Below are 72,089 nucleotides of genomic sequence, written 5' to 3'. Positions count from 1 at the left end.
TATAATCTAATTATAGATTTGAGCTCAAAATCATTCAATTCCATAATTAACCCTTAAGGGAACTAATATACGATCCATTAGGAAAGGTTAGATTTCGTATTGTTGATACATGTTCCCAGCCATCCATGATATTAACTCTCCAAAATAAAAGTCATTAGCCTCATTCTTTGAAGAGACCTTAACGAATGAATCAAAAGATTTAATAAACATGAACAGGAGTTCATGAACACTCAGGATTTAGGTTGATCTATAAATGATCATCAGTTATGATATGAATTACAAGTCTTTATTGTTAAATGGTTTTTGGATAAAGACTTTAATTCACATCGGTCCATATCATATATAATCATATTATATAAAGCACATTTACTGAGATGTCTTACCACATCAATAATCCGAATCTAGATTATTTGTATCATTATGATACTCAGCAAACCGTACTTACAACTCCAATTAAAGAATTCCATAACTTTAATTTGTTGTTTTTGACTATTTTTATTCATTCATGTGATCTTAATTCTCTCGTACTAATACAAGATCACATCCTCAATAATGAATATGAAAATTTTCTGATATTTACAAAATTATTCAAACAATAATTTAACAATCTAAATATGACAATAATAATAAACCATCGTATTTATTTACTCACAGAAAAAACAAATGTATTTACATGCTTTTAGGACACACTCCTAACAGGGCGTTCCACCCAGCCGCCCAGGCGACGGTGTGCTTGCCAAAGGAAGAAAAATCAAAGTTTGGGTCCTGCCTCCATACACCATAAAGGGCGCGCTCTATGGACCTATACTCAATAGCTGCCCTGTCCGCCTCTAAGGAAACGACCCTCTCCTGCGACGCAACTACAGCAGCCTTAGCACCCTCAAGTTCAGTCTCTAAGGAAGCAACCCTCTCTGGCGACGCAGCCGCGGTAGCCTTGGCACCCTAGAGTTCGGCCTCTAGGCTGGTGACCCTTTCTTGCAACATCGTGGCCTGGGCAACCGCCCTCTTCTTCCTTTTTGATGAGGCAGAAATTTTCGCCAAGGCCTTTTCTAGCCTAGACCTGGTCTCGGCAAGCTCCCTCTCGAGCTCCTGAACCCGAGCCGTAAGACGGTCCCTCTTGGTATTCGACACGGAAAGGTTGTGAGCCGAGTCGGCAAACCGCTGAGCCACGGTATAGGCCTCCACAAGAAAGATAACAACAGCAATGATAAGTAACAATAAAAAAGGGGAATAAAAAAAAAAGATAAGGCCGACACAAGATGCATGAACTCACCCAAGCAGTAGTGCGCGTAAGAGTCTCCCCAAGATCCGACATGGCGAAACTCCCAAGACCACTCCAATCTGCTTTGGGGAGGTCTGAGGCGATCTGGACATACCACCGCCCGTAAGAGGCCGCCATGCGACCCACCCAGGGCGCCCCTTCCGAGCCAAGGGTACCTGGCTAGGGAAGGACAGACGACCCGCTCGTCGAAATAGGAGGGGGCGCAGGAAGATCAAAAAAATGAGCCCCGGGTAGATCAGGAGGGAGTGCAGGAAGATCGGGAAAGTAAGCCCCTGATGGACCGGGGTCGAGGGGAGCCTGAGGAAAAGCATCAAAGTCCACGGGGCCGGGGCAAACAAAATGCCCCGGCATGGTCTGTTGACCTTGGGATTGGGAAGCCATGTCAAGGTCGAAAGGGACAAAGGGAGGACATCCCCCGGGGGACGAAGATAGCTTGTAAGGTTGCCCGTGTCCAAGGGAGACTCCCTCCGGAACACACTCAGCCTCACCTTCACCCGAACAAGGCTCAGTTGAGGCAACCTTCGTCTTCTTTGACCCAGGAATAGTCCACAGCAACCCGGGATCTGAAACCGGGGATAGCTTGTAAAAGTTGAGTTTTTCCACAGTGAATAGGTATGTAGCCTTTCTCACAGCAAGGTCAGCACTGATGAGTTTTTTCACGGCATTCACCTCCGACCCAACAACTACAGGTATGGCGAACTGCTCTGCATGATCCACACCATTGTCGACACAAACATAAGTTATAAAACAATAAGTTTCAAAAAAAAAAGAGAAGAAAGGGTGGCTCGAGGTACTTACTGGGAGCAGAACAGAAGCGCTCACGAACAGAAAGAGGGCCTTTCACAAAGAAAAAGTCCTGCTTCCAGGACCCCGGGTTGGACACTGCGCCATCTATCAAAGGGACTTCAGTATTGGCTTTTTGTAGGAAATAAAAGCCCTTGGATTTGGGAGAGGGCATGAGGTTGTACAGGAAATGCACCTCTTGGGTCGTAGGAGCATGATGGACAAGTTCCATAAACGCGATAAAGAGGCAGCTCAAGGTCAGCCAACTGTTGGGTGCCAGTTGAAGTGGAGCGAGGTCAAAATAGTTGAGAACCGCAACGAAGAACGGGTGTAATGGGATTGTACCACCCGCCTTCAGGATATGCTCGCTAAGGGCCACGAAGCTAGTATTAGGGTGGTCAGCTCGGCACTTGTCCGAAGGGGTTTATAATGCGTACTCTGGGGGAACACAGTAGTGCTCTACAATTTCCATCAATTTATTTTCAGACACGTGGGACACTAGGGTGGCTACCAATAGGGGGGCATCATCCCGGTCATTAACGGACACCTGTCGTCGTCCTCTCTTCAGCATATCTGCAAAACCAAAAGAAAAAGGTGAGGAGGAGACAGAACACTTTACCCTCCATTTTCTCTTCCTAGCAAGAGTCTTCCACCGGGGCACCGGCTGCAGAAGCGCTAAGCTAGGGAAGATAAAAAATAAGGGCTGAAGAGAAGAAAGAGTAGCCCCATGACAGTCATCAGGCAAGGATGGGCTAGGAGGCTCAGGCGGAAGATGTCCCTCCATAAACTCCAACTCCCCCTGCAAATCTAAAAGGGTCACCCTAAGGTTCGCTACATGGTCACTAAGGTCAGGAGGGAAAGGTACTCCGTCTCCTCTCAACACCAAGTCAATTTCGCTCTCTACCACCCAAATTTTATGCCTAAGTTTAGCCATGTGCTCAAGATGACGGATACGGGCCTGCCTTATGGTGTCATGGTCATGGTAAGGATTTTCCTCAGGGGACTCTGAGTCTGAAGACAAGTCAACAAACTCAACCCCCGTAGGAATGCCGAATGAACCTTCACTTGCCATGAGACCTCGTCCCAAAAGCAAAAATGGGTTCACGTATAAATGGGAGGATTGCTACAAAACACAAAGGAATGGGCTCAAAACCTCTAGGTACAAACACTCTAAATGACCCACTACGGGGTAGGAATAAAGGGGCATGCATCAAGGCTAACTCATGATGAGCTCAGGCCAAAGTACCCCATCCCGAGTGGTGGACCCAATAAACATAAGGGAGGAAAAAAGTATACCTCAAGCAAGTAAAATTGGGTGCTGACGTGGTCGAAAGGAGGTTGAGGGCCAAAAGCGTTGTCGCGATCAACTAAAGGCAAGTGGTCGAAAGTACGCATCTGAAAAAATAACAGAAAAGATGTGTTAGCCTTCAAATATGTGAAGGGATATAAACATACCAAAAATTAGCTCGAATACATATAAAAAAAAAAAAAAAAAAAGAGGAAACAGTAGCAAAAGTGAGGTTGTGGGGGATTGAACCCCTTACCTCTTGAAAAGAGCAAGAATCTAAATGTCACTAAGCTAAAGAGATGAAGTGTAAATAATAAGGCTTGGCATGAAGGCCTATTTATAAGAATCAAAGAGAAGAGTCTAACAGAGCACCTAAAGGTCCTCTCCTAGACTAGGCCAAATGTGGATGCTCAAAATTTCATGCTTGTAGAAGACCCAAAGCAAGTGCCAAGGTCCCATAAGCGCCTAATTACATGGTTGAGTTACAATGCCCTCGGGCCACCATTGTCTCGCACCAGCCTCCTCTCAGCGCACCTAGCAAGGCCACGCCTCACGTGCGCCTGATGGCCTCATGAAAGGCGTCTCGCGCCTCGCGCACCCAGCAAGGCGGCGCCTCGCGCAGCTTCCCCAGATGGCCTCGTGACAGGAGGTGTCTCGCACCTCGCCCGCGTGCACCTGATGGCCTCGCGAGCGAAGGCGTCTCGTGCCTCGCGCACTCAGCAAGGCAGCGCCTCGTGTGGCTGCCCCAGATGGCCTTGCGATAGGAGGCATCTCGCGCCTCGTGCGCTCAGCAAGGCAGTGCCTCGCGCGGCTGCCCCAGATGGCCTCATGACAGGAGGCGTCTCACACCTCGCGCGCATGCGCCTGATGGCCTCATGAGAGGAGGCGTCTCGCGCCTTGCGCGCGGCTCCAGATGGCCTCGTGAGAAGAGGCGTCTCACGCCTCACGCACCCAGCAAGGCCACGTTTCGCACCTCGCACTAGGGGCCTCTCGCGAGACCCATTTCGCGTGCCTATCACTCACATCTCATGAGTGGCCTCAAAGTGCTTCGGACATCTCGCGCCAAGGGCTCAAGAGCCCCATCTCGCGCCACGACCCTAACATGCACTAGGTGCCTTGCACCCTAGACCTCAAGATAGTGTCTCCTATGATGACCTACGGAAACCTCAACATTCAGAGGTAAAAATCCAAATATAATTTCAAGAGATCGTACCAGAACGATCTTGTACGGGGTACGATCTCTAGGAGAGGGGCACGCCAGACAAGTAGTGGGAGTACTAGGAGAAGGGACATGGCATGTATGCTTCTAACCAGATGTCAGAGCTGACACCACCACCAGCACCACTACGCCTGGTGCCACCCCTAACAATGTACTTAATAAGTAGTGGAGACATCCCCACGGAACCTGACCATGTAACCACTACCCCAGAGACCACTCTCCTGACACTGTACTTGTGTACCATTTGGTCCTCTGGACCACAATGTATCAGGGGCCATTAGAGCCCACTATAAAAGGAATTCCACTTCCACTTGGAAGGAGGTTGGAAAAAACACTGTAGCACTACACCATAAGAAATACAAATTCAGTTCACCATTTTCCTTCTGCTAGTGTTCTTTGAGTTTCCAATTAGATCTTTGAAGTTTTTCTTTTGATAATCTATACATTTCTATTTTTCTAACTTAACTTGGTTGATGAGTTCTTACCATGAACAGCCCTAACCCCCTTGAACCTATAAATAAGAAAGAGAGGGCTCAAGGAAGGGACTTTTTTTGGAACTTTTAGTCTATGTATTCAGAGAGAAAAGTATAGTGTGATTATCCACCGAAATTGCAATTCTCCTAAGACTAGTGAAACTCAAGAACCCTAGTTCTTTAACCACAGTATTGGGATTCAGTATCAATAAGAACATTAAGTGGACGTAGGTCATTACCACCTAGTTGGGGCAAAACCACTATAAATCACTTGTGTCACTTTCTTTCCATTTTGATTCTCTTCTTGATTTCCTTTTTTGTTCTTTGTCGTTTATTTGACTCCGTGTTGTTGACCAAATCAAGGGTCCACATTTTGGTGCTTTCATTGAGAGATTAAACAAAAAACTTCAACAAGATCATATGGTGAAGACATCCAAGAGAACTGGGCAGACTTCTAGCGCTACATCCACTCAGCCTCCTCCTCCAAATGTGGCTAAAAATGAGCCACACTTGGATTTTGATGAGGAAGAAATGGATTCTGAAATGCTGAGGACAACATTAAGTGTGTTGCAAGATGAGTTGGCCAATCTGAGGGCCAATCAAGAGAATGCGGAAGAGACCTTAGCACTGCAAAAGAGGGAGATTGAGCGTCAGCATCAAGAGCTGAACGAGTGGTAGGTGGACATGGACCGTTGGCAGAGAGATGCCACGGCCACTCTTGAAGCAGCCATTCAGTTGGCTCGAGGACAAGTTGCGCCAGCCTCTCAACCGAATCAACCACCAAATACACCACCGCAGTGGGCCCTAAATCCAAGTCCTCCGCTCCAGCCAACAAGCCCTCAAAGGATGGAGGAACCGCCTGTTGCTCAGAAGGATGTCCCAATTCAGGATCCTGATCAACAGCCACCTTCTCAAGATGGTCGCGACAATCCCCAGCGCCAGAGGCAGAATAGGGCCGGGAAACCTCCCCGAAGCCCTAGACACCCAGGAGACGATGAGCTAAATCCACCGAGCAGGGAGCAGTGTCCTTTTGCTAACAGAAGGCACAACGAGTCAAGCTCTGCGGTCAGGGGCCCCCCATGACATAATAATGCACGGGGACCTACCGATCAATGCAGGCCTCCCCCTGACACTTGAGAGATGCTAGCTAGAGGACGAAACAACGTGACTAGCCGATCGCGCCATAGTCGGTCACAATTTAGGGATGGTGATGACTATAATGAGGCCGATTCCGACAGGAGGAATGCTGGTCGAGGGTGTGGGGAAAGAGGTGGAAACAGAAACCCCCCACTAAGAGAAAATAGGCCTGCGAGCCATAATGCTGGGGGCAGCCCAGACAACATAATGTCTTTCATCGGCTGGGCGCTAGCGAACAAAGGCGCAGAGATGATGACCTGAGGGACGTGCTCAATGACAGGCGCAAAAGGCACGATGAGTACGCTCCTCTGGCACCAGTCGCCCCAGCAATCCCAGACGTGGTTCAGGCTCAAATTGATGCTCTGAATCAGGCGATACAGCAGCTCGTCGGGAGCCAAACATCCCACATTGAGTATGATCGGAGGAGAGGCACTCCGTTTGTACAGAGGATTGTTGTGGTAGAAACCCCCAGCAAGTTCAAGATGCCTATTCTACTAAACTTCGATAGGTACGGGGACCTAGTATCTCATGTAAACAAATTTGAGATACAGATGGATATTCAGAAGGTGTCGGACGATGCCCGCTGTAGGATCTTCCCCGCCGCCCTATCCAACACTGCTTAGGAGTGGTTCTTTAAGTTCCCTCCTGCTAGTATAGTATCATGGGAAATGTTCGTAAAGGAATTTTACGGACAATTCTACGTGGGTCGCGTACACCCCACTGAGGCCAACCAGCTGGTCGAGATACGTCAAAAGGAGGGAGAGCCATTAAAGGAATATGTCCAGCGTTTCATGCGAGCAGCGGCTGGAGCCAAAACAGTGGGCGCTGAGGGAAAGATGATGGCCCTAACTGCTGGGGTTAGGCGCCATTCTCCCTTCTGAAACAGCCTAAGAAAGAATGGGGTAAAAAGTACCCAGGAGTTTATTGATCGAGCTGATCCATACATTAAGCTCGAGGACGCGATTGCCAACGAGGGGAAATCATCTACAAAATATAAAGGACCAAAGGAAGATCCCGCCAAAGCCACCAATGAGTCAGATAAACCCAATGGCATCGGCAAAGGCAACGGGAACGGAAATGGTAAGAATGGTGGAAAAGGGGCGAACAATGAGCCATCAACATCCGAAAAAAATGACCCAAAGGCAATAGATACGAGCCGAGATTCACCAACTATACGAACCTTGTCGAGAGTAGAGTAGAGGTCTACCAGGCGACCAGTGCCAATGTCCCGTATAAGCAACCAGCACCTGTAAGGAAGGATATCTCCAAGAGAGATACAACAAAATTCTGTCATTTTCACAACGACTACGGACATGACACCAATGAGTGTAACCAGTTGAAGGATGAGATTAAGTTCCTTATTAGACTGGGACACCTAAGGAGGTATGTACAAGCCGCAGGAGGGTCCTAGCGAGAGGCTCAAGGAGGCAACGAGCAGGCGCCTACACGCCAACGCTCTCCACCTTTACAGCCAGCTCCTATGGCAGGTACGTTAATCACCATCTATGGTGGCCCACACCTTGTAGGAGATAGTGGGAAGGCAAGGGAGCGATACGCTCGGACCTTACGCCACGACCAGGACATTGAGATGATGAGTGTGGAGGATTGGGCACCTAAAAAAGCTCGAACAGAGGAGGAGTTGATTACCTTCTCTGAGGACGATGCCCAGCATGTCTGATTCCCACATTCAGATCCACTGGTCGTGGACGTCCAGATTGCCAATATGATGGTTAAGAGGGTGTTGGTTGACACAGGGAGATCAGTCAACATTTTGTACAAGTCTTCACTAGAGAGGATGAAGTTGTCCGTCAAGGACCTGGAGCCGTGCAACCAAACCATATATGGTTTTTCTAGCAAAGGGCTCGTGCCAACAAGGTCGATTAGGCTCCCAGTTACAGCAGGAACTGCTCCTGCAAATAGGACACTACTCACTACTTTCATAGTAGTTGATTGTCCTTCTGCGTATAATGTTATAATTGGGAGGCCTATTCTGGTCGACCTGGGAGCTGTAACCTTGATCTGGCACCTTGCCATGAAATTCCCAACTGATGCAGGGGTAGGATGCATATTGGGAAACCAACGAGAAGTGAGGGAGTGCTACAAAGACTCAATATATAAGGCAAAGAAAGGTGGATCGAGGGAAAATGCCAAAAAAGAGTTGCAAACGGCCAATGAAGTGCAAGCCCAATCAGGTGATTGTGTCACCAAATAGGGTGTTGCCCAAAGCGAGGATAGAGATTTGGATCCTCGCTTTGGGAATTATGATGAAGAAGTAGGACCCATCGAGGACCTTGAAGAGGTCCAACTCGATGAAGCAGATCCGATCAGGGTTGTGAAAGTCGGTAAAAAATTATAAACAACAACAAAACAAAAACTAGTGGAATTTTTGAGGAAGAACCAGGAAGTATTTTCCTGGTCGCATAAAGACATGGTTAGGATAGACCCGGTAGTTATTAGCCATGTCCTGAACATAGACAAAAGTTTTCCACCAGTACAACAGAAAAGAAGGCTGCTCGACAAAGACAGATCAAAAGCTCTGAAAGAAGAAGTCGAGAAGCTAAAGGAGAATGGATTCATCAGGGTAGTGTTTTATCCATCATGGTTCTCTAATCCCGTACTAGTTCCCAAGCCGAATGGCAAATGAAGAACTTGCATGGATTTCACAGACCTTAATAAAGCCTACCCTAAAGATTGTTTCCCACTCCCTAGGATCGACTAGCTGGTCAATGCCACTGCAGGACATGAGATCCTATCATTCATGGATGCATACTCCGGGTACAATCAAATCAGTATGCATCCACCTGATGAGGATCACACTAGCTTTCGGACTGATACAGGGTTTATTGTGACAAAGTAATTCCCATCGATTTGAAAAATGCTGGTGCGACTTACCAGCGACTAGTCACTCACATGTTCAAGGAGTTGATCTGTACAAACATGGAAGTATATGTTGATGACATGCTGGTTAAGTCGAAAAAGGCAGATGGACACATAGGGGACTTCCAAGAGTGCTTCAACGTCTTGAATAAATATCATCAGATGAAGCTGAATCCCCTCAAGTGTTCCTTTGGAGTTGGATCAGGGAAATTCTTGGGATTTATAGTAAACTCACGAGGAATTGAGGCCAATCCCGAGAAGATCAAAGCCCTGGTCGATATGAAATCGCCAACAAAGATCAAAGATGTTCAAAGTTTAACCGGAATGATTGCTGCTCTAAGTAGATTTATCTCCAAATCGACGGACAAATGCATCCCATTTTTTAATCTACTTAGAGGAAAAAAGAAGTTCGAATGGACGAAGGAGTGCAAGCAGGCTTTTCAAGCTTTAAAGACGCACATTTCGCAGCCACCGATTCTATCAAATCCGGTTGATAAAGAAACTTTGTTCATCTACTTGGCGATCACAGAATACGCTGCTAGTGTTGTTCTAGTAAGGGAGGAGGAGAATGTGCAAAAGGCCGTGTATTATGTAAGCAAAAGGCTAATAGGAGCAGAACTGCGATATCCTCCTATTAAAAAATTAGCTTACTGCTTGATCTTAGCCTCCAGAAAGTTGCGGCCATACTTCCAAGCTCACCCAATCACAGTTTTGACTGACCAACCTCTACGGCAAGTTTTGTAGAAGCCGCTGACCGATTATTGAAATGGGCGGCTGAACTTGGGCAGTTTGATATCTCTTACTTACCACGAGCAGCAGTAAAAGGACAAGCGCTACCCGACTTCGTTGCAGAGCTCACTAGGCTACCAGACAGCGAACACATAGAAGTGCCTGAACCTCCAAGCCAAGCTCCCTCATAGAAATTGTTTACAGACAGTTCGTGTAATGAACATCACGCTGGAGTCGGAGTGATTTTGATAACGCCTGAAGGGCATCGATTTCACTGCGCAATCATATTTGACTTCACTGCTTCTAACAACGAAGTCGAGTATAAAGCAATGCTCGCAGGATTACGGTTAGCCAAAGACATGCACATAAAGTGACTTGAAATCTACAGTGACTTGAAATCAAATCATTGGAGAATATCAGGCTCAAGGTCTAAAGATGGCTACCTACCTGAATAAAGCAAAAGATTTGTTGGCCCAATTTGAGAAGTATACCCTCCAGCAAGTACCTCGCGACCAGAATTCAAATGCTAATGCTTTGGCCAAATTAGCGAGTGCCAAGGATGCTGACACCCTAGATATTGTAGCTATTGAACGGATGCCCTCACCAAGCATCCAAGTGGAAGAAACCTCTCTAGTGATTCAGGTGGCAGATACATGGATGGCACCTTTCATTGAGTACTTGATGCATGGTGTGTTGCCTGCGGACAGAAACAAAGCTAGGACTCTTCAGCGGCAAGCTGCTAGGTTCATCCTGGTCGACGAAATTTTGTACCGAAGAGGATACTCTATGCCGCTCTCAGATGTATTTCAGAGGAAAAATCCAAAGAATTAATGCGAGAGGTCCATGAAGGGTTCTGCGGAGATCATGCTGGGGGGCAGAGTTTATCAAAGAAGATCCTAAGGCAAGGATACTTCTAGCCAAAAATGAATGAAGATTCGATGGAATTTGTGCGAAAATGTGACAAGTGCCAAAGATTCTCCAAGATTCCACGAGCAGCCCCTAATGAGCTAAAACAGATGCAAAGTCTGTGGCTGTTCGCAGTGTGGGGTATAGACCTAATTGGATCTTTGCCCACAAGGAAAGGCAGCGTCAAGTACGCCATAGTGGCAGTCGATTACTTTACAAAGTGGGCCGAAGCTGAGCCACTTGCAACCATAACGACCAAGAAAGTGCTGGATTTCGTGGTAAAAAACATAGTATGTCGCTATGGATTGCCAAGAAAAATTGTCTCAGAAAACGGCACGCAATTCGATAGTAATCTATTTACAGATTTTTGCGAGCGGCATGGAATTATCAAAAGCTTTTCTTTAGTTGCTCACCCTCAGGCAAACGGACAAGTCGAGGCAGTCAATAAAACACTAAAGGATACTCTGAAGAAAAGGCTTGAGGAAGCAAAGGGGGCATGGCCAGAGCAATTACCAGAAGTCCTCTAGTCGTACAGAATATCCCATCGAACAGCAACAGGCCATACTCCATTCTCCTTGGCCTATGGATATGAAGTTATGTTGCTTGTGGAATTAGATCCGCCATCGCATCGGAGGATGACCTACGATCAAGGCTCGAATAGCCAGTTATTAATGGAATCTTTGGATTTGTTCGATGAAAAGCGCGAGCAAGCCCAGCTTCGAGTAGCAGCTTACCAGCAAAAGGTCGCTCGGTATTTCAAATCTAAAGTACGTGAAAGGAAATTTAATGTGGGAGATCTAGTACTTAGAAGTGTTTTCCTCAACACCCGCGATCAGGCCACTGGAGTACTCGAACCTAACTGGGAAGGACCATACCAAATCGAAGAAGTCCTCCATCCAGGCACTTACAAACTTGCTCGTTTAAATGGAGATCTCACTCCTCGCTATTGGAATGGAGAACATCTGCGCAAGTACTTTCAATAAACAATTCTTCTTAAAGAATTGGCTTGTATTAATTCTACATTTTACAAGTTTATGAAAAATGGTTGGTCATTTTTTGTGACTGGTCGCTTATAAGTGTAAGATCATTTTATTGATCACTCGTACAGACACGATTGTCCGTTTATTACGAGAAATAAAAGGGATTGTGCGCAGCCAGTCAATCTTGCCAAACTATTGTATTTATTACAAGTATTTTCTCATTATGTATGTTGTTTGGCTATATTATCGTTTTAAAATTTCTGTGAGCAGAAATGTTCGAACAGGTCCTAGTCAAGGCAAGTGACCGAGGACCTAAAGCTCCTTAATCACTTGGGGGGCATATAAAGCAAAGCATATTAGAAGGTATGCAAACATACGAGCAAAATAAGTGAAAGCATGCTAGGGTACTTGGAGTATTTTTCAAAATTTTGTTATTTTGTTAAATTAAACCAAAGTACTATGCTAAGTTTGGCCATGCGAACAGATGTTATAATAAAATTTAAGTATTATAATATAAAAATGAATCCCTTTACACCGCGAGCAGTTACTGCTCGGATGTAATTGTATATTCAAAGAAAAGCTGCCCGTGCAGCAATAAAAATATAAACTATGTTTACTACAAGATAAAGTTAAAAGAAAAACAAAAATACTACGAGGTAGGAGGGTCTTGAGGATTTTCCTGGTCGACTATGGTTCCAACTTCATTCTCCACGCCTTCAATTCCCATGGCTAGGGAGATTTCTAGGGAGATAGGAATGTTGGTTCTCTCTTCTTCCTCCAGGCGAGCAGTGCACCAGCTATTTCAGTTTGCCTCAGGCGCTCAGAAAGATAATTGAAGTTGGCCCCACGATTTTGCTTCCAGAACTCATAAAAGCAATCTAAGGTAGCTCCCCTATACCTCTCCAAATTGCTGGCATTATTCTCCTCAAGCTCCTTGACACGCCCCTCCAACTCCTCAGTCTCCTTTCTGCTTGCAATCATCTCAGCCTCAAGTTGTTTGGCCTCTTAATAGTTAAGTTTAGCACACTCCCTAAACTTCTCTTTTTCCTCATTGGCTTTGGTCAGGGTAGTCTGAAACTGTTGAAGCTCTTCGGCCAGCTTGGATTTTTGCTCAAGCAGTTCAGTGTTTTCCCCTCGAGCACCTTGACCTCCTCAGTGTACTTGGAGTCAGATTCTTTGGTCTGGGTGACCAAAGCCCCTATGCGGCGCCAGCCGGCAGTTATAGTCAGCATTCCCTATGATCAGATAAAGAGATAAGATGATGGCAAAAAATGACAAAGTAAAGTAAATAAAACTGAGCAATAGAAAGCAACTTACACTGGCTATATCGTTCAGTCCTCTGTTTATTATCTGATCGGCCTCCATGGAGTCTGTGCCAAGGATGGCCTCTTGGCTGCGTTTGTGCTTTGAGAGTTTGTATATTCTCTCTTTGGCTGAGGGGACCACGGTGCTTGTCAGGACATCTCTAGGTTGATTGTGAGGTGGCTGGTCGGCAAGTGTCGGAGGGGTAGGATTCTTGTAACGCCCTGGATAGCCAAGACCGCTACATTGTGTACTTATAAAGGTGCAAGACTTGCTAATCAAGTCGTTAATTTGAAAACGTGTCATTAAACATGTAAGAGCTGGGGTTAAAAAGGTTTTGGTCTTAAAAGACTCATTTTATATAATTAAACTGTTATATACACGGGATCCCAAAAGGAATAGAGTTGAAAGTTGATTTACAGACTTCCAAAAGTACATAAACAAAGGTAAGCCATACTACGGCAAAATAGACAATCTCTGGGTCTCGCGTCCTTGCCTAATCCTCAACTGTGGCGGCTGAGCAGCTAGTCATGTACATTCCACTCGTTGAGCTCTCCAATCAGGGCTGATCCAACTTGCCCTTGCCTTTACCTGCACAACGTAGCACCCGTGAGCCAAGGCTCAGTAAGAAAACATGTGCAACACAAACAGTAGAAACAGATAACAAACTCACTAAGCATGAACTCTCATCAAATAATCCACAATGGTCAATCAGCATATATTCAAATTCATGGTTGTAATCAAACATTTATAACAATCATAACATAATAATCAGGGCCGACAACTTAGGCCGCACCCTCTGTGTAACAACCCAAATTCGCTAATAAGGCTTAAGGGCCTTGATTAGTGTGCCGGGAGGGCATAAATGGGATTAGAGTGAATACTATTGACTTAGATGTGTGAATATGTGATTATATGATAATTAATGATAATATGTGATAATACGATTATTTATGTGATCTATGTGAGAACCACATTATTATGTGGCCAGGTTCATAGAGCGCAACTCGAGACGATCCTAGGGTCAAATAGCGGGAAAAGTCACAACGGGACTTAAGATATGACTTTGGATAAGTCAGGGGTATTTTTGGTATCGGGTAGCGATTTGGACTATCAGGTCATGAAAATAAATATATGGAGATATATTTGAGGTTAGGATGTCTAGGCGGGAATATTGGGGGATTTTACCCGTTTGGCCTCGGGGACGGTTCCGGCACCCCGGGCTTTAGGATTAGCTTAATAAGTAAGACAAAGGTTAGGAAGCCTTTAGGGAAAAATAAACCGACCTAAATTCTACTCAGCTGGTTACTCTCACTCTCACTCTTAAGAAAAAAACAAAGGGAACTAACTAGAAGCACTCAAGGGAATTGGGGGTTGGAGCTGAAGAATTGCTGGAAGTTTAGAGGGATTCAAGAGTAATCTTGAGGCTTAGCTCAGTGAATTAACCAGGACTGAATCAAGACTAAGGTAAGGGTTTAATCCATTTGTTTTTCTGAAATTCAACCTTAAGCTTCAGTTGGATTATTGAGAGTATTGCTCAATTGATGATTAGGGTGGAATTGAGCTGGGGAAACCCTTGGAATCAGCTGGGTTTTGGCTAAGGGAAGAGTTCAATCAAGAAGGTAAGCTTTGTTTTATGAATTGATGAACTGAGTTTGAGTATTGACAGGTTATAACAGGGTGTTTGTGTTCTTAGAGTCCCAAGGATTGGAGGTGAATCTTCTAGGGTTTAATGAGTTGAATTTATGTTGAAATTGTGTAGCATGAGTTGGGGATATGTTGGGTGTTGAAGTAGGAAGCTTAGGGGTGGTTTTGGTTGAGGTTTTGGGCTTTAAAATGATGGGTTTTCTGGGCACGAAGGGAAGGGCCGCGGCTCTGTTCTAGAGCGCTACGGCCCTAGGATGAAAAAGGGCCAAGGAGGCTCGGCCAAGGGAGGGTGCCGCGGCACCCAAAGGAAGGGCCGCGGTGCATGTTTTGATTGGGATGGCATGGGTTCTATTTTGAGGCTAGGGTCACGGCTAAGCTTCAAGGGTCGCAGCCCTTAGTTGCACACATGAGCTTTTGAGGGTTTTAGGCACAGGAAAGTGGTTTAGTATGCTCGGGATTGATTTCACCACCGTGCTTGGTGGAATTCGGATTCCCGGGAGTTAGTTTTATAACCAGAAACCTATATTTGAGTATTAATGGAACCCTATACTTTGGTTGTGACTAGGTGATAAAGGCTTAGGCTCGGGAACGGATCGTGCTTGAGGGGCGTTGCTCATAATTCAATAACTGTACAGACTAAAGGTAAGAAAACTACATCCGGTTGAATATTTGAACGGGACTAAGGGCTCCCTAATATAAATGATTGAAAGAATGGTATTATGCCATGTAAATTGTAACCAACGGCCTAAGCGAGCCACGGTTAACTTGTGCAATTGGCACGGCTCGGACACTGGTATCCGAGGACAGCTTATTATGCACTGAGCTCGGTTTAAGCGGGCCGGAGTCAGTGGGTTAAACAGAGGGTGCGGCCTAAGGTGTCGGCCCTAGCATTTGTGTAAATTGAACACTGTTTTTGGCTATAGATGAGGTTGTTGAATAATCTAAGTGTGGTTGAAGATGCTTGTACCTTGAAATATGCTTATATGCTATGAATTCGATAACTGAACATGCTTGCTAGAATATCTGTTTAAGATTGCTATATATATGTTGTGTATGTTGTTTTCTTGCTGGGCCTTGGCTCACGGGTGCTGCGTGGTTCAGGTAAAGGCAAAGGCAAGGTCGATCAGCCTTGATTGGAGAGCTCTGCAGGGTGAATGTACATGACAGGCCGCTCAGCTGCCACGGTTGAGGAGATTACAGGGACGAGAGGACCAGAATCTTGTATTTTGCCTTAGTATGGCCAGTATTTACTTTTAACTGTTGAGTTTTGTAAACCAGCTTTTAAACACTGATTTTTTGGGGATCCCTACTGTAAACAGTTTATAACTTTTGAAATATATCTTTTGAGACCAAAATGTCTTTTAACCCTAGAACACCTAAATTAAAGACACATTTTTAAATTAATGACTTGATTAGCAAGTCCTGCACTTTATAGGTACACAGTGTAGTGGTCTTGGCTATCCAGGGCGTTACACTCTGTTTACCCCACTGACTCCGGCCCGCTTAAACCGAGCTCAGTGCATATTAAGCTGTCCTTGGCTACCAGTGGCCAAGCCACGCCCTGTGCGCTAGTGTAACCCTTGGCACCCTTAGGCTGTTGGTTGTCTAATTAGCTTGCATGGCATAATACCATCTTTTCAAGCATACACAATAGGGAACCCTTAGTCCCGTCACAAATATTCAACCAGGTGCAGCTTTCTTACCTTTAGTCTTTACAGTTATTGATTATGAGCAAAAATCCTCAAGCACGATCTGTTCCCGAGCCTAAGCGTTTGTCACCTAGTCACAACCAAAGTACAAGGTTCCATTAATATTCAAGTTAGGGTTTCTGGTTACAAAACTAACTTCCGGGAATCCGAATTTCACCAAGCACGGTGGTGAAATCGATCCCGAGCATTCTAGACCACATTCCCATGCCTAAAACCCTCAAAAGCTCAAGTGCACAACTAAGGGTTGCGACCCTTCAAGCTTAGCCACGGCCCTAGCCTCAAAACAGAACCAAGGACCACCCTGGGAAAAGACACGCGTCGCGGCCCTTGCATTGGGCGCCGCGGCGCTCACCCTTGGCCGAGCCTCCCTTGGCTCATCTTCAACCTAGGGCCGCAGCGCTCTAGAATAGAGTCGTGTCCCTTCCCTTCGAGCCCAGAAAACCCACCATTTCCAACATCCAAACCTCATACAAAGCCATCCCAAAGTTTCCCATTTCAACACCCAACAACTCCAACACTTCCAGAGCAAGTTAAGCCACACAATTCAACAGAAAATTCAACCTAAAACTCATAGAAATCCCACTCTTAATCACTGGAACTTTAAGAACATAACCACTCAAACCAACCAGTCAAAAACCCAAACTCAAACCATTAATTCATAAATTTAAGCTTACCTTGTTAATGGAATCCTTCCTCTAACCAAAACCCAGCTGATTCTCAATGTTTTCCAGCTCAAGTTCCACCCTAAACATCAATTGGACAATAACCTCAATAACCAGCTGAAAACTCAAGGTTAAACTTCAGAAAACACATGGTTTAAATCCTTACCTTAACCTTGATTTGATTCCCCTGAATAAGTCTTGAACTAAGCCTCAAAAATCCAGCTCAATCTCCCAGCGATTTCCCAGATTTTCTCTGTTTTCTTTTGTGGTTTTTCCCCAAATTTATTTCCTTTGTTTTCCTTGAGAGAGGAAAGAAGAGTTGAAGAAGAGAGTTTAAGTCGGTTTATTTCTTTCTACAGGTTCCCTTAAGTTTTTCTTATTTGTTAAGTTAATCCCAAGGCTCGGGGTGCCGGAAACGTCCCTGAGGGCAAAACGGTAAAATCCCCCAATATTCCCGCCTAGACTTCCTAACCTCAAATATATCTCCATATATTTATTTTCATAACCCGATAGTCCAAATAGCCACCCGATACCTAACATACCCCTGACTTATCCAAAGTCAGCTGTTAAGCCCTGTTGTGACTTTTACCCCACTAACTAGCCCTAGGATTGCCTCGAGTCGTGCTCTGCAGACCTACCCACATAATAATGTGGTTCTCACAATTACCATATACACATATCACATTAAAGCCAATATAATCACACAAGCATTATTAACCATATAATTATGTATTTAAATCAATAAAGTCATGCAAACCACATTTAACCCAGTAATGCCCTCCCGGCACACTAATCAAGGCTCTTAAGCCTCATTAGTGAATTTGGGGTCGTTACAATTTTGGTAGGCCGGGGCAGGGGAGATGGATGGTCGAGTGGAGACAGAGGGGGTGTTGTTTCTTTTGAGGGAGCAGCAGCTATAGGATCCTCAGTCCGGGCCTTTTTGGTTGAAGGAGCCTTGTTGCTCTCTCCACGATGTCGCTTGCTCTCCCTCTTCTTGCTCGAAGGAGCAGCAGGTGCGGTATAGCAGTCAAACATATCTCCAGACGACATATCTGCAAGTAAGGAAACATTGTGAGCAGTTAGACGATATGTATAGATGGAGTTAAAAATGAGAACAAGGAAATCATAAGTAGAGTACCTGAGCTATAACTATTGGTCGCTACATTACTTACTGAACTACTACTACACTCACTCACTGCCTGGAAGAAATCTGAATTTAAATTGGGAGTGTACTTAAAGTTGCCGTCCTCATCAAATAAATGACAGGGAACGGGAAAACTGTCTAAAAGTGAGAAGACAGTACCATTCTCATCTAAAAACTCTTCGATGGGTGCAGGGGGTTCAGAAACTTTCTTTTTCCCTTTCCCAAAAAGGCAGGGGGAGCGGCTGCTCGTGAGGTGCTGGAGGGTTCCCTGATTGTCACTCTAGTTGTCCTCCTCCTTGGAGGCTGTGACACGTCTTGGTGCTTCTCGGGAACTTCTCCGCTTGTGGCACTCCCCGCCGTTGACTCCCTCACATCCTGGTGAGGTGCCAAAAGACCGACCAGCCTTAGGTTGGCTTCAGTGACCAGCTGTTTGACGCTTTTCTCTACGTCGGTCATGCTGGCCAGAGATGCTGCTCGAATCTCCATTTTTGGAGTAGGAGCCGGTCGTTGCCATGGACCTTGTTGACCCAGATTTTGGCCAACTGACACGGAGTCAAAATACGCTTGACGTGGAAGAATACGTTGAAAAGAATGTGTTGACGAAAATAATAAGAACACAAGATTTTATAGTGGTTCGGCCCCAGGATCTGGTAATAACCTACATCCACTTAGATTGTTATTGATATAAGATCCAAAGGAGTGATCAAAGAACTAGGGTTCAATGAGTGTCACCAACCTCTGAAGAACAATACAATACAACTAGTTAGATAACTCTAATCTCAAGTGATCTGAAAGTCAGAAAAGAAAAAAAAGGATCCTCTTCCCTGAGCCCTCTTTTTCTATTTATAAGCTCAGGGAAGATTTACATTGATTTGTTACAGATATTTTTTCCTAAATAATCGGATACTCAGGAAATCATGGGAGATAATTTCGGATTCCATCATAACTGCCTAAGATTTCCTCTGCGTATAATGTGCGTACGACCAGGCTGGTCGTATAAAGAAACCGATCGCATGATACTGAATGTCTTCCTGGTCGATAGTCGAACACAGATTCTGCCAGGTGTCAGCCACGTGTAATTAATACCTGCCATGTCATTCACTTCTAATTTTTGGGATAACAGACCTGAAGAGTGTTAATTTTCTAAGGAGGATGTAGATAAAATAAAAAGAAATAAGCGACCAGAGAATAAAGAAGTTACCTCCTTGGGTGAAGGCTAAGTTGTTGGCAACCAGATCAGTAGTTAAAAAGCACTCCTGGAAGTACTTTCCTACATTGGACTTGTAGGTAATCTCACTCAGGAAGATGCGAGTCGATTCCTAGTGACAGAGATGAAAAAACCCCGTGTTGTCTTGGTTGGGGCTGGATTTAAGATCGAACAAGTAATTGATCTCATGAGGCGTAGGGACAGGCCATTTTTTATGGCTATAAAGGATATAGAGTGCAGAAAGCATTCTATACCCGTTTGGAGTTATTTTGAAAGGAGCGTTCCCGAAATAGTTGGTCACTCCCTAGAAAAAAGGATGAAGGCAAGATTGCTTCTGCCTCAATATGGTACCTTGACCAGGCGCTGAAGGCGCCGCCAGGTAGGTTTGCTCGCTGGTCGTTGGTAGGTTTGAATAAAGTTACCCCAGAAAGTCCGTACTTCCTAAGGTAATTGGTTAGCATCCTAGCAGTGATTTGGCTAGGAGGAGCAACGTACCATTCGATGTCTGGTCGAAGGACGTCCTGGGGTTGGGCCTGTGTTTGGATTTCAGGATCAGTATTTTCAGCTCGACCACTGGTCGAAGGAATTTTAGCCCGAGGAGCAGGCTGATTTACAGAAGGTTTGGTTGTTTTCTTTTTCCGGGTGGTGGATTTTACTCTACCCATGTTTGATGGACTGGTCGAAGGTCTGTTGGATGGGGGAACATAGTAAAATAAGAAATTGAAAGATTTCATTGAAATTGTTTGTTTGGAAATTTCCCGAAAAGCAAAAACACTAAGTTACATACGAACGGTTTGGAAAACGGATCAAAAAGCAAAAGTAAAAAAAATTTCAGGAAAGACTTTTTTTGACTCTGAAGGGGCTGGAAAAACCCAGTTTTTCTACAAGCTTACAAATCGAATTTTTACTTCAATTTTACGCTCTAAATTCATAATCCTAACTACCAAACTGATCCTTCACCCCTGAAAATTATTATTTCAAGCTCAAATCTACGTGCCCTTTCACCTCAAAGCAAATTTTTTCAAGAACAATAAAAAATACTCAAGAACTCAGGAACTCAAAATCAAAAATAGAGATAAAACAGATATTGCAGGGCATATCAACGACTGAAAAGTTTGAGAAAAGTACTTGTATAAAAGATGGAGTAGAGTTCTGAGACGCTAAGTCGATTTGGCTGGAGCTTCGTGAATCGTCAAGTGTCGTCAGAGTTTCTGGAGGTTTTGAGCCTTGTTCTTTGGTTTTCTTGAGGTTAAAGGTAAATGTAAAAAGTGAAAATAGATTCTGAAGGATTATTTATATTAGTCGAGGAGCAGTTACCGAGGTAATCATAAAGGGTAACTTTTCAAGGCATGGGGAAGTGTATTAGCCGTCAAACCACTTTTGGGAAACAGAAAAGACATGATTAATTTCCTTTTTCGAGAAGGCATGGACGGCTCTAACAGATTTGATGGGGCATGCGAAGGGTCGGTCTCTTAAGTTTACTTGATGCTGGTCACAGTAAAATAAACTTGGGGGGCAAATGTTTACCTAAAAATTGCTCCTGATGACGTGGCAAGAATTTCTTACGCGTGGTTGGCACGTGGCAGTTCTGAGTGAAGGGATCCTGTTCGATCATCGAACAGATAATTATTGGTTTGTCAAGTCTCGTGGTTAAGTGCGACCAGTCTGGTCACATACTTCTATTTATTTCCTTTGAGATACGCAATTTTGTAATAATTATATTCATTATATTTCCTTTTATTACCTTGATACGCTTATCTTAATTGTAATTAAGGTCCATTAGCCCATGTAACCCCCTTGAACCTATAAATAAGAAAGAGAGGGCTCAAGGAAGGGACTTTTTTTGGAACTTTTAGTCTGTGTGTTCAGAGAGAAAAGTATAGTGTGATTATCCACCAAAATTGTAATTCTCCTAAGACTGGTGAAACTCAAGAGCCCTAGTTCTTTGATCACAGTATTGGGATTCAGTATCAATAAGAATACTAAGTGGACATAGGTCATTACCACCTAGTTGGGGTCAAACCACTATAAATCACTTGTGTCACTTTCTTTCCATTTTGATTCTCTTCTTGATTTCTTTTTTTGTTTTTTGTCGTTTATTTGACATCGTGTCATTGACCAAATCAAGGGTAAACTTATGTTCATGATTATTTCTAATTTTCTGTAAACTTATGTTTTATGATTATTTTTTTTTCAAAATTTTTACCAATGCCCAATTTGTAAAAAAAATCAATTGAACCAATCTTTAAAAACTAAAAAAAAACATGTGAAAAGTAAAAAAGAAATATAAAGTGTCAAAATTATGGTATTTTTGAAAAATTTGTACCAAGGCCCATTTTCGGCCCAAAGCCCAATTGGCCCAGCCCAACCCGACCCGTCCAAACCCGAAACCTGAAATGAAGTAAAACCCGAAAAATTTGGACCGGATTCGGTACCACTTTTCTCCACCCGAAACCCGTAAAACCCGAACTCAATGCACCAAAAATCCGACCCATGTACACCCTTAGTACTATGGCTGATTTTTTTTCTTCTTCAATAATATAATGCTGAAGATTCTATCAAATGTCTTTTATAATAATATATCATGTTTTTAATGATTTATAAAGTACATAAGCAATATATTTTTATTTAACTAATTACAAATATTTGTCTTTATTATAAAATTTGGTGTCTTATTTTTCTGATCTATTTAAGTTTTATACTTATTTTTTTAATATCATTTTGTATTTACTAAAATTATTATTATTGGTAATGCATTGATTGTATTTATGATTTTTTTTTATTATGGTTATTAATTGCCTTTTCTTCTTCACTTGTAATATAATTTATTTTGTAAATTTTATAATATATATTGGAAAAAATTAAAGGCGCTATATCAAAAGTATATATTTTTAATTAGTGTATGTGTAATTAATTTTTGTAGTGTATATTTATATAATTTACTAGATATAAGCAACATGCAGTGCACATTTGCTTAGTTTTGCTTATAGAATTTATTAATTATTTTTATTAAATTTGTATGATTGTCAAATAAATAAACAATATTATATATTAAAGAATGACATAAACATATTAAAAATAAATTAAACCAAAATATTGTTTATGGTTTTTAAATATATATATAATAAGATAACATTTATAAATATAAATGGTAATTTTTTAATAAAAATTAAGATTATATATTATATATTATTGTTATAATGATATTTTATAATATTTAAATTTATACTAATATAAATATTAAATATCTAGTTTTTTTTTTCTCAAGAAAAGAGAATTATATTGAACCAACACAACTTACAACCAAAAGCTCACAAAGAGCTAAAAAGAGAACAAATTACAAATTCCGAATAAAATCAAACATAAGCTTCTCTTTGGGCTGAAGTTTCTTCCTCACAGAGCTGATCATTCTAGCTTTCAAACAAGATTTAATCAAAAAATCAACTTTTTGAAGAGACAATGTAAAATGATAAAAAATACATGAATTACGATTGAGCCAAATGTAATAAACTGAAGCAGCAAGAGTAGCAGCAGCAATCCATTGCAATAGCCCTTTAGGTCTCCCATCCATACAAGAAAGCCAATCTGAGTACTTGGTAGGGCAAATGGCTGAACCAATCCAACCTTTAACCCGATGCAGAACTTTTTTGAGAAAAACATAGTAAAAAAATAGGTGATCATGAGTCTCGACTGCATTCTCACAAACAGGGCACAAATTAGAATCAATTTGATCATGGCAATGTATCAAATTATTCCGAGTAAGCAGGTGACCATGAACCGATTGCCATAAGATAAACCTGTGCTTCGGAACAGAAAGTTTACACCAAACAACATTAGCAAAACTAATCTTTGCCTGCTGCAACAACTGGTTATAAAGAATACTCAGATTGAGTTTTCCTTTTGAAACCGAAGCCTCCAAGTCAGCTAAAGATAAATAATATCTCATATTAACTATTTTCCTCCAATACCAACTCACATCAAATTTTAAACACTCCAAAAAATTCTGACCTTTGAGGTAAAGATCATCTATCCATTTAACCCACAGCAGGTCTTGTTTAGAGGAAATCGCCCAAACATATTTAGCTAACAGAACTTTATTCCATTTAGAACCTTCCTTAAATCCAATACCTCCCAAGTTTTTCGGTAAACACACCTGGTCCCAAGATGTAAAGTGGAGTTTGCTTCGATTTCCTTTTCCACCCCATAAAAAGTACCTACACAGCCGATCAATTTCATGGATAACACTTTGGGGGAGAAGGAAAATGCTCATCCAATAAGTCTGGATGCCTAACAAAACAGAATGAATCAATTGAGCTCTTCCTGCAAAAGATAGATGATGGCTAGACCAAGTATGAAGACGACTGTGAATCTTTTTAATGATCAAGCCATAGTCATCCGCCTTCGATTTAGTAGGCCGAAGAGAGACACCCAGATATTGTAAGGGAAAAGAACCCTCCTCAATGTTGACATAATCCAAGATACTCTTCTTATCTTCAGAGGTTACTCCACCAAAATATAGATGAGATTTAGTCAAATTGGCTGAAAGACCAGAAGCTTGACTAAAATTGGTAAATCCATCATGAAGGATTTGGACAAACCGAAGAGACCCTTTGCAAAATATAATGAGGTCATCCGCAAAGCATAAGTTGACTAGTTTCAGCCATTTACAAAGAGGATGATACCTGAAATCCTTGTTGTGAGAGGCTTGAATAAGAAGTCTAGTAAGATATTCCATGACTAAAACAAACAATAAGGGGGGAGATAGGGTCCCCTTGTCTTAAGCCTTTCCTCCCACTAAATTCCCCTTGCAACCTACCATTCATCAAAAGAGAATAGGAAGTGCCCTTCAAATAGACCACAATCCAATTAATAAACCGACTAGGAAAACAATAAGCTTTCAAAATATCCTCCAGAAATAACCAATCAATTGTGTCATAAGCCTTGCTAAGATCAATCTTCAACACACACCGAGGCGAAATATTTTTCCTAGAATAACCTTTAATAAGGTCTTGGAAAATGATGATATTATGAGCTAAAGAACGGTTCTGGATAAATGCTCCTTAATTTTGGTGAACTAGCACTGGAAGCACCCTAGCCAACCTCAAACATATCATTTTCGAAATGCACTTATATAGAGTATTGCAGCAAGCAATCGGTAGGTAATCCGCAGCTCTAGAGGGAGTCTCAACTTTAGGAATAAGGGATATGATAATGTTGTTTAATTCAGTAGGGAGCACTCCATGATAAAAAAAAATCAAAATCGCATCATCTATTTCATCCCCTATATCCTGCCACAAGACTTTGAAAAAGCCCGAACCATACCCATCAGGGCGAGGACTCATAATAGAGTGAATACTGAATAAGGACTTCTTCACATCCTTCTTGGTAAACGACTTTATTAATCCAAGTTGTTGATCCAAATTCAAAGTTGCTCCATGAGTGAAACATTCTTGCTGGACTTGAGTAGTGGTCGAACTAGGACTACCCATAAAGCTTTTAAAATGGTTAATGAAATGAGCAACAACATCTTCATAATTATCAATGAGCTGGCCTTTATCATCCATGAACGAAGTGATCTGATTGCCAGCTTTCCTCTGCTTTAGACTGGCGTGAAAATATGAAGTATCCTCATCTCCAAATCGAAGCCAAGTGATCTTACTCCTTTGCCTTAGAAAGCTTTCATACATTTTGGATTGAAGAGCAAAATCTAGACAAGCAGTTTTTTCAGCATGTTGAAGCTCAGCGGAAGAAGGTCCTGTTGAAGATTAAACTGAGCTTGTTGGTAATTTTCCTTAGCTGTTGAAAACAATTGAGTAACATCACCAACCTTCACTTTATTAAATTTATGCATAACATATTTAAGTCTATCCAATTTCCTTAAAATTTGCACTAAGCCAGAAGCATGCATCGGTTTAGACCAATTACTTAACACAGTGTCTCTGAACTCCAAATGCTCAGCCCACATGTTATAGTATCTAAAAGGCTTGACCCCTGAAATATTGACAAGCAAGGTTTTGATAATACAGTAGCAATGATCAGAAATGACATCCCAATTAATTAGGACCTCAGTGTTAGGAAACACATCAACCCAAGCTTCATTTTTTAAAACCCTATCCAATTTTGAGAAAATTCTGGCCCCTTCCGCTTGCTTATTAGACCAGGTATAATGGGATCCAATCGTTTTCAACTCATCCACCACACTACAAGCCTTCCATTGATGAGCATCTTCCATTTCCAACTCAGTAACTAAACAACCTCCAAGTCTATCATCATAGTCAAACACAGCATTAAAATCACCAGCCAATAGCCAAGGCTGCACAGGGAACACCAGCAAAGACAAAGAATGCCATAGGATTTTCCTTTCCTCTACCGTATTTCTTCCATAAACAAATGTGAGACATAATTCTTGAGTTTTCCCCATAATCTTCACACGACAATGAACAAACTGCTTAGTTTCCTGAAGAACAGTAATAGAAACATAATAAACTTTCCAAACCAGTAAAATCCTTCCTTCAATAGTCGAACCACTGAAACAGTCCCAACCCACAAAAATAGTCTTCATCATATCCTCAATCTTGTTACCCCTAAGTTTAGTTTCAAGAAAAGCTCCTAATCCAATCTTATTGATTCTGCAAAAGTCAAGGAGTGACCTCTGCTTATTCCTTTTATTCAAACCCCTAACATTCCAACTCAGAATGTTGCACCCTTCCATTGGAAACATTGGTAGAATATTTACCCTGCTTTGTAACCTCCACTTGATGACCTTATAAAACACTATATGTATTCGTCATCAAAGTCTGAGTAGTTGGAACAAGTTGTTTAACTACCCCCACTCATTTTGGTGTAGTCCATTTCAGTTCCTGCCCTGACTTAGTACTACATTGCTCCTTTAGCATAACTGTCTGTGTGTCATTTCCAGCCACATTATAAGTTGACTCCTTTGGAAATAGTTCAGAAACTGGCTCAGAATTAGTCTTCTTAATTACATCCTCTGTATTCACTAGCCCTGTCTTCACCTATTTTTTCCTCCAAACAGCTCCTTGGTCTCGTTTACAATTAGTAGCATTATGGCCCAATTTTTTACAGTTTGAACATCAGGTAGGTAACCATTCAAACTCAATAGTCTGCTCCACCAATTGACCTCGTTCATTAAGAAAACTGATGGTTTGAGGCAACTTATCTGAAATCTCAACATCCACAAGCACCCTAGCAAACATCACCATAGATCTCTCCTTTGTAACCTTAATCAACATAGGTTTGCCTATGGTACTAACAAGAGCACTCAAACATTTAATGCCCCAATATTGGAGCCCAAGATCAGGTAATCGAACCCAAATAGGAACAGATTTCACTAACCTCATAGTGTCTAAATTTGTCGACCAAGGTCTCAAAATGATTGGCTTCTTATCAAAATGAACTACCCCAACTTCTTCCAGAACCATATCTCGAGTGGCTTCATCACGAAACTTCACAATTGTATAGCCCGCATTCATTCTAGCTACCCTTTCAATGCCAAGTTTTCCCCATAATCTTTTAATGAAACCTTCAAACACTGCAAAAGAAGGATTAGCTCCAAGAACAACACATACCATTATTGAGTGCCAGAATGAAGCTTCCACTTCTATCTCCTCCACATCCACTTGCGCAATCAGTTTCCCTTCTCGGAGCATTGGTTCCTCATAAGTCAATCTAGCTCCTCCCTGGTTAGCAATTGATTCATGGAACTTGGATTTATCCTTGCCCAAATCTTGAAAATCCAGCTCCTCAACATCCTTCGCCCACGATTTTGATCCAGAATAGTTCCCTCCAGCATTCAAATCATTATCATCAGTTGCACGCCCTTCCCCAAACTCAGGGAATTCAGCGACTGAATCTGTGAAAATCTCCTACGAAGGATCCACAACCACGTCCTCAGCTTTATCCAGTCCCACATCATTGATGATCTTGGATGAAGGGAGCTCAATCACAGGGGAACGAATACCTGGCTTCTAAATCGCTTCCTTGCGCCTCACCATGGGGGAAGAAGAGAGCAAATCGCACACCTTTTAATTTTAAATATCTGGTTTTGTATTAAGTATTATTATAAAAATAATGTTTTCTAATATTTAAATTCATATTAATATAATTAGTGAAAAATTAGGCTTATATATTATTATAAGAATAATATTTTATAATATTTTAATTTATATTAATATAATTATTAGATATCTAGTCTTGTATTATATATTATTATAATAATGATATTTTACAATATTTGAATTTGAATTTATATTAATATAATTATTAAATATCTATTTTTAATTAGTTTTAAAGGTATATTCCGTTAAGTATTTAGAATATTTTGTTAAAGTTAATAAAAAAATTGTTAAAATCAAGAATTTCCATTATCTACACACTTTTTATATAAATAGAAATTTATAAATTCTATATTATACATTGAAAAGAAATGATATAGTATTGTATGACCTTTAAATTAAGTTATGTTTCCAATATGATAATGGGTTTGTTGAAAAAATATAGAATTTCTAACAAATTAGTAAGTTAAGAATAATTATTGCGGAAGAAAATAAGATTTTATTATTCAAAATGAATCAAAACTCGTTACAAAATGAGTACCAAAGTACAAGTATATATACAGAAGCTACCTAGCCAAATTAGGTAGTTAACCCAACTACATAAAACATAATTAGTTTAATAACTAATTATAGAAAACATAATATAAACTAAATAACATATTAATATTCCTAATAGCCCCCCTCAAGATGGACTGTGTATGTCATGCACTGTCATCTTGGATATATGTGAGGTGAGTGTGGTGGAAGGAAGAACTTTAGTGAATGCATCAGTGAGCTAGTTGGTGCTACTGATAGGGATGAGATGGATGGAGGAATTTCTGATTTTTATCCCTGAGAAAATGGCAGTCCAATTCAACATGCTTGGTACGCTCCTGAATGTAGGGTTGTTGGCAATATGAATGGCTGACTTATTGTCATAGTAAATGAATGTTAGTTGGGTTTGAGGAATGCCAAAGTCTACCAAGAGGTATTGTATCTAAGTGATCTCGCTGGCAGTAGCTGCTAATGCCCTATATTCAGCTTCAGCAAAGCTTCTAGAGAAGGTGGGTTGTTTCTTCGACCGCCAAGAGACCAAACAGTCACCTAAGAAGACACAAAAACCGCTAGTGGATCTTCTAGTAGTGGGGCAAGAAGCCCAATCCGAATCAGAGAAAACCCTTAGGTGGAGAGAAGAAGAAGAAGAAGAAAAAGGGTATCGAATTCCATGTCCAGGCTTCCCTTTTAAGTAATGAAGAAGATGATATGTGGCTTGAAGATGTGTAGTGCGTGGCTGTGACATGAATTGACTAAGGTTGTGTACAGAGTATGTGATATCGGGTTGAGATAGAGTAAGGTAGAGAAGACGACCAATAAGTCTTCCATATTGTGAAGGATCCAGGAGAGGTTCTTCGTCTGTGCTAGTAAGTTTCAGGTGAGGGTCCATAGGAGTAACAGTTGGTTTGCAGCTGAGATAGGTCGTATCTTGAAGGAGCTTTAGAGTGTATTGCCGTTGTGAAAGAAATAAACTAGAGGTGGAGCAAGCAACCTCAAAGCCTAGGAAATATTTGAGCTGCCCGAGAGCTTTAAGCTTGAAAATGGCATGTAGAGATTGTTGTAGTTGTTGGAGTGCAAATAGGGAAGGACTGGTGATGACGATGTCGTCGACATAAACTAGGAGCGCAATGAGGTTGGTGCCAGTACCTTTAATGAATAAGATGTAATCGGCTTGTGTAACGTCCCAAATTCCCTAATATGGCTTAGTGCCTTGATTAGGGGGTCAGGAGGGCAATAAGTAGTTTATTGTATTATTATGTGTAAATATGCATGATTATGTGAGTTATATTATTATATGACTATATTTGCATGCATGTGAGCCCGTTTCTTATTAAAATGATATTTTAGTAATTTTGGCCCGTTGATGGCATATTTGTATATTTATGTGTTTATGGATTAAGACCACATTATTATGCGGATATATTTGAACTATTCGGCACGAGGTGATCCTAGAGAGCAAGTTAGCAGTTTAGTCATAACGGGGTCAAATACCCGACTCGGGATGAGCCTAGGGGTAATTTGATAATTTAGTACATTACCGGGATTGAATGGGTAATGGAAAATTATTTGGTAACAATTCGAGGATATTGGAAGTAACAGGAGGTATAAGGCGTTAATTATGATTAACGGGATATATGCCAAAGAACAAAATTGCCCTTGAGGGGATTTAAGAGAAAGATTTGGCCCTAGAGGCATCTAGGTCATTTTGAGCCAAGTTTGTGACATAGTCACTCTTTCCTTTAGCTGAAGGGAACCAAAGAACAGAGTAAACAAACACAAATAACTCTCTCTATCTCTCTCTAGTGTTGGCTTGGTTTTGGGGTAAAACTAGTGAAATTCAAGGCTTGGAAGTTTGAGCTTGGTGTGGTTGATGTTCTTGAGACTAGGATTAGGTTAGTTGCAGCTAGGAGGATTTAATTCACAGTTGAGGTAAGCTATAGACTCTGTTTTTGTTTATGGTGTTCTCGAGCTTTGAGACTCAAGGTTTTGGATTTGAGTTTTAGATGGGATTTGAGTGAGTTTGGGCATGGGTTATGTTGCTTGTTTGATGTTGATGTTGTACTAGGATATAGTTATGGCTTTTGGTATGATTTGGGGTGATTTTTAGTTAGGTTTGGCTGAAGAAAAATAGGGAAAATCTAGGTTCGAAGGGTCGTGCCACGACCACGTGAGACTCTTAGGGGTTTCTGTTTCGTTGGGGCGCCGCGACCATGTGAATCCAAGGCCCAGGTGGGGTTTCTGTTTCGGAGGCACGCCGCGACTCTCAGGGGAAATTCACGGCCCGTGTCTTTAATTCCAGACATGGGGCTTTATGTTCTGGGAGGCGCACCGCGACCCTTAGGGTCAAGTCACGCCCTGACTGGGAAACTTTGGCCAGGATATGTTTTGAGTAATGGGAACTCAAACCCAAGGGCTCAGGATCGATTCTACTACCCGATTTAATAGAATTTGAGGACCCAGAGGCTAGGACTCGGTCCGAAAACCTTTATTTACTCGATATTGATGAATATTATTTATTTGGTTATGACTAGGGTACCGCTAGGGCTCGGGAAAAGATCGTGCTCGAGGTTCGTTCTTATTATTACGTTGTACTCGGACCTGAGGTAAGAAAAATGTACCCAGTACGAGATATATGTGGTTAGGTCTTGGCCCTGTTGTTGATTATAACTATGAATAAGGCTCGGGCCCTTGAGAATGAATGTGATTGAGTTATGTCTGTGCTCGTTGATTAAACATGCTTAAATGCTCCATTTCTGGCTAAGTGTTATATGATTGTTCGCATGGTCTGCGTAGTTAGGGCTTGATTGCGTTAAGGAACATGGTTATTACTATGTTTTGCATATAATTGATTGTGTTATATAATTAATATGTATGCATACTTGTATTGTCCGAAGTATGCTTATTTGTATCTGCATTTGTATCTGAATACTTGGTTCAGGGCTTGACTTATTAGTCAAGGGCGGCAATAGCGCACTGCGCGCTAGTCAAGAGGCTTAGGCCCAATCAGGGACGTACTATTACATTGACCGACCCTATGGTCGTTGAAAAACAAAGCACTTTGCTAGCTCTATGGTTAGTTATTTAGAGCTAAGGGCAAGGGCCCCAGGTGACTCTATGGTCACATAGCTAGGGCATAAGACCCAGGTTGACTCTATGGTCATCTATTCAGGGCAGCGGGCCCCAGAGTGATCCAATGATCATTTATTTGTAGTTGTATGCATGCATGAGTAGGTTATTACTGCTGGACATGCTAGATATGTATTTGAAATCTATATTTACTATTCATGTACATGTTTAAGTTTTCTTGAATCTTACATGATTTTAAGACGAATATTTGATTGTGATTCTAGGCTCGTTGTGAAGTACCCCACACATTTTTTTTATGCTTGGACTTGAGGTAAGGAAGTTAGCCAGAATTTTCTATGAATTATGTTACGAAAAGTATGAACTAATATGTTGCAAGAGCTGTTGTGTTATGAAAAGTATTAACTATGGTAAGCTATTATGTTATGAAAAGTATGAGCTATGGTAAGCTAATATGTTATGAAAAGTATGAGCTTTTATGTTATGATATGAGTTGTTATATATCTGCTTGTATGTTATATGAAAATCAGTAGGTTGTTAGCGTGTTGAACGCGACACAACAAATGTGTTACTAAGGATATGACGTAATTCATAGGGCGGACGCGTCGAGGTTATTCGAGGACGAGAGTTCTAGTTTACCTCATAGAGGAGGTTTTACCAGTTTATGCTTTTACTGGTTACCTCATGATGTGACATGGACAATAAGTGTGCCATGATCACATGATGTATGGTTATGATTATGTTTATGAAATCTTATGATTACGATATTAATATGATATGATTATGATTATGAATTATTATGATATGTCATGAGTTTAAATAACATATTAATATTCCTAGTAATAATGAAGAAAATTATCATTCATAGAAAGTTAGAAAAAATACTAGACTTGAAATTTGATATAATTTTTTTTTCAACCATGATTAAACAAAACATAAAATTTGCTTTAAAAAAACAAAACTTAATTTTTTTTATATATACAATTTATATTATTTTATGAAGAATTGCGCATGTGCAAACCTATTTACTAGTTTGTAAATATACTTTTTAGACAAACTACGAAACGCATAATAGATACAAAACGAAATACAAGTAACAAGGCTATACTGTTTTATTTATTTTATTGCTTTATTTAGGGTGTTCTAGAGAGTCAGAGACTATATTTATTTATGTGTCACAGCAGATCCTTCAAGATGTCACTGTTGGGTTGGGTTGGTATTTGTGTGGTCTAGATTAACTTGTAATAAATATCAGCAATATAGACAACAAAAGTAAGTAGTAATACTATGTATTGTAACCTCTCAACATTTTCATTTTATCATTCCCTCTTTAAAAAAGAAAAAAATAGAGATGGACTGCACTTCAGTTAAGCTCCCTTGTTCTTTGTCTTCTTCCATCCTCAATCTTCAGGTGAACAAGAAAATGCTTTCCATTTCATCTATTTTTTAATTTCTGTTTTCGTGTTTTTTCTTACAATAAAGTAGCATGAATTTGTAGAGTATAACCTCTGATGCTAAAGATAACCCAAGTTGGCTATTTTTTTTTGGGTTAAAACATCTGATTTGGGATGTGGGTATTATGGCTCTAAGTGTTAATGTTACATAACTTAAATATTATGGCCTGCCAAGCCTCTGTGAATCAATATTTTCTTCTTGTGTATTATGTGCGTGTTGTTATGTAATGGTTATTCGTTATTTTCAGCTTTTTTTTTGTAGAGAACAATTTATAGTTGGCATTGTCTTATCATCTTTGAATTCATGGTCCTTTTAATAATTATAAATTTAATAATCAATTGTCATTACAGGGTTCTTCATCACCTGCTTGTAGAAATCTTTCAAGCAACTCTTTACATCCTCACTTCCTGTCCCCGCCACTTCCTAATTCATTGGTTCAACGTAGTCATAGACCACACTCTTCTCTTTACAAACCAAATTCAGGTTGTGTCTCTTCAAGATTTTATAGAGGGTTGATAACCTCAGAAGCTCAAAAGCAAAATTGGGATTTTGTTAGATTCTTCAAAACAATATATTTTTTCAACGGGTCCCCATCTCCTGCTAAGGTGGGACACGGTTTCTCTGCCAAATTCTCTCTTAGGTAACCATTTCATGCCTCAACTAACAAGGATTCATTTATTATGTGTTTAGTTCTTTGAATTTCTAATCGAGAAACTATCCAGCCCATCACCTAGTACCCCAGTGCAAATGGAAACCTCCGGCATTGTCTTAGTGGCTGGAGCTACTGGTGGTGTAGGTAGAAGAGTGGTCGACAACTTGCGGAAGAAAGGTTTGCCTGTTCGAGTGTTGGTAAGTCTTTCTTCCTTTGTGACAGTGAACATACTTGTTTTCCTGTTCTCTAAAATATTTGAAAATTATAATTAACAAGTTACCTTATCCGTGAAGCTTTTGATAATCTTTGATTGGGAGAGCGTATTTTTCTTTGATTGGTTTTTTATTTGTACAGGTGAGGAATGAAGAGAAGGCAAGGAAAATGTTAGGGCCGGACATTGATTTGGTGAGTTATAAGCAACTTTTGCTTTGTTGAGTAAGCTTAGTTGCAGTCGGTATTAATGACAACTGGTTAATTGTATAAATAGGTTAACATTTTTTTTTACTGTAATAAAGTGGAGTATCAAACTTGTTTGTGTGTGGTTTTCTGTTGGATTCTTATCAGTGAGCTAGTCCATCTCTCAAGATTTAACAATCTTGATGAGTGCATTTTTTGAGTACATGTATAAATATAGTACTGCCTTTCCATTTTGTTTCTTTTTTTTTTTACATAGTTGACATAAATTATCATTTTTCGTCGTAAAATAAAATGTTAGGTTGTAGGAGACATTACTAAGGAGAGTACTTTGGTTCCTGAATACTTCAAAGGAGTGAGGAAGGTTATTAATGCTGTTTCTGTCATTGTTGGACCGAAAGAAGGAGATACTCCTGACAGGGCAAAATACAGTCAAGTATGTTTGCATTCATTGTTATATTGTAGATTTGGGCTTTGTTAAAAAATGTCATTCTGCCAATTCATTTAGGATTTCATTTTTGGTGCTGTGTGTTTACTTATTTTTTTTTGTTCCTATTTAGTTGCATGACATCTCAACATTGTGTGGTAACAGGGAATCAAGTTCTTCGAACCAGAGGTGCCAGTTCTCATATCTTTCTTTGTATATTTGGGATCCAGCTTATTACTAAATAGGAAGTTACTTTATGACTCAACACTTTTTTTTTTTTTTTTTTTTGCGTACAAAATGACATCTATATTATCATTTTGTTATCTTAATGACTGTTAAAAACATCATTTTGACTGCTGAATGCAGATCAAGGGGGATTCACCTGAAAAGGTGGAGTACATTGGGATGAAAAATTTGATCATTGCAGTGAAGGGGAGTGTTGCACTTAGAAATGGTAAACTGGTTTTTGGATTTGAAGGTATGTTCGGCCATTTATCTTAACCGTCACTTTCCATGCTGTTGCATAACCCTTGATATAGCTCTTATGCACAAATAAGACATGGAAACAAGTAAAAGTTTTATTTTCCTTTTAATGTGTGAAATTAAAGATGTTATTTGGTGCATATGTTAAATTTCATTTCTAACATAAACTTTGAGATACATGAAATTCCTAATATAAACTTTTAGAGGATTATTTATTAAGAAGTGAACATGTGTTAGTTGTATCAAGATTCATGACACACTGTCTCTAATGGAAATTAGGTACACATATGTCATTCTTCTGGCCTATAACCTTTAAAGGACATCTGAACTTTTTTTTTTCTATTTATTTAAGTTTTAATTTGACCAAAAATCCTCATTGTTGCATGGTATTATCTGCACTTAATTTGGCCATGAATTATGTTTAAATTCAAATTATTTCTTCCCTTTATACTTTGCAGATAATATATATAAGGAACTTGCCTGGGGAGCTTTGGATGATGTTGTTATGGGAGGTGTTAGTGAAGGTGCATTTCAGGTTGATGCAAATGGTGGTGAAAATGGTCAACCAACTGGGATTTTTAGAGGTTTCTTCTTGTCAGACACACAAACTAAGAAATTCTCTTATCTCTATGTTACTTTTAATTCTTTCTCAAATTAAAAAAAAACGTAAATTTTTTATATTTATCCGACATGTCTCGTTCAGGTGTAGTCTCAACTGCGAACAATGGTGGCTTTTCAAGTATCAGAACAAAGGTACAGCGAATTTTTCTTCATTTTCCCTTGTAATTGGACTTGACCCTATAATTAGTGTTTAAATGCAAATTATAAGGTTTGAGCAGTTGCTGTATTCGCTTAAGGTTAAAAATAAAAGAGAAGACTTGCTGATATGAATCTATGATTTTCCAAAAATCAAAATTTGATTTACTATAACAAGTACTTTCTCTGCATTGGATCTGCTTAGAATAGTTATATTTTTCCATGTTCATCATCTAAGAGTTTGATGCTGCTGCCAAGGTACATTCTCAGTTTTTTTGTTCGCAATTTAAGTAGCAATGGAAGTGCAAGTGTAATTATTTTGCTGATGCCATAGAATTTTCTGCTCATTTTTTAGTTCCTTTCATTCTGTACTCAACTACTCGTGATATAAAATTAAGGTTTGTTAGAGAGTCCACATCAAAAGTGTGTGAGAACATTATACCATTTGTAAGAGCATTGTTAGAATATTAGCTGTAAATTAGCTAGAAATTAGGGTCAATTGTAATTATTTTATTTCCTATTTTCTATCCTACCTTCCTAATTTAGTTTCTCTAGTATTGTATAAATATATGTTATTTACATGAATAAAATACATAATTTCATTCACCATTTCCTACAAGCATAAAATACTCTATTCATCGCCAATTGTTTTTGAGATGTACCCCATATTTTTCACCATACACCTCATTCTACTTTCATCTCTATTTCTTTTCAGAACTTTTCAGTACCCGAGGATCTCTCTGCTTATGATGGTTTGGAGCTGCGCCTGAAAGGTGATGGTCGTCGTTATAAATTTATTGTTCGGACTAGCACTGATTGGGATGCTCTTGGTTATACAACAGCCTTTGATACTGTGGAGGGCCAGTGGCAATCAGTGAGTAATATCATGACCTATTCAATATAGATCACAAGGATATAGATAGATAACATCAATTCCTCATCTGTTGTTATGTTTTCTTTCAGGTGCGCTTGCCATTTTCTTCTTTGAGGCCTGTTTTTCGAGCAAAAACTATATCAGATGCCCCTCCACTTGACCCAACTAATGTTTTGTCATTTCAGGCATGTCTCTCTACATGACTATTTATGCCTTTCTTTCATGCTTCAAGATCTTTAGGGTGGTTTTTTTATGATATTAAAATCAATGCAGCTTATGTTCAGCAAGTTTGAATATGATGGAAAACTAAATCCCACATTTGTGGAAGGTGCATTTCAGCTTCCAATATCAAGCATCCGAACTTATATAAAGGAGCCTATAACTGCCAGGTATAATAAAGTCACATGATGAATTTAACAAAATGCTGGAGCAAAATGTATCTCTTGTACTTTTTTGTCCAAAATTGTTGGTTTAATTGATTTTATATTTTCTGTAGGTTTGTACATGTGAGTTCTGCAGGAGTTACTCGACCTGACAGACCAGGTCTTGATCTAAGTAAACAACCACCTGCCGTCCGCTTAAACAAGGAATTAGATTTTATCCTGACATTTAAGTTGAAGGTCTGTAGTTTGAACTCAATGCAAGCTTTCGTTGTTTGGGGTGATTGTGTTAGAGATTATACTTAGGTTCTGTTAAAATCAATTTAGAGTTTGTTATTATGTAACTATTTAGCTAAGTGAACATCTGTGTTTGGTTACAGCTGTTAAATTTTGTTATGGTGTATTAGTCAAACTCTATAAATACAAAAATCCATTACTTAATTGGAGCTTTTATCAAACACTTTCTATTCTTTACATGGTATTAGCCAAAACATCGATCCTCTTCTTCAACTTTCCTTTGTTTCTTTTACTTTCTTGATTCTTCAATGGCTTCCGACACTTCTCACTGCAATGCTCCAGTGGTAGAATCTCCTGCTCCTCCAATGCAAACTCCTTCGTCTGGCTTCTCTGCCCTCCCTGCTCAACAACAACAATTCATAGCACTCTCTCAAGCTCTCAATCACACATTGCTAGTTAAGCTCGATCGTTCGAATTTCCTTCTGTAGTGTGCGCAAATGGAAAATGTTATTCTTGCAAATGCCATTGATGATTTCTTGGTTGGCACCAATATCTCTCCTGCTCAGTATGTCGATGGTTCCACTTAGATCAACAGGGAGTTTCTCTCATGGCGCTGCAAAGATCGTCTTATCCTTAGCTGGATATACTCGTCTCTCTCTCAAGAAATCATGTTCTAGATTGTAGGACACACAACTAGTGCTATTGCTTGGTCCGCTCTCAGCCAAATCTACTCTTCCTCCTCCAATGCTCGCATCATGCAACTTCGTCTCCAGTTGCAGACCATCAAGAAAGGAGGTACCCCTATGCTTGACTTCATTTTAAAGGTTATGATTCTTGCAGATCAATTGGCTATTGCCTCAGAGAAAATCTCAGATAGAGATTTGGTATTATATCTTCTTGCTGGCCTTAGTGCCGATACAATTCCTTTGTTGTTTCTGTCACTTCAAAATCCAAATGAATTTCCTTTAAACAAGTCACCAGTCTCTTTTTGGCTCATGAGACTCGTTTGGACCAACAAAACTCTGTTGATGACTCTACCACAATTGCTGCTAATGTGGCTTTTCGCCAACAACAAGGTCGCGACACTCAATCTTGGAATCGTTTCAGTCAAGGTCGTGGCAATCCACATTCCTCCTCCAACAATTCAAATCGAAGAGCTCAACATGGTCGAGGAAATGCTCATGGTTGTCGCATGGTTTGTCAACTCTGTCTTCGACCTGGCCACAATGCCTTCAATTGTTACAGAAGGTTCTATCCCAATCTACCTGCACCTGCTTCAGCTGCGTCAACCTCTGCCCCACCAGTTTCTGCAATGGTTTCAAGTTCCAGCTCAGTTGCGGATGAATCTTGGCTTCTTGATAGTTGTGCCTCTCATCACTTAACACCTCATGAAGTAAATCTTGACAATCAGGTCTCCTACTCAAGCAATGACTCTGTAACAGTTGGTAATGGCTCCTCACTTTCTATCAATTCCATTGTCATTCTTCTATTCCCACTACTAATCATTCTTTTCGATTAAATAATATCATGTTCCCAAACTCTCTACTAATCTACTTTTTGTGTCTAAATTCTGCCTTGATAATCATGTCTTCATCGAATTCTTTTCTAATCATTACAACATCAAGGATCTCACCACCAAGAGGTGTTGCTTCAGGGTTCACTTGAGCATGGCCTTTACTCTCTCCAAGCAGTGAAAGCTCTTCAATCTTCACAAAGATTTTCTCCAAAGTCGGCTTTTCACTCTACCCATTTCAGCTTTTACTTCACATGTTTAGTTTCAGTCTAGTGTACAAAAACTTGCTGTCATTTGGCATGCACGTCTGAGTCATGTACATTCCGATATTTTTATATATTATAAATGTGAATTTAACGGAAATTGTTGGTTTCCGTTAGATATAACACTTTTTTTCTTAATTATCTTCTAACACCGTTAGTTTTCTAAACAAAGTAAATAAATTAAAAAATAATAAATGAGCCATATTAATTTCTCATCACATATTTTAAAATTTTATATTAAAGTATTTAAATTACTCTATCAATTATGTTTTAAAAACTATAACAAAAAAATATGTGTTTAAATTTATTATTTTTTTTCTTTTATTAATTATTTATTTTGTCATTGAATATATTTTGTTTATCCAAGCATATATGTAATAGTGACATAAATATACATATTTTTTATTTTTTTCGTTTAGTTTTTTTTAATGAGAAATTACTTATTTTAATTTCTTTAGCCATTAATTGAATAATATATTTATATATAAATTTTGTTCACTTTAAATTTTTTTTAATTAAATAATTAAAATTTGATCAAATGAACTTTTAAATTAAAATCACCTTATATAATATATAAATCAAATGATAAGTCCCCGGGTTCGGCTTGTGTACTATGAATATGCTACTGTTTGTATTAAAAGGTGTAAGATTGTAACAAGCTATTAAGAGCCTTTAGTTAGGAGTTGAGGTGGCAGAAAAACCTTACCAATTTGATGCGGTGAGCTGAGGATATGGGACCTAAGAAGAGCACTAAGAAGGGCAATTTGTCCACACCCATCAACGAAGAAATGGCAGCATTGGAAACAGAGGTTTCCAATCAGTCCAGAAATTCAAGAACCATAGAACACAAACCCAGCAATTCACGACAAAGCATCTGTTAATGCTCCGATAACCGAAAATTTCAGAGGGAGTAAGTCAGCAGAGGGCATGTTGACTTAACAAAATTTATCCGGCAATAATTACCGCCATGAACGCCTCAAGAAATTGATCGACATTTGATGGTGACAATCCAGATGGGGGGATTATGCAGGCGGAACGATACTTTACTTGCCACCAATATGATGAGAGTGAGTAGATTGAGGCAGCCTTGATCTCTCTTTCTAGAGATGCCCTCCTGTGGTACCAATACGAGAACAAGAAAAGGGCCATTCTGAGTTGGGAAGAACTTAAAAGGTTAGTGCTACGCCACTTTCAGGACACTCAAACGAGATCTCTGTATGACCAATTTCTGCCAGTAAAGCAGGAGGGCTTAGTGACCGACTACAAGAAAAGTTTCATTCGATTTTTGGCTCCATTAGATAATATCTCATTGGAGGTTCAACTAGGCACTTTTATTAAGGGTTTAACACCCTCTATAAGAGCAGAACTGATAGTTCAGCGACCAAGAAATGTGGACGAAGCCATGGAGATCGCCCAGGACATAGAAGAGAAGTTGTGGATTGCCTCTTAATATCGCCAATGGTCGACTAATTTTAGATGCGCTATGGTACAATTTTTCAGCACTACTTCAAGCCTGATTTCGGCCAAGAACAACTACACTAAACCTGCAGTAGAGGTTAGGAGATTGACAGAGGCACAAATACAGCACAAGAGAGAGAAGGGTCTTTGTTTTCGCTGTGACGATAAGTGGTCTCCCGGGCATCGCTGCAAACAGAAAGAGATGAACGTGCTTATGGTACCTGAAGAAATCGATGAAGCCTCACCAGAACAAGATGTAGAGGATACAAACGAAGAGTTGGCTGAGCTAGACTCCACTGAAGTGGGAACGACAGTAGAAGTATCCCTTCAATCAGTGGTCGAGCTCTCCTCAAATAAAACTATGAAGATTACAGGGAAAATTTATTCTTGTGAGGTAGTAATCTTGATCGACCTAGGGGCATGGTAGGTTAGACCTGCCAATTAGTTAGCCAAACATTAAGAACATAATGAAAATGAATGAAAATAAATGCCTTCGTATTGATCACTAGGAGTTCGAGAGCCTAGTCTCTCCCCAAAGGGTTACACCCTACCATACTCTTCACACCCCACAAATAACTCTCACACTTGCTTATATCCTATTCCTCATTCTATTCCCGTGCACCTTACTCACAGCCTAGCCAAACTCTCATAACAACTTGCATACCTCCCAAATAACTAATTATTCTCCGCTGCCACCTTACCATAACATTTCCTACTCCTCCGTGCATATACATACGTTAAAGGAGGTCTATCAATACTGTCTGCCCGAAGTCTCACCTTGTCCTCAAGGTGAAAAATTGAGAAACTGGTTCTGTATGACGCGAAAATCCTCCCAAGTAGCCTCAAACTTCGGCAAATTAGCCCAGTTAATGAGCGCTTGTGGCGCTATCTTATGTGTACCCGATCTCACTCCCAACACTTCTTCTGGTTCCAACAACCATTCCAGCTCAGCTGTCACTCTCGAGGGCAACGACGACGCTTGCTGCTGCAGCCCAAGTGCTGCCTTGAGCATTGATACATGGAAAACTGGGTGGATTGATGCATCCGGAGGCAACTGAAGTCTGTAGGCAGCCATGCCCACCCGAGCTGTGATAGAGAAAGGTCCAAAGAAGCGAGGCGCCGGCTTCTCATTCAGCCTTTTAGCTACAGTTCTGTCTATATGGCCTTAGCTTAACATAAACTAAGTCACCCACCTTGAAGTTTACATCCCTTCTCTTGCGGTCAGCCTGCACCTTCATTTTCTGTTGAGCCCTTTGAAGATTTTGCTTCAGCAAGCAAAGAATGTCATCCCTACCCATCAAATTTTGTTCCACAGTTGAAACAAGAGTATTGTTTGGCTCAAAACGCAGCAATGGTGGGGGATCGCAGTAATAAATGACTAAAAGGAGTCATCTCCTTTTAGTACCTTGCAAATGGTGGGGGATCGCAGTAATCTGTTTGCCCATCAGATTGTGGGTGATAGACTGTACTTCGCTTCAGTGCAGTACCTTGCAATCTAAAAGGTTCCATCCAAAATAAGCCGAGAAAGACCTTATCCTTGTCCGACACAAGGGAGCGTGGTACTCCATGCAACTTGACAACTTCCCGAACAAAAATAGTAGCTATGGTGAGGGCTGTAAACGGATGTCTCAATTGCACAAAATGAGCATACTTGCTTAAACGATCAACCACTACTAATACGGAATCAAACCCAATCGAAAATGGTAACCCTTCAATGAAATTCATTGAAATACCTTCCCATATTTGTTCCGAAATTGGTTGGGCTGTAGTAAACCAACTGGAGTTTGTGCTGCATATTTATTTTGTTGGCAAATGGCGTACTCGGCTACGAATTTTTGCATATCCTTTCGCATTCCGGGCCAATACAAGTCCGCTGCCACTATTTGAAAAGTTCTAAAACTCCCGAATGTTCCCCCCCCCCCCCCCCCCCCATTTTACTCCCATGATACTCTTGCAGCAAGATTGGAATAAAAGGAGACGTTGCCGGCAAGCCCTTAAATTTTTGAGACCCTTGCACCATCGAATAGCCACCACAATCCTGCCCTTTCTCCAACTCGCGAACCACATTGGAAAATGTCAGATCCAATGCTATATGGGCTTGTAAATCCGATTTAGACAACACATTCGGAATTGAAATGACAGCCAAGGAAACCTCACCATACATGCGTGATAAGGCGTCTGTTGTCTTATTCTCCAAACCCAGCTTGTATTGTATCATACCCCAAAATCTTGGTCTGCCATTTCTGATACTCAGTAGCCATTAACCGCTACTCCAACAAATACTTTGAACTTCGTTAATCCGTCCAACAAATAGGGTCCCCCCTTCTGAATGGCCAACACTATATAGCCATCAACTCATGCTCATATACCTATTTGGTGCGAGCTCGAGGTGACAGAACTTGGTTAAAGAATGCAATTGGTCGCTGACTTTGCATCAAAACGGCGCCTAATCCCGATCTAGATGCATCGGCCTCAAGCATGAAAGGTGCTGAAAAATCAGGGAGGGCAAAAACTGGAACAGTACACATAGCTCGCTTCAGTTGGACAAAAGCCTCTTGCGCCCCCAGGTCCATCGAAAAGCATCCTTTCTTAGCTGGTTCGTAAGTGGACGAGCTATGCTTCCATACCCCTCGACGAACTTTCTATAATAACCAATCAATCCCAAGAATCCACTAAGCTCCTTATTTGTATTCGGCGTGGGCCAGTTAGCCATTGCTTCTAATTTGCTCGGGTCAGCCGCCACCCCTTGAGCTGAGATGATGTGGCCGAGGTACTCATCCTTTGTTTGAGCGAACAAGCACTTCTTCTTATTAGCATGCAAACTATGTTGTCGAAGCCTCTCTAACAACTCCAAGTGATGCACATGCTCCTCCAAAGAACTACTATAGATCAAGATGTCATCAAAGAACACCAAAACGAAATTGCGTAAAAACTCCCTAAACACCTCATTCATTAACCCTTTGAAAGTGGTCGACGAGTTGGTCAGCCCGAATGGCATGACGAGGAACTCATAGTGGCCTTCGTGTGTACAAAACGCTGTTTTTTCCACATCCTGAGCAACCGCTCTAATTTGATGATACTCGACTTCAAATCCAACTTGGAGAACACTTGAGCTCTGTGGAGCTCATCTAGTAACTCATCTATCATAGGAATAGGAAACTTGTCCGCCACCGTCTCACGATTCAATGCCCGATAATCCACACAAAACCTCCAACTCCCATTTTTCTTCCTAACTGTTACAGCATGTATATATTTGTCAATTAGTTATTAGTTAGATTAAATGTAGAGATCCTAATTGACATAGTTTCCTAAGTTAGCTATACTAGTTTGTATATAAATATGTATCATTTTTTCAATGAAAAGTAAGAGAATACAATTCTTTTCACCTCAGATAACATGGTATAGAGAATTAGGGTTCGAATTTAGGGTTTTCCACATTCAGATTTTCTTTGGGTTTATAAACACAAATTAGGGTTGTCTTTTAGGGTTCCATTTCGGAAACCTTATTTTGAAAAAAAAAAATTATTCTCACCGCCTGTTCTGTGAAGAAGTCCACCCTCCGATCGGTCGTTCGTCGGAGTTTGGTGACAAGAAGCCCTGTGCTTGAGCCCCACGTGCCGCCGTCCTCCTCCGCGACACTCCACACACTGGCGCGTGAGCGCGCGTGGCACAATTTCCGGCCGCCGTTTTCTCGTTGGTCGTTCTCCTATGCGTCTCTGGTTTGTCTGTACTTTGCTTTCGTCCATCTAGCTTCTGAATTTGAGCTTGTCAAGTTTTGTTCTTGGTCCTTTGTTGTGATTCTACCTTGGTTCTAGTGGTTGTTGCCTTATCTCTTGTTTAGGCTGTATGGCTGAGAACAAATCGTCGATGGTGACGGATGTGGTGTCAGTGATGTCTAAGATCACGAACCATAAGTTAAATGGTTCGAAGTATGATTGTTTGCCTTTATCTGAGGAGCATAGACAAAGATGATCATTTGACGAACGATCCTCCTGAAGACAATTCGAAGGAGAAAGCGGATCTTACATGGCTCAGAGAAGATGCTCGATTGTTCCTTCAGATTCGGAATTCTATTCATAGTGAGGTAATTGGCTTGATCAATCACTGTGAATTTGTTAAAGAACTAATGGATTATTTGGAATTTTTGCACTCTGGAAAAGGGAATCTCTCCCGCATGTATGAAGTTTGCAAAGCCTTTTACTGTGTGGAAAAACAAGATTAGTCCCTCATAAATTATTTTATGGCGTTCAAGAAGACGTATGAGGAGCTTAATATGTTGCTGTCTTTTAGTCCTGATGTGAAGGTTCAACAAAGCCAATGGGAGAAGATGGCTATTATGAGTATTCTGGTTGGCCTTTTGATTTTGAGTCTGCTAAGTCACAAATCCTCTCCAGTTTTGAGATCTCTCTCCAAGACGTCTTTAGTCACATTCTACGCATAGAAAGTCCTCCACCTGTTTTGGTTAGTGGTGCTTTAGTCACTCGAAATAATAATTATGCTCCTGGGAGATCAAATAATCATACAGTAAACAAGGGAGGTGGCTCGCAAGGATTTGAAACTCAAACGTCGTACTCTGGAACCATTATGTGCAACTACTGTAAAAAGCCAGACCATACGAAGTTTGAGTGTCGAAAGCTTCGGTACAAAAATCACCAAAAACACTTAGCCAACATTGATGTTTGGGGTCTTTCACCTATTTTGTCTAAACCTGGATTCAGGAATTTTGTTACTTTTGTGGATGATTATTCTCGTGTAACTTAGTTATTCTTAATGAAAAATCGTTATGAGTTTTCTATATTTTGTGCATTTTGTGCTGAGATCAAAACTCAATTTAATGTTTCCATTTGTACTTTGCGAAGTGATAATGCCAAAGAATATACATTTGTTTTATTTCACTCATATATGGTTCAGAATGGTATGCTTCATGAAATTTCTTGTGTTGATACTGCATATCAAAGTGGCGTCGCAGAACGCAAAAATAGACATCTTCTTGAAACTACACGAGCCCTTTTTTTTCAAATGAATGTTCCTGAATTTTTTGGGCCGATGCCGTTTCTACAACATGTTTTCTCCTTAATCGCATGCCATCCTCTGTTCTTAATGGTGTGATTCCTTATAAGGTCATTTTTCCCAATAAGTCATTGTTTCCAATTAATCCTAAGATATTTTGTAGTACTTGTTTTGTTCGAGATGTTCATCCGCAAGTCACTAAATTAGATCCCAAGTCATTGAAATGTGTATTCCTTGGTTATTCTCGTCTTCAGAAAGGGTATATGTGTTATTGTCCCAGTCTTAACAAATATCTCATCTCAATTGATGTTACCTTCATGGAAGACACATCTTATTTTCCATCCTCACCTATCTCTACTTGTCAGGGGGAGGATGATGATTTGTTGGTATACTCTATCACATCTTCTGATCCTGTCTCAGCCACAAACACAGCTCCAAACAGGCCTCCTATTACGCAAGTCTACTCCAGGCGTCCACCTCCTGATTCATGTTCTGCATATGCTCCTTCGTCATCAGATTCGGTCCCAAATGATGATCTTCCATAGCCTTACGCAAAGGTAAACGTCAGTGCAATTACCCTATGTCTTCTTTAATTTCTTATAATCACTTGTCGTCTTTATCTTGTTCTTTTATTGCTTTCCTTGATTCTATCCCTATTTCTAAAACGGTTCATGAAGCCATATCTCATCCTGGTTGGCATAATGCAATGATAGAGGAGATGAATGCTTTAGATGACAATGGTACTTGGGGTCGATTTACCTTCAGGGAAAATGGACTATATTGGATGCAAATGGGTTAATCTGGATGGGTCAGTTGCTCGATTGAAAGTCCGTCTTGTCGCTACGGGCTATGTTCAAACCTGTGGAGTGGATTATTCTGACATTTTTTCCTCGGTTGCAAAATTGACATCTGTACGATTGTTTATTTCAATGGCAGCAACTCATAACTGGCCTTTGCATCAACTTGATATAAAGAATGCATTTCTTCATGGTGATCTTCAGGAGGTGTATATGGAGCAACCTTCAGGTTTTGTTGCTCAGGGGGAGTATGGCCAAGTTTTTCGTCTTCAAAAGTGTTTATATGGTTTGAAACAGAGTCCTCGTGCTTGGTTTGGTAAATTTAGTCAGGCTGTTGAAAATTTTGGCATGATGAAAAGTAAGATAATTCTGTGTTCTACAAACAATCAGAAGTTGGTATCATTCTGTTAGTTGTGTATGTGGATGATAACATGATTACTGGAAGTGATACTGTGGGAATCATATCTCTCAAGTCTTTCCTTCGTACTCAGTTTTATATGAAGGACTTGGGGATGCTAAAGTATTATTTGGATGTTGAAGTCACAAGGAGTAAGAAAGGTATTTTTCTATCTCGGAGAAAATATGTTCTTGTCTTGTTAACTGTGACAGTAAAATTGGGAGCAAACCCTTTGTAGTGCTCCAATGACGCCAAACATGCACTTTACAAAAGATGGAGAACTATTTGAGGATTCTGAGATATATCGAAGGTTGGTTGGAAAGCTGAATTACCTTACTGTAACTCGTCTAGATATTTCATATTCAATCAGTGTTGGTAGTTAGTTTATGACATCCCCAACAATTCATCACTGGGCAGCGTTAAAGCAAATTTTGTGTTATTTGAGGTATCTTTTATGCAAATCATGGTTACTCTCATATTGAATGTTTTTCAGATGCAGATTGGACAGGTTCCAAAGTGGATAGATCCACTTCAGGTTATTGTGTTTTCGTTGGTGGAAATTTGGTTTCTTGGAAGAGTAAGAAGCTGAATGTTGTGTCAAGATCCAGTGTAAAATCAGAATATAGGGCTATGGCACAATCTGTGTGCGAGATAATATGGATTTATCAGCTCTTAACTGAAGTAGGTCTTAACTTCAGTACCCGCAAAATTATGGTGTGACAACCAAGCTGCCCTTCATATTGCATCCAATCCTCTATTCCACGAGCAAACTAAGCATATTGAAATTGATTGTCATTTTGTTCGTAAGAAAATTCAGCAAGGTTTGATTTTTACTGGGTATGTGAAGATAGGAGAACAATTAGAGGATCTCTTCACAAAAGCGTTGAATGGGGTTCGGGTTGATTATCTTTGTAACAAGCTAGGCATGATTAATATTTATGCTCCAGCTTGAGGGGGAGTGTTACAACATATATATAGCTGTCAATTAGTTATCAATTAGATTAATTGTAGAGATTCTAAATGACATAGTTTCCTAAGTTAGCTATACCAGTTTGTATATAAACATGTATTATTTTTTCAATGAAAAGTAAGAGAATATAATTCTTTTCACCTCAGATAACACTAACCAACAGAACTGGACTTGAGAATGGACTCGTACTAGACCGAATGATCCCTGCCTGCATCATCTCCATCATTAATCCTTCAATCTCGTCCTTTTGCACCTGAACATAATGGTATGGTCGAACTGAGATTGGGTCAGCCCCTTCTCGTAAATTAATTGCATGTTCCCAAGCTCGACATGGTGGCAACCCCGCTGGCATAGAGAAAAAAGAGCTATAACGATGCAGTAGATTAGTCACAACCTGTGGAATGCCCTCTGAGTCTGTCTCTTCCTTTGCGTGGAGTGTGCCCATCTGCACCAAAAACCCCAAGCCTTCATGCTCCATCGTATAAATTATTGCCTTTAGTGAGATTGGGGATTTTCATAAGCTCGGGTCACCTTATATCGTTACCCAAACTCCTGCCATTTCGAATCTCATCACCATAGTTCTCCACTTCACTTGCATGTTTCCCAAAGTCTCAAGCCATTTGATACCCAATATCACATCTACTCCTCCCAACTTCAAGGGCAAGAAATCCATCACCACCCTTAAGGCTCCCAAATCTAGCTCCACTTGGGCACATATACCCTCTGTCCTCACCTTTCTGCCAGTACCCAACATAATACCATAGCACATTGTGGGGGTTGTGGGGATTCCAGTAGCTGAGACCACATCCATAGAGATGAAATTGTGGCTTGCCCCACTACCAATCAATACTATGACTGGCTGCTGCCCAATATGCCATGCCAACTTCTTTGTGTGAGATGAAGAGACACCCACTAACGAGTTCAGCGACAACGTGACCAAAGTCTCCTCAGTACCCATCGCCACCTCCGAGTCTTGCGTTGGAAGTGGTGATTCTGCCATTGATGGAGCTTCCTCATCCATTGTCAGCATTACTTGCAGAAACTTTTGGTCGCACTCATGGCCTCGATGAAACTTTTTGTCACACTTAAAACATACTCCGCGAGCCTTTTTATTTTGGTACTTGGCGTTAGACATTGGCCAAGATGGTGGTGGCTTCGCTGCTTTCACGCTGCCGGATGGTGGTGTCATGACGGCTTGGGTTATGGACACAGGAAGGGTCGAGATAGACTTAGCAAAGAAATGATTCATCCCAACCCTAGAAGGAACAATTGGGCTCAAATTGGGTCTGATCGATGAGGCACGTTGCAAACAAGTGGTGGCCCTCTTCAATTTGTTGGACTGTTTCCATGATTTGGGCTATGCCCGTGGGCTAAAGAATGTGAAGAACTCCCTTGATGTCTTCTTTGAGGCCTTTCACGAAGCTCCCTTCCAAGATGTGCTCCTGAACATCGGGCATCCAAGATGCCAAAGCTTCCCATCTCAGGCGGTAATCTTTGACAGTGGTGGTCTGAACCACGGGCATGAATTCTTCTGAAATGGGCCCAATCGAGACTGCACAGAACTGCAAGAGACTCAACTGCTTCAATGTTGCCCATGAAGTAATTGGCCTTCTTTGATTTTCCCATCGGAACCACGTGAGAGCATCCCCATCCAATCCGACAATGGCGGTCTCAAGCATCAACGGTTCTGACATCCGAGTCAACAAGAAGTATCGTTCCGTCTTATAGATCCACCCGTCGTGATTCTCGTCGGAGAACATGGGCAACTCCATTCTCGGAGGACGATAGTCATGTCCATACATTGGAGCTGTGTAATACGACTCCGGCTATGTGGTGGTTGGTGGTGGAATGTGAACGTACGTCTGCGTGGGGGAAGGAATTGAGTGAGTAGAAGGAGAGCCCAAAACTGGAATTGGTGAATACTCCCCGTCGACTCCCCATCTTTGCCGATTTGCACTTGCAGCGGTCGCATCTGTGGTTGTCTTCCTCGTCGTTTGCAACAAGTGAACTAAATGCATGACAAGGTAATCCATCTTCTTCTTGATGGTTGGTAAACGTTAGACCTCTGATTTCAACACCTCAATGCCCTTAGGAAGGTGTTGAAACTCCGAACGAACCTCCATCAGGTCCTTCTGAAACTCCGACTACACCGCCTCAAACCTCTCATCCCAAACCTCCTGCACCTCAGCTTTCTTTGGACCCATGGAGGATCGAAGTCTCTGATACCACTTTTTTAAGTTAGACCTGCCATTTGGTTAGCCAAACATCAAGAACAACAGGAAAATGAAAGAAAATAAATGCCTCTGTATTGATCACTAGGAATTCGAGAGCCTAGTCTCTCCCCAAAGGGTCACACCCTACCAAACTCTTCACACCCCACAAATAACTCCCACACTTGCTTATATCCTATTCCTCATTCTATTCCCATGTACCTAACTGACAGCCTAGCCAAACTCTCATAACAACCTACATACCTCCCAAATAACTAATTATTCTCTGCTGCCACCTTACCATTACCTTTTCTACTCCTTTGTGCATATACGTACGTCAAAGAAGGTCTATTAGGGCAACACACAATTTCCTTTCTAACGAAATTGTGTTAAGTTGAAAATTTCTATACTGCCACAAGTGAATATGGGGAAACTATGGGCAATGGTGAATCTATGAAGAATTAAGGGGTGTGCAAGAATATGAATGTCCACTTTCAGGGAGTAAAGATTTGAGATGATTTTTTGCCACTTAAACTGGGTAGTGCAGATGTCATTTTAGGCCTCCAATGGCTTGTCACTTTAGGGATGACTCACACAAATTGGAATCTTTGAACAATGGAATTTTAAATAGGGAACCAACTAGCACTCATCAAAGGAGACCCAACACTTGAGAGAACTTTGGTCTGACTAAAAACATGTTCAAAGCCATCAAGGCAGAGAAGAATGGCTTCCTTTTGGAACTCAACCATGTAGGCTAAGAAAACACAACAATTGACGAAGAAATTCCAGATTTCATATGGCAGACTTTGCTGAAGAATGAGGAGGTTTTCTCTCAGCTTAAGGGGCTGCCCCCCAAACGATCCAATGAGCACGCCATTACACTACAACCAGGCGCACCTCCAATAAGCGTACGACCATACCGATACCCACATTTCTAGAAGGCTGACATAGAACAATTGGTGCAAGAGATGCTGTTAACTGGTTTTCGAAGCTTAGTGCTACTCTTTGCAGCTGGGGTTTTCTGTGTTCCAAGACAGAGTCCTCCCTCTTCATTCTTCATCGCCAAAGCTTTGTTGTGTTTCTCCTAGTGTATGTCCACGACATAATTTTGACGGAAGTGATCAACATCAGGTCGATGCCCTTGTCTCAGCTCTTCATCAAAAGTTTGCTCTATGCAACCTTGGTAAGTTACATAACTTTCTCAGTATCGAAGTGACTACCAGTCCTGGATAGCTGCACTTAAGTCAACAGAAGTATATTATTGATGTCCTAGCTTGTGTTAAAATGTTGGACTCCAAATCTGCTCCTACACCGGGCACCATTGGCAAACCTTTGTCCCAACATGATGGCGAACTCCTTGCAGATCCAACTGAGTACAGACGTATAGTAGGTTCTCTTCAATATGTAACCATGACTCGGCCGGACATCTCTTACGCTGTAAATAAAGCATGCCAGTTCATGCACTCACCCACCACTACCCATTGGTCAGCTGTCAAACGTATCCTGCGATATCTCAGAGGCACTCAAACTCATGGCATTACTCTTATAGCTTCATCTTCCCTACATCTTTCAGCATTTACAGATGCTAATTGGGCATCCAATCTTGATGACCGAAGAAGTACTGGCGGCTACTGTGTCTTTTTAGGTCAAAGCATTATATCTTGGTCTTCCACAAAACAGAAAGTGGTGTCCCGAAGCAGCACCGAATCTGAGTGTAGAGCCTTGGCAAATGTTGTTGCCGAGCTCACTTGGTACAAGCAGCTTTTCAACAAGTTACAATTGAGGATACCAACACCAATCATTTGGTGCGACAACATTTCAGCTTCTCATCTTGCGTCCAATCCCATGTTTCACGCTCGCACAAAACATATTGAGATCGACTATCATTTCATCCGAGATATAGTCACACACACGGCAGTATCCGTCCAATATGTACTGTCTGAAGATCAAGATTGACTGTTCTTCCTAGACCAATCAATTTGAGGGGGGTTGTTAGAGATTATACTTAGGTTCTGTTATTATGTAACTGTTTAGCTAAGTGAACAACTGTGTTCGGTTACAGCTGTTAAATTTTGTTATGGTGTATTAGTCAAACTCTATAAATACAAAGCTCAGTAGCTCAATCCATAACTTGATCAGAGCTTTAATCAAACACTTTCTATTATTTACAGATTGAAGATTGAATTTGCATCCTTTCCCAATCTAATTGTGGTATTAAAAAATGGGCTGTCATTTTGTATTACCTTCTGTTGATTTTATGTGTAAAATAGTTTATACCGCTTTTACTATGTTTTTTGTGTATTTCTGGTCATTTTGATAAGCATACAATATATATATTTTCAATTTTTGTTTCTAACTGTTGAGTTTGCAACAGGGGGAAGATTTGATAAGGGAAAGTGGTATACCGTATGCAATTGTGAGACCATGTGCATTAACTGAGGAGCCTGCTGGAGCAGATCTCATATTTGATCAAGGAGACAACATAACGGTATATTAATAACCACCAATTTAATGTTCTTTTTGTTTTCTAAATGAGTAACTAGTGCTAAATCCTGACTTATGCAACTGTCCAATATTGTTAGCCAACATTCCAGAACATGAATTTGGTTACAGATAATGGTGTTCTTATTGATACCTATTTGTTTTTCCCTGGTAATTGGCTGACATTTGCTATTGTTAAATACATACAGGGTAAGATATCAAGGGAAGAGATTGCTCGGATATGTATTGCTGCTTTGGATAGCCCATACGCGTGTGACAAGACTTTTGAGGTTATACTCTTACCTCTTCAACACATATTTTGTCATTTAGTACTCCGTTGTCTATTTCTACCATCTTTTCAACTTCTACAAAAAAGAAATATCTGAAAGAAATATATTTATATGGTTAGAGAGAGCTGCATTTTTGAGTGTGGAGTACCAAGTTCCTTTCCTAAATTTTCAAGTGCCACTGAGTCAATGCTAGTTTTGTCAAGTCTTGTTTAAGTCAGAAATTATGCCTCAGTTAAAAACAAGAAATAAGAAACACTAGCTATGATTGTTCAATTAGGTAGTGCGGACTAGAGCTGTAAATGTGGCCCAACACGGCCCATGTCGTGCTGTGTCGGGCTGGCTCACTTTCCTTATTCGGGTTGGCCCACTTTTCTTATTTGGACCCACTTTTAGGCTCATTTTATTATAGCAAAAAAATATAAGAATGGGGAATTGAACCCTCCACCTCCTCTTTAACAATCAATGGACTCACCACCAATCCAAATACATTTATTTGTTTAAATTATAGTTTTAGATATTTATATATACTTTTTAACAATACTTTGCACAAAATTATATCAAAGATAATTATTAGAATTTGAATACCTAATAATAAATACTAAAAATTTTAACTCACAAATCTTAAAATAAATTAATATAATTATAAAAATATAAAATTGAGAAAAATAATAGACTTTTATTATTATTTTAATTTATAGATAATTGACAAATAAAAATTTATTATCATTATTAATGTCAAAATATCATGCTTTTTATCGTGTCGTGTTTTCGGGCTAGTTTGCTCGTGCTTTCGTATCGTGCCTTCGAGCTTGTCGTGTCGTGCCGTGCTCAGGCCCATGTCGTGCCGTGCTGTGCTGTGCTAATTTTCAATTCGTGTCGTGCCTGGCCCAAGCTCAATATTTTTTCGTGCCGTATCGTGCTCGTGCCTCCCGGGTTCGTGCCGGTTTCGTGCCGTGCTAGAAAGCCCGGCCCGTATTTACAACTCTAGTGCGGACTATTATCCTTGTTCCACTTCATAACGTAGATTGAAGCTAATTTAATGTCTTTCATAGTTACACTGGAAATATTCTTCCGATTTGGTAGCAGCTTTGGAATGTCACAAACTTCTTCCTTTACAGGTAAAGAGTGTCATACCATTCAGCGAGCCATTTACTGCGGACCCTGAGAATCCGCCACTGAAGGACTATGATGTTTATTTTAAAAATTTGAAGGATGGAATCACAGGAAAAGAAATCCTAGAACAAAATCCTTTGCCAGTTTGATGCCCAACACATTGCAGGTCTACTTTTCAACACTAAATCTATGTAAGTTTGATGGAAATGTTCATATTTGTTTATTCCCTTTCCTTTTGCATAAAATTTGTAATAGTGCAAATTACTTTGCTTAATGCTCAACATGTCAAGTTTCATCCTAAAAGAGCTGTTGAATTGAAGCATGCATATTAGCTATTAATGCTTTCAACCCATATTGTTTTCTCGACAGTTGACACTGTAAAGTTAGTATACACATAATATGGTAGAATTTCTGTTAACCGCACTATCTAAGCTTCAAGTGAAACACTTTTTTTTAGCTCTGATTACAGGTGTACTCATAATAGAGAAAATAGTAGAGGTTGTGAATTCAAACGATTCAGTGACGAGGAGCTGAAAAAGTTATAGGTTTGTGTTGGAATGTTTGTCTAACACAGAAGGGAGCGCTTTGCATCATGTAAATTCATAATCGGCACATTATTTCAATAAATGTATATAAGCTATACAAGCTTCTCATTCATTATATTGTCAAAGGTCTTGCCACGCACAATAGATTATGACGCAAAAGAGATTTATTTTCTGTTACCACGCACACACATTATGTTATGTTTTTCTATTTTGGCAGTTCTGCTGGGAACCTCTTGTGTGTCAACTTTTCATAGAAGTTTCGTAAGTTTTCTAGTCTTGTATAATGTAATCCTTAGGCTTGCATTATGAACACTTCTTTGTAAAGCAGTAATAGTCATTGTCAGTTTCAACTGCCTTCTGACAATCACAAACTCTGTTATTTCATATTTGTTATATATCATTTAAACCTTCACTGCCACCAACAAACTATTATTTTCTTTTTTGGGAAAGTTCTCGTTTAACTCAGCTTCTCATCTCACATAATAATGATGCCACCACCGAACTATTCTTACTTTTCTGGGAAAGTTCTCACTTTACTCTTCCCATCTCACATGATAATGATGACAATGTTTAGCTGTAATACCAGTCTTAAAGACCTTTATCAATTACTACCAATCTTTTTCTTCTACATCGAAACCATCCCCACATGCCAATTTAATCTAAATATTAATATCATTGGTTCCGAACATGCTCAAACCTATAAAGGAAGTTGATCACTTGTATTTAATATCCTTATAGGGAAAATCTAGTACAGTATCAATGGTTCCCATACCATAGGAACTTTATTATTTTATTATTATATTCTCTCACCATTCAAGAGGATGGGCCCAATTTCCCTCGAGAAGTATTTCTTTTTCATTCTAAGAGCACCCTTAATGAATGCTCTATTAGATTTTTTAAAATACCTCTCTAAAATACACATTTTTCTATTTTACCATATATTAGTTTCTCTGTATATTTTTCTACATTATTTAAATATTATATATTTAAACATATTTTATTAATTAAAGTAAAATAAAATAATTGAAAAAGAAAAAAGAAATAATAAATATATATACTAAATGGGAGAGAGAGCTTATAAAGAAAAATAATAATATGAAAATATTATATAAAGAATATGTAAATGTTTTGTAAATGTAGATATGGATTAATTAGAGTTTGTGCATAACTATTATAAATATATATATATATATATATAAGGAGTTGATGGAAGATGTTTTTGTGAGTTTTAGCTAAATATTATAGAGAAAGTATATTACAAAATACACTACCAAAACATATTTTTTTTATAATTTACATCAAACTTTTACATTATACTATTCATCAGCTTCTCTATTTTTTTTCTACATCACTTAAATATTATATTTTTTAAAAATATTTTATTCATTTTAAGAAATAAAATAATTAAATATAATAGTATCACACTGATATATATATACAATAGTTTATAAAAAAAATAATAAAATATTTATAGCTTGATGAATAGTATTTCACTACATATAGAGAAATAATATTCATTTAGGTAAAAAAATATAACTTTATATCACCCATTGGAAGACTACTTAACAATTTTTTCTCTATATTATAAAGAATTAGACATTTTACCTCCTCAATTGGGAGTGCTCTAACAACTTCGCTTTTTGCTTCATAATAGTGAAACATGTGACCATACTTTGAATTTTTTTTATATGCAAATGTGTGATTGGGGAGACAACGCACATCATTTTTTTAAGAAGCTAAGATAGTGAGAGGGCAAGAGCTCTGTTAGCTCTGTATTTTTTTAACTCGTTCTCTGTGCTCCGTTCACCTTAAGTGGCCTGGCCTGGGTTGTTCAGTCACCTATGTGTACTAAAAATGGGTATTTGTTTGCAATTGGATTTTCAAAAGCCTTAAAAATTGAGCAAAAGCTGCAGAAGGCAATCTTTAATAAATTTTTAATGGGCACCCATGAGAAAAAACAAACAAACCAACAAAACAAAATATTTGCTCGTAACTTGGTTATCTTGTTCCACGTTGATCTTATTATTATTATTTTTGAAAGGGCACGTTGATCTTATTATTGTTGCCTTTATTACATTTTTAGACGTTTCTCATTGGAGGACGCCAGTAGTTTCCTCTACTAAGGTGAGTTTAGTTTTTTTTTTCCGAAGAAAAAACCTGGATGATTATAACTATAAAAAGTGGCAAAAAATTCTAGATTTGGGAGAATAATGTAAGTTTAACTGAGCCAATGCAATTGGTTTATGCAAATATGCGTGTTTTGATTATATAATCCTATGAGAAAAATATATAGATGTACAAAGAGATGTATTATGCTAAATGAAAGATGACATTTGAGAAAAATCAAAAAAAGAAAAAAAAAAGGCATATATATATTATCTAAATCTGTTTTACTTGCGTATTCTCTGGTTTTGTTCTCATTTTCTTTACGACTTTCGATCTATAAAGCTGATGAGTTTTATCCTTTAATAACACCAGAAGGCCTGCATTGAAGGAAAAAACTTTGATTTGAATTGAATTGAGATAATACAAAAAGGATTAAAGGGTAAGTATGAGAAAAAGCACGCACTCTTGAGAAAAATTCTATGTCTTCTACTACCATTACGAGCTTCAACGATGGTTCTAAGCTTGTCAAGCATTTGATTAGTGAAAATAGTATTTGGTGAGCTGACGAAGGCGCTGCGTTTAATAGGGGGTGACCATATCCCACTTTGCTCGTAATCAAAGTCAAATTCAGTGGCATCGAAAAACTTGTTGAGGACTCCATCTGAGGTGGATTTGGCCACAAGCTGAACTCTCAAACGAGAAGAATTCGTTACAGTCTCATACATTCGGGGATGATAAGGGAATAATAATGGAAGAATAATATGAACAATTGTAATAGTGGAATGGAGAGAAAAATATGATTATTATGGATATATGATATATACATGTGTGTATTAATATGTTGTGTCATGGAAAAAGAAAGAGAGGTCGTGGCTAGCATTATGGTGGTGTTGCTATTTGGCGTGTGAGGAGATGTACTTTCTCACTTGTTGTTTGAGCCTATAAGAGTGGTCGTCACTACTTTGGAACAAAAAGTATTTTATCCATGTTGAAAGATGGACATGGAACCATATAATCCTTGTGGCCCCTACCCTATTATCGTCTAATGGTTGGTCAGACATATTCTTAAGTAATTGTCAGCTTCATCAAGGCTGGCTACCTTTTAGCTCACAAATCACTATATTAGTTTTCAATTTGTAGCACACACAAAAACCATATTAAAATTTCATTTTAATTCTGACTAAAATGTGACAAATCAGAACTATTTACAATTTTTATGACAAAACCAAAAAAAAATGTGCACATGGCAAGGTGTCATGCCTCTGTTCCCATGTCCCCTGATAAAAATGGCATAACATGGTAAAATGTTAAAAGTAGTTACGGGAAATGATTTTTTTTTTTTTTCACATTATATTTGCACCTAAAAATATATAAAGACAACTCATTAATTAAAAAAAGTTAATTTTTAAAATCATTTCTATCACTTTTTCTCAATATTTTTTTTGGCATTCTTTAATTTTTTTTGTTGATTTCAATAATTTTATTTATATTATTTTCATCATTTTTTTTAAATAATGTAGAATTTTTTAGAAGAAAAACTCTTATTTTAACAAGTTTAATATATTTTTTATTTAAATAATTATATTATTTATATGTAGTTTTTAGAATATGAAAAAGAAAAAAAATAGAAAAATATAAGCACAAATTAAAAAAAATATATAATATATATTAATTTTTAACAAAATGTGGTGTACTAATAATTTTTGAAGTGCAAATATAACATTTTTTTGTACTGGTGTGAAAAAGTGGATTCAATATTCAATAAAAATTTTACTCTAATTTGACTTCAACACTCCATTAAGATAACCCAGCTTCGTACTGTGTCTTGGTTATTATTATTATAAAATTTGATGGGTGATTATTTATTATACCATACAGTAAGAATATTTGTTAAATTTTTCTTTTGATTATGCTTAATTATGAAAGGTATAGTTGCCCAAAATTTGAAACATTTCAAACCCATTTCTCCACATTAATTATTGGCTAGAAATAGAATTCAGATTAGTGATTAGCAATAGTAATAATTGTAATCCTCTCTATTATTATAAGATGTTGACTGACAATGTATAACTAATAGTTGATTTATAAATAAAATAATGATGAGTGTTAGCACATGGGACGTGAAGTTTTCATTATAATGCATTGTCGGCAACTTGTTTATGTATCATCAAATTCTGGAGAATCTTTTTTATTCATCAAACTGTCTCATCTCATCATTAACTATGGTTCTCTTTGCTTTGTATTATCGTCCGCATTTAAATAAAGAATGAAGAAACGGAATATTACAGGAAATCTGTTATTCCAGGCTAACAATTCTATTTCTCTATTGTGTCTTTGGGTAAACTTATTTTGGGTTGTTGTTCATAAGAGTTGTATCATTTAAGATTTTAAATTCAATTATTAAGTTATAAAATTAAGTAATTTGAATTAAAATTAATCTCGGAGCCAAATTTACACATCGCAGTTAATTAAAATGCAGTGTTTTGTGTAAGTTGTTATTTATAACTGCTGAATGTAGTTAGAAGATCTTGGGAGGTTCGGTTTGAAGGAGGGTTTAATAGTGTCCAACTCTTGTTCTGAAGGAAGCTTGTCTGACAATGAAGCTCGTTCGGATCTGAATCTTGCCAGACCCAATTTAAAATTAGCAATTATACTCTCATTCTGATTGCTGTTGTGGACCAATTAAAATAAATCTTTTCAATCCTATCTAACTTTTAGAAATTTATAAATAACACCGAGTGGGACCTGAAAATGGACCTTGGATTGATTCATTCCTTACATATACTTGATATATTTTGCTGTAGATCATGAGAGAACCCTTGCCGACTTAAGCATCAATGTATCTTTGTGTTGGTACTCCGAGGAGTTTTTTCATTCAATTCTGATGAAGACTTTATTGATTATTCTATGGAGTTTACTACCTCGATTCATGTGATTTCATTCCATATGTAACTCATAACTTAAATATGGAATCTAATCACTCAACAATATTTTAGATTGAACAATTGGTGTCGTTTGTGAGAAGATAATTGTATTTAATTTGGTTTTCTTTGTCTAGGAATTAGCAAAGGAAAGTATAGCTTTAAGTCATGCCACCAAAAAAGAGCACAGTTATTAAGCAGTTGACTAGGAACATCGGAGAAGTGTATTCTCTTATTTCCCCTATCTCAGAGCATGAATTCAAAGACTGTGGAGCAGAGGATGCACTGTTTCTTTGAGGCTGTGGAGCAGAGGTCGGAAGACTAGACTGCTGTCATGCTCACCAGCCCAGAAAACATGAGTAGGGAGATGAAATTTTTTAGAGTGGAAAACGTGGAGCTAAATAAGCATCTAGCTCAGCCGCAAATTTAGTCGTAGTCTCAGTCGTAATCTCAAGCTCATCAAGAAAAGTCGCTACAGATGTTAAGGTGATGAAGAACGAACTGCCAAGAAGGCATATGAGTTGAAAGACGAGGGACATAGTTAGTTGAAAGGGAATGCCAAAACTGAAGAGAGTTTGAAGGTAGAATTGCCCGAGGACTGGACAAGTGAGATAATGAGAGAAGTGATGAAATCAATGGTTGGGTAATGTGCTCAGACATTAACAAAACTTGTTGCCTAGCTATTAAAGGGGTTACACGATCTCCGTTCATTGAGTGGATCATTGTCAAACCTAAAATCAAAAGATTTTGTTGCACCGACCATGTCCATATTTAAAAGAAAGTTTGATCCAAATGACCATATCTACCATTTTCAGCAAAAATGGAAATCGAGACGAAGAATAAAGCTATCTACTGTAAAAAATTGCAACTACGTTGTTCTGGCCAGCATTACTGTTGTTCTGCCAACTGCCTGAAAATTCTATCAAGACCTTTGAAGATCGTTGGAAGGTTTTCATTAAGCAGTACAACAACATCCACCACACCCATTGAACAATGGAGAATTTTTACTGAATCGATCAATCTAACGATGAGAATTTGAATCAATATTTGCAAAAATTTATGGACACACTTAACCAAATCCATGGTGCTGATCTGATTGTTGAAGAAAAACTCTTCATCAAAGGTCTCACTTTAGGATCCATGCTGCACGAGAACTTTGTTAAAAATCCTCCTTTGGACATAAGTGAGATTGTATCACCTACTAATCCAGTTCCATTACACCGTGTGTTAGAAATAGTGCTTAACTCGTTTTGCTAGTCATTTTGGACTCAAATGTTTAATTAAGGTTAAACAATATTTTAGGTATTAAAATTTTGGTAAGAGAAGTTAAACTTTTCATTACAAAAGGGTTTGAATATATGCAAGGGATCCCAATTTTAAATCAAAATACAAGTATAACTAAATTACAGAACTAGCCGACCTAAGTAGAAAAAATCGAGCTAATATCCCATGTTCATCAAAAGTATCTCGAACGTGGTGGTCGAGCACTGAGTATGTACACGCCGCCCCTAGAGCTCTCCAACTCATGATTGGTCTAGTTTTCCTTTGCCCTTACCTGCACCACAAAGCACCTATGAGCCAAAGCCCAGTAAGAAATGTAACGACCAAAAAATTGATAATAGGGCTTAGTGCATTGATTAGCGTGTCAGGGGGGCATAATTGAATATATGTGTATTTAATTGGTTAAATGTGTGACTATGTGGCATGCATGATTACTATGATTATATGAATATATTATATACATGTTTATGAGTATTAGATATGCATGTGAGCCATTTATAGCTTATAAGGACATATTTGTAATTTTGGCCCATTCAGGGCATAAATGTGATTTTATGTGTGTTGATCGCGTTTTTGGTCAACGACGTGTAGACGTCTAAATGACAAAAAACCTTCAAGAGAAATATACGACACAGACAATTTTTATAGTGGTTCAGCCCCAATGTGTTGGTAATAGCCTAGTCCACTTAGAGTTATGATTATAGATCTACACTCAAGATCAGATGAACCTGAGTCAACTGAGTTTCTTCAGTGCAGATTAAAAGAATACAAGAGTTCTCTCAAGATACAATTACTCTCTCTCTGAAAAATTGAAATCCGAACCCCCTTTATGATGCCCTGAGCCTTGTATTTATAGGCTTAGGATCGTACAAATGATGTCCCCCATAATCGGGATATTTCGCTATTCTCACTATATTCAATTAATAATAATATTCAAAATACAACAAAACACTATTTTTGTGGGATAATCTGAGAGATTCCCGCACAGGCATGACCGATTCTTGTTGAAACCGTTACTGGGATCTTTTGCATAGCCCTGCTCTGTTTAGTTGGTCCACATCACACTCAGGAGGAGAATTGAAGGGCCAAAATTCCTCACTGGTCGGCCAAACCTTCACTAGTCGAACAAGGACATAACTGGTCGAACAAGCACCTGACTGGGCGGACAAGCATCTGACTGGGCAAACAGGCACATGTCTGGTCGGCCAAGGACATTACTGGGCGGACAAGCATACGACCAGTCAGACAAGCACCTGACTGGTCGGTCATGACACTTGACTGGTCAGTCAAAAATCTTCACCGGTCTACCAGACTACTCTTAAGCCAGATTACCCGGCCATTCCTTGCCATTTGTCACTTTTATTACCACGTCATCGTTTTCAAAATTTGGGGATAACATTTGCCCCCAAGTTTATTATATGATGTTCTCACATAATAAACTTTTTTCTCCACTACTGACGGCACAATAACAAATCCAACTGTTCATTTTCCTGCTTATGCATCAGACCACGACTCCATAGCAGACCACGATCACTGGAATTAATTGCTCACAATCGTGGGGAGAAAATATACTCAAGGAATTCCAAGGGTCTAAGAATAAGTGGCAATCTCCACTTTTTCCCTTTAAATAGACCCATAAGTACCCATAATCTCATAAGCAAAAGGAGAGCAAAAAAATTTCCCGCATCTTTTCCCCTCTTGGCCGAAAGTCTCCAAAACTCCAAGGAAAGCTCCCATTTTTTCCAAGCAAACATAAGGGCTCTTCAAGAAATCTACACATTTGGGTAAGTCTTCTTCCTTACCTCCACCTATGTGTTTTTTTTTCAAAGCTTTAAGAAAAATATGTGTAGGCTGAAACCCCCATAGGAAATTTTCTCTTGAGTTTGTTTATGAATATTTGAAATACAATGTGTTTTGTGGCTGTTTTGATGTTATTTAGGTTATGGGTAACTCAATCTTGTCTTCAATTTCATAGAAATTTGAAGAAAAATGAATTTTTCAACCTAAATTGCATATGTGTGTTTATGGGTATTTGATGATATATAGAGTCCCTTAGAACCTTTGAAACCTTTCAAATCCCCCATTTTGATCTTGTTGTTGTGTATTTTGGATGAGGAAATGTGTTTGTGTCCTAGGGGATTTAGGTTTTATCGAAAAAAAAATTGAGGAGATGGGTTGTAAGGCCGATCGGCCATGGCCTTTTTTCTGTTTGAATACTTGGGCAAACCCATGGCTGCTCGGACACAATAGCCCCTTGAGTGCCTTAATGCCCCTCGAAACTAGGGTGAAGCCCCTCGGATGCATCATTGGCTGCTCGGACGAGAGGCCCCTCGGACACGCTCGCACTGCTCGGATGCCTCGGTGTGACACAGGTGCACCGACTAGATGTCACGCACACGGCTGCTGCACTCCTCGGACATGTGTGCACTGCTCGGATGGTTCGGTGTGACACAGGCCATCTGCTCGGACACCTAGGCCAACCGCTCGGATGCCTAGGCCATCCGCTCGGACTACTCGGGCACGCCCTCGGATCTACTCGGACACGCCCTCGGATCCACTCGGACACCCCGAGACATCCGCTCGGACACCGTCTTGGCTCCTCGGACACACGCACACACCGCACCCAATTACTGAGCCTAGCTCCTCGGACATACGCATGCCCGCTCGGACATCACTCGTCCTACTCGGATACACCCCGATCCGCTCGGACACCCCACATTTTAGGCACCAAATTTTTGCCTATCATTTTTTCCCTCATACATGCTCATTTTGGGGAGTAAAAAATATTTTTACTACCCAATAAAATATTTATGAGTAGTAAATAAATACTTTTCCTTTGCATCAATCGATTTATGTTTGTTTGATTACTCACCTCCCCCTATTTTTATTTGTTGTAGATGAATCGCTTCGACTATAGGGCAGGTGACAACCATACAAATTCTGACACTTCCATCCCGCAATCGAGCGATACTCCTCAAAGCAGCGACTCTTCTTTGAAGTCTCCTAGCAGTCGCACCCCCGAGGATCGCCTTCGCCGTCTTAAAAAGATCCTTCCCTGATCAGCCTTATACTTCCTCCACGAAGAACAGTTTCTCAATCATCAGGCTGAGCAGTCAGAAATGAGGGTAAAGAAATCTAACAGATTTCCTCAGGACCAAGAACCTCAGGTAGCTCGCAGAGCAGCACAAAAAGTAGTGGAACGCAGTGAGGTCCGAACTGCGGATTCTTCAAGACCGCTTTGCCAAACACAAAAACCCAGCAAGCCTCGGAGAAAAATCACTCAGAAATTTACTACCGAGATCTAGCGATTAGCCATTCAAAATCCAAGAAAAGAAGGAGAAGAAACACCTTCTTGGTTTACAGCCAAACCCTCGAAACTTAACCCCGGGATGTTCGACAAACACATTCAAGCATTGGGCCTGAGAGGGGTTAACGTGATATGTCTGTGCCCTCATCAGAGAGCCAACAAGCCTGGCGGACCATACTGTGCCTAATCTAGGCACCACGTATACGCAGGAGCTACCATCCCGCTACATTCTTTCTTCCAGTCAGTAGTGGACTACTTCAACGTCTCTCCCTTCCAGATTGCTCCCAATGGGATTCAGGCGTTGTCCGCTCTATACATCCTTTACTTCCTGCAAGGTTGGGATCCACCCACTCCTCATGAAGTGCATTATCTCTTCGACTTTAGGACTAACCCAAGCCACAAGAATCCAGGTTTTTTTCACCTCTTCCACAGGCATAAAGGGATTAAATACCTCCATGGTATCTCTCATAAGTCGAATCCTGGAAAATACTATACAGAGTATTTTCTTACTTCAGATATCAAAGCCAACAATTTAGCCTTCACACACATGGGTCCATTTCACCAGCCCTTGCCTACCAAAGCAATGTGTTCCCGAGCAGAAGAGTTGGCTAATATGTGCACCGAGGAGAAGAATGTGAAAGAGTTGGTTACTGTGGATAATCTTCAGATGGTGGGCCTGTTACCAAGTAACCAGAACATCATAGTAGAGAGTACTACCGAAGAAGCTAATGCAACTGACCAGTCCAACGCAAATACTGAGGTAGTGTCCGATCAGTTCTCTCCTGGCCCATCTCCCTACTCTCGCAGACCAGGTGACCTTATCATTAGGGAACCCCAGCCGGAGGATCAACGCAGACGTGTTGTTCCCACACAGCCTGGGAAATGAAAGACCATCCAGCTTCACAGAGACTTAAGCTCATCATCTGATGAAGAGGATGACTTCCTTGACCAAATCCTAAACTCAGGTCTAGTAGTCATAGTGAGATGTTTGATTTTAAATAACTTGGTTATATGGGATTTATAGAGTTGTTTGGTAGTTGTAAAGTATTTACCCACATATTGCTTTACTTTTTACTAACAAATCTTGTGTTTACTATTTTGCAGATTCAGAGATGTTCAGGCAATTCAACACCTCTCTTGCCCAAAAGAGGAAATCTGGGGAAGGAAGTGGCTCCAACCCCCCAAGCAAAGTTCCAAGGACAACCCCGACCAGTCAAGGAAGACAACCCGAGGAGCCAATGAAAATCCCACAGTTGACCCCTTCGTCGATTCCTCCTTCTGTGAGCCTAATCCCCACTCGCCTGACTGGCTTGAGTGAGGCCCTTCGCACTGCTAATAACATTGGGAAGGAACTGCTTGACCAGACTCTTCATGATGCTTCAACGATTCAAAGCTTTGAATCCTTACCTCGGCTTAGTGTTGAAGTCGTCTTACAAAGAGGGCTCGCTCAGCTGATGAATGTAAGTATTTTATCACAAGACAGTTTGTTTTTAATCATTTTTACTTGTAGTAACTTCCTATTTTCCATGAGTCGCTTATCACCATCAGCCACGCTCAGCATCGAGCAGTAGACTACAAGGAATTGATCAAGGTCTTAAATGATCAACTAGTGGATGCCCAAACTAAAGTGGAGACTTTAACCTCCTCAGAAAAAGATCTCCAATCCAAGGTGGAGCAGGCAGAGAAGACCGTGGCTGAGCGGAATGAGTCTCTTAGGGGGCTGGCTGACAAGAACCAAAAACAAACTCAAATCAACAAGTCGTTGACTGATCAGTTGGAGAAATTGACTCGTGAGAACGAGGAGCTAAAGCGAGAGAAAGAAGCCAATCTCGCTCGCTATGAGGAAATTTGTTTCAATTGCTTTTACCAGGTGTGGAAGCTGAACAAGCTTCTCAAGCTCGACTTTCTCACAGAGGAGGCCAAGGCAGAAGAGCTTGCAAAATGTGAGGCAAAGGCTACTGAGGAGGCAGCTAATCCTGCTGGTACCACACCTTTTTCTCCCACTCTATCATTCCGACCAGAAGAAGCAATTGATGCTGAGGAAGGTGTTGATCAACCTGCCCTAGCCGACCAGTGAGCTTCCATCCGACCAGCTGAATCCTTAGCTGACTAGTAGACCTTTATTTTGTATTTTGCTATGTACTCTTGCTCATATGGGCGAGCTATGAGCACTTTACTTTTTTAGACTTAATCATTTAAAATTTTTATTACATAGATGCCTTATATTTTCATATGAGTACTTAGTTTTCTAACTTAGAAATTCTAAACATTTCATAAGTTACTACTAAGCATGCTTTCTCACATTCTTATTGCTCTAACATTTTATGAGCATCGCGTTTTATTTACACACGAATAGTTGTTCTTAACTTAAAATTTTGAAAAAATTCCAAGTTAATTAAGCTTTGTAAAACAAGTTAGCTTAACGGCCCTTTTGACTTTAAAGACTTACAAGTCAGCCTGAAAACAAATATATTTGCTCGTGTTCTTATTGCTTGTGTTGAAGTGTATACCAGTATACCCTATGTGCCCCCAAGTGATTGAGGGTTGAAAAATCCTTGATCACTTGCTACTTGATCGAATTTATTCGAGCAGTTATTACTCGTGAAACACATTGAATATACAAAGGATATTTCAGTAGTTAAAACTGTAAAAACATGCAACTATTTGAACGTTGGTCATTCATCTGATGGATTCCGACCAGTTGAACACTGCCCGATATTTCCTTTAGAAAACCTTTTTTTGTTTTAAGTTGTAATGACAGTTGAACACTGCCAAAGCAAGAATAATCAACACATATGCAAAATTTGTAGCAAGATTCGACCGCGCTACGCGTGATCTCTTTTATTACTCGTAAAAAAAAAGGACAAAGCGTGTCTAATTACGAGTCTCAAACAAAATAAAATTGTTCAAAATAACATGACTGGTTAGCAAATAACAAGTTAAACACTTGAGACAAAGCTACTACTCTGTAAGCAATATTTATTGATAATATTTCCTCAAGTGCTCGCCATTCCAATAGTTCCTGATCAGCTCTCCATTTAATCGAGCAAGTCTGTAAGTGCCGGATGGCAAGACTTGCTCAATTTGATACGGTCCCTCCCAGTTTGGTCCTAGTACTCCAGCTGCCGGGTCTCTGATGAACACATTTCTAAGGACCAAATCGCCGACCTGGAACTTTCGATCTCTAACTTTGGAATTAAAATAGCGGGCCACCTTTTGCTGATGAGCAGCAACTCTCAAGCTTGCTTTTTCTCGTCTCTCCTCAAGGAAATCTAAAGATTCAACTAGCAACTAGTGATTCTCTTCCTGGTCGTGCATGCTTCTCTAATGAGATGGTGGGTCTACTTCAATAGGTAACATGGCCTCATACCCATATGAAAAGGAAAATGGGGTATGACCAGTTGTTGTCCGGGCAGTAGTCCTGTATGACCAAAGGACTTCTGGTAACTCTTCTGCCCAAGCACCCTTAGCTTGCTCTAGACGCTTTTTTAGAGTATCCTTCAAAGTTTTATTTACGACCTCAACTTTCCCATTGGCTTGCGGATGAGTTACCGAGGAGAAACTTTTCGTGATGCCATGTCTAGTGCAGAAATCGGTAAATAAGTCACTATCGAATTGAGTGCCGTTACCAGAGACTATCTTTTTGGGCAAACCATAGCGACATATTATATTCTTAACCACAAAATCTAACACTTTCTTCGAGGTGATCGTTGCTAGTGGTTCGGCTTCGGTCCACTTGGTGAAATAATCCACAGCAACTACTGCAAACTATACTCCTCCTTTCCCTTTGGGTAGTTTCCCGATCAGATCAATGCCCCATACTGCAAAAGGCCACGGGCTCTGCATTTGCTTCAAGACATTCGGAGGCACCCTGGGTACTTTAGAAAATATCTGGCATTTATCACACTTCTTCACGTACTCCATGGAATCTTCATTCATTGTAGGCCAGAAAAATCCTTGCCGCAAAACCTTTTTAGATAGACTCTGCCTGAGCATGATCTCCACAGAACCCCTCGTGCACTTCAGCCAATAAGTTTTTCGATTGGTCGGGTGCTATGCACCTTAGTAGAGGCAAAGAGTACCCTCTTCTATACAACACCCCATCCATCACAATGTACCTAGCAGCTTGCCTCATAACCTTCTTTGCTTCATTACGATCATCTGGGAGGATTCCTTGCTCAAGGGAAGCAATGATGGGCGTCATCCAAGTGTCAACTATTGTGATGGGCATGGCTTCTTGTTCATTAATGCTCGGCTCTGCCAAGTATTCCACCGGTACTATATTCAGAGTTTCAGCATCTTTTGCACTAGCTAATTTTGCTAGAGCGTCTGCGTTAGAGTTCTGCTCCCGCGGTACCAACTTAATAGTATACTCCTCGAATTGTGCTAGCAGATCCTTGGTCTTATTCAAGTATGCCATCATGTGTAGGCCCTTTGCTTGATATTCCCCTAAGACTTGGTAGACCACCAATTGGGAATCACTGTTTATTTCGACCGACAGGGCACGAACATCTCTAGCCAAGCGCGAGCCTGCTAGGAGGGCTTCATACTCCACCTCATTATTAGAAGCATTGAATTCGAACCTTAGTGCGCAATGAATTTGATGCTTCTCCGGCGTAACTAGTATAATTCCAACTCCCGAATGATGTTCGTTTGACGACCCATCAACAAAAAGTTGCCAAGCAGGAAGATCTTCTCTTTGCTCAGTTACACGCTCTTGCTGGTCGGGAATATCAGCAATCCCAGTACATTCAGCAATGAAATCTGCCAAAGCCTGACCTTTAATAGTAGATCTCGGTTGATACTTGATTTCGAATTGGCCCAATTCAACCGCCCATTTAACTAGCTGATCAGATGACTCCGGCTTCTGCAAGACTTGATGTAGGGGTTGGTTGGTAAGGAATTTAATGGGGTGTGCCTGGAAGTACGATCGCAATTTGCGGGATGCAAGTACCAAGCAGTAGGACAACTTCTCGATCACGGGATACCTGGACTCTGCTCCTATCAGTCGCTTGCTAACATAGTACACCGAATGTTGTACTTTATCTTCTTCTCGTACTAGAGCAGCACTAACAGCGTGCTCTGTGACTGCTAGGTAAATAAAGAGGTCTTCTCCATCAACAGGCTTTGAAAGAACAAGAGGTTGAGCCAAGTGCTCCTTTATGGCTTGAAAAGCTTGCTCACATTCTTCCGTCCATTCAAACTTCTTGCTTCCTCTAAGCAAGTTAAAAAATGGGACACACTTGTCCGTCGATTTAGAGATGAACCTACTTAGAGCAGCAATCCGCCCAGTCAAGCTTTGCACATCCTTAATTCTGGCCGGAGACTTCATTTCTGCGAGTGCCTTTATCTTTTCTGGATTTGGCTCTATTCCTCGCAAGTTCACAATAAACCCAAGAAATTTTCCAGAACTTACTCCAAACGAGCATTTGAGGGGATTCAACTTCATGTTGTACTTTCTCAGTACTGCAAAGCACTCCTCCAAATCTCGTACATGTCCTTCAGCTTCCTTTGACTTCACCAGCATGTCATCTACGTACACCTCCATATTCTTGCCATAATAGTCACGGAACATGCCATTCACTAAATGCTGGTATGTGGCTCCCGCGTTCTTCAAGCCGAATGGCATGACCTTATAACATTACAGCCCTATGTCTGTTCGAAAACTGGTATGCTCCACATCGGGAGGATGCATACTAATCTGGTTATACCCTGAGTAAGCGTCCATAAAGGACAAAGTTTCATGACCAGAGGTCACGTCCACCAACTGGTCTATTCTTGGCAAAGGAAAACAGTCTTTTGGGCATGCTTTGTTCAGGTCGGTAAAATCCACACAAGTCCTCCACTTTCCATTGGACTTGGGCACTAACACTTGGTTTGAAACCCAGGCAGGGTAATATGCCTCCCTTATAAACCCGTTTTCCTTTAGCCGCTCCACCTCCTCCTTGAGAGCCTTTGCTCGATCCTTGTCGAGCAACCTCCTCTTCTGTTGCACTGCTGGATAGTTTTCGTCCACATTGAGCACGTGGCTGATCACAGTTGGTGAGATACCCACCATATCCTTGTGAGACTAGGCGAAGACATCTTAATTCCTCCGCAAAAATTCTACCAGCTGCGCTTTTACTTCTGACTTCAACTTTTTTCCAACCTTGACCCCTCTGGTCGGGTCATTCTCATCTATTAGAACCTCCTCTAACTCCTCAGATGGTCTCACCTCACTTTCATAATCCCCAAAGCGAGGATCAAAATCCATTCCCTCGCTTTGGGCAATGCCCTATTTGGTGACTTCATCACCGGATGGGGCTTGTTGTTCACCTATACCAAGAGTGCTTTCTTGGTCAAACATTCCTTCCTAATCAGCTACGACTGTAAAGCTTTGGTCGACATCAATCTCATCTACCTCCTCTCTCTCGGCAAATACAATCATGTTGTTTTCTTTGGCCCCCTTTCTTGCTTTAGCTACAGAGGCATTATAACATTCCCTAGCCTCTCTTTGGTCTCCTCGGACGCAACCTATGCCTGCATTGGTCGAGAACTTCATGGAAAGGTGCCATATAGAGATTGCCGCATGCAAGGTTGTGAGTAGTGGTCGACCAATAACCACATTATAGGCGGACGGGCAGTTGACTATCAAAAATTCTGTCATAACTGTCTCATGCTTGGGAGCATCCCCCGTTGTGACTGGTAACTTGATCGTTCCAGCTGGTGACAACCCTTCTCCAGTAAATCCATAGATGACTTGAGAGCATGGCTTCAAGTCATTGATAGATAGTTTCATCCTTTCAAAGGATGATTTGTAGATAATGTTCACAGAACTCCCTGTGTCGACCAGGCATCTCTTCACCTTCATCTTTTCTATTTAGACTGTCACGACGAGAGGGTCATTATGAGGATATCTCACGTGTCGTGCATCATCTTTAGTGAAAGTGAGGGACTCACTTTCGTACCGTGGGTTCTTCGGAGGCCGCTCCTCTATAGTCATGACCTCGGATGTTGATGTTGCGTCCAACTCATGTCGGAGTGTTCGAGCATACCTCTCCCTTGCCTTGTTGCTATCCCCAGCCAGATGTGGATCTCCACATATGGTGTCTAGAGTGAAGTCCATAGGCTCGGGTTGCAAAGGCGGGGATCGCTGCCGCTTAAACCTAGGATTGTTGTTACTTCCCTCTCCTTGGGTCTTTTCTGCTCGATATTTTTTCAATTTCCCCGACCGAAGGAGAAACTCTATCTCGTCCTTGAGATGATTGCATTCATTCATGTCGTGACCATAGTCTCCATGGAAACGATATAACTTATTCAAATCTCTCTTACTCATCTCCTTCTTGATGGGTGGGGGTTTCCGGTAGGGAACCTCTTGATGACTTGCGAGATATATCTCCGCTCAGCTGGCCGAAAGACTAGTGTAATTGGTGAACCGAGGTTCATACTTACTTGGCTTGTCGTTTGGTCCCGACTTAGCCTTCTTTTCATTGTGGCGGTCAGACCCGTTATTCCCACATTTCTTACCACCACTTTGATCATTTCCACCATTCTTGGGAGGATCATTCGATCTGCTCGGATTATTCAGGCCCTTCTCTCCCTTCTTAATCGCATTATCCAATTTCATATACTTGTCCGCCCGGTCAAGAAATTGTTGTAACGTTGAAATTGGGTTGCGATGAATACTGTCCCACAAAGGACTCCGATAGATTATGCAAGAAGAAATGGCCACCATCTTCCCCTCATCCCCAACCGCGGTTGCTTGGTTGGCTTCTCTCATGAACCTTTGTATGTAGTTTTTGAGAGATTCATCTTTCCCTTGTTTAATATCCGCCAAGTGATTGGCATAAACTGGAGGGGTCCGAGCAGCACTGAACTGCCTGCAAAACTCTTTCCTGAAACTTTCCCAAGAAGTGATGGAGTTTGGCTTAAATTTCCAATACCACTCCTGGGCAGTGTCGGACAATGTAGTGGGGAAAACTCTGCACCGATAGTCATCACTCACTCCGAGCAGCTCCATTTGTTCTTCGAATTTCCCCACATGCCTTATCGGATCTGCCTTTTCTGTATAAATTGGCAGTACCGGTGCTTTGTACTTCGTTGGTGGCTGGGCTGCTCTAATTCGAGCATAGAATGGGCTGCCACTCATGTGGTCTACTAGATCGATTGCAGAAGGTCGTTTCGACAGACCCTGAACTACTGCTATCAAAGCATCAAGCTGGGCTTGGATGCCTGGGGCCACTGCCTGGGACTCATTCTCGGGACTGCCTGGTCGGGCGCTCCTATCCGGCACACCATCATAAAGTATTTCTACTTGACTGGTAGGTCGGTTCGGATCTCGCCCTTCGACCGGGACGGTCCTTCTCCTATCAGGAATGACATCTCTTAGATCCTTCTGAGAGGTATGCCTCCCTAACCGGTCGAACACCATACTCCGAGTTTTTTCGGAAGGCCTGCCGTGCGGGACATGCTCCTTGCCACTGCGCTACTGGTTGGGATGCAGTGCTGGCCTTCCTGTCTGCGCTGGGCGGTCTTTTCCTCCTCGATGGTTGTTGTCATTCTTCTCCTTCGACTAATTAGTGTGATGGCTATCAGCTTCATCACGACCATGCCCATCTTTGAAGTGTGAAGTTTCTTTCCCTCGAGGAGCCTTATTTTGCTCCTGCTCAGGTGGAGTTTTCTTACTGCCTGACTTGTGACTTCCGGACCTGGAAGTCTCTGATCGGTGGCTC

At 40.4% G+C, this 72,089-nt stretch overlaps 3 protein-coding genes across 8 annotated transcripts; 2 read left to right on the top strand and 1 right to left on the bottom strand.

Annotated features, from left to right (window-relative positions):
• Positions 1–32,299: 32,299 nt before the first annotated feature.
• LOC133801074 (protein HIGH CHLOROPHYLL FLUORESCENCE PHENOTYPE 173, chloroplastic) lies at positions 32,300–54,181 on the top strand. 6 transcript variants are annotated; one of them, XM_062239213.1, is made up of 17 exons: positions 32,300–32,449; positions 32,844–33,098; positions 33,184–33,342; positions 33,500–33,550; positions 33,861–33,995; positions 34,152–34,175; positions 34,353–34,464; positions 34,928–35,053; positions 35,173–35,222; positions 35,941–36,099; positions 36,189–36,284; positions 36,373–36,488; positions 36,596–36,719; positions 51,709–51,822; positions 52,025–52,105; positions 53,224–53,409; positions 53,676–54,181. In XM_062239213.1, the coding sequence occupies exons 1-16, from the start codon at positions 32,390–32,392 to the stop codon at positions 53,365–53,367; spliced, it is 1,806 nt and encodes a 601-aa protein (XP_062095197.1). In that variant the 5' UTR covers positions 32,300–32,389; the 3' UTR covers positions 53,368–53,409; positions 53,676–54,181. The 6 variants fall into 6 exon arrangements, with proteins under 6 accessions (XP_062095197.1, XP_062095194.1, XP_062095195.1 ...); XM_062239210.1 differs by having other exon boundaries at positions 32,844–33,133; positions 33,216–33,342; positions 53,224–53,384; positions 53,688–54,181; XM_062239211.1 differs by having other exon boundaries at positions 32,844–33,133; positions 33,216–33,342; positions 53,224–53,384.
• On the top strand, positions 36,729–38,694 carry LOC133801076 (uncharacterized). Its single transcript, XM_062239215.1, has 2 exons — positions 36,729–38,161; positions 38,342–38,694. The coding sequence occupies exons 1-2, from the start codon at positions 37,909–37,911 to the stop codon at positions 38,500–38,502; spliced, it is 414 nt and encodes a 137-aa protein (XP_062095199.1). The 5' UTR covers positions 36,729–37,908; the 3' UTR covers positions 38,503–38,694.
• A 1,818-nt stretch (positions 54,182–55,999) lies between the features above and the next one.
• LOC133801073 (uncharacterized) lies at positions 56,000–56,631 on the bottom strand. The gene is made up of 2 exons (XM_062239207.1): positions 56,333–56,631; positions 56,000–56,246 (listed from the first exon to the last, which is right to left on the bottom strand). Exons 1-2 carry the CDS (start codon positions 56,592–56,594, stop codon positions 56,143–56,145), a joined length of 366 nt encoding a protein of 121 aa, XP_062095191.1. The 5' UTR covers positions 56,595–56,631; the 3' UTR covers positions 56,000–56,142.
• Between the last annotated feature and the right edge of the window lie 15,458 nt (positions 56,632–72,089).

This window comes from Humulus lupulus, chromosome 9 (assembly GCF_963169125.1).
Source record: "Humulus lupulus chromosome 9, drHumLupu1.1, whole genome shotgun sequence".
NCBI classification, from domain to species: domain Eukaryota; kingdom Viridiplantae; phylum Streptophyta; class Magnoliopsida; order Rosales; family Cannabaceae; genus Humulus; species Humulus lupulus.
The sequence above is the reverse complement of the archived record's forward strand: the minus strand, read 5'-3'. Positions and strand labels throughout refer to the sequence as shown.

Coding starts and splice junctions, on each gene's coding strand:
- LOC133801074 (XM_062239210.1), top strand. CDS start 32,390: ATGGACTGCACTTCAGTTAAGCTCCCTTGTTCTTTGTCTTCTTCCATC. Junction 34,176..34,352: donor TCAAGTTCTTCGAACCAGAG/GTGCCAGTTCTC, acceptor TGCTGAATGCAG/ATCAAGGGGGATTCACCTGA. Junction 34,465..34,927: donor ACTGGTTTTTGGATTTGAAG/GTATGTTCGGCC, acceptor TATACTTTGCAG/ATAATATATATAAGGAACTT.
- LOC133801076 (XM_062239215.1), top strand. CDS start 37,909: ATGGTTTGTCAACTCTGTCTTCGACCTGGCCACAATGCCTTCAATTGT. Junction 38,162..38,341: donor CAATGACTCTGTAACAGTTG/GTAATGGCTCCT, acceptor TACAACATCAAG/GATCTCACCACCAAGAGGTG.
- LOC133801073 (XM_062239207.1), bottom strand. CDS start 56,594: ATGTATGAGACTGTAACGAATTCTTCTCGTTTGAGAGTTCAGCTTGTG. Junction 56,247..56,332: donor ACATAGAATTTTTCTCAAGA/GTGCGTGCTTTT, acceptor CCTTCAATGCAG/GCCTTCTGGTGTTATTAAAG.